The sequence below is a fragment of the Gracilinanus agilis genome, chromosome 3 (genome assembly GCF_016433145.1).
Source record: "Gracilinanus agilis isolate LMUSP501 chromosome 3, AgileGrace, whole genome shotgun sequence".
NCBI lineage: Eukaryota > Metazoa > Chordata > Mammalia > Didelphimorphia > Didelphidae > Gracilinanus > Gracilinanus agilis.
This window is the reverse complement of record NC_058132.1, coordinates 344,936,252-345,008,340: the sequence shown is the minus strand read 5'-3', so window position 1 is coordinate 345,008,340 and position 72,089 is coordinate 344,936,252. Positions and strand designations below refer to the sequence as shown.

The 72,089-nt window shown below is 37.4% G+C and overlaps 1 protein-coding gene across 2 annotated transcripts; it reads right to left on the bottom strand.

Annotated features, from left to right (window-relative positions):
* Positions 1–19,375: 19,375 nt before the first annotated feature.
* LRRC58 (leucine rich repeat containing 58) lies at positions 19,376–39,506 on the bottom strand. 2 transcript variants are annotated; one of them, XM_044670075.1, is made up of 4 exons: positions 38,971–39,506; positions 23,106–23,234; positions 21,479–21,756; positions 19,376–20,407 (listed from the first exon to the last, which is right to left on the bottom strand). In XM_044670075.1, exons 1-4 carry the CDS (start codon positions 39,486–39,488, stop codon positions 20,199–20,201), a joined length of 1,134 nt encoding a protein of 377 aa, XP_044526010.1. In that variant the 5' UTR covers positions 39,489–39,506; the 3' UTR covers positions 19,376–20,198. The 2 variants fall into 2 exon arrangements, with proteins under 2 accessions (XP_044526010.1, XP_044526012.1); XM_044670077.1 differs by lacking the exon at positions 23,106–23,234.
* Between the last annotated feature and the right edge of the window lie 32,583 nt (positions 39,507–72,089).

Here is a 72,089-nt window from a genome sequence, read left to right as displayed (position 1 = left end):
AGTTTCTAAGCATATCAATTTTTTAAGCAATGCTTAGGGTTAGGGTCAGACGGCAATGGATTCTCCCCAGACCCAGATCAGAGGAGAAGCAGGTAAACTTGACTGGATGGGAGGGGCAGGAACCCGTGGAGTACTCTTTCACCTCCCCCCACACTGGAATCAGTTGGAAATCAGTTAACAGAATACTTTCAGAGCTGGTTATAGAGGTTATTCAAGCTTGGTAAATTCTGGGCCAAGATGGTAAATGGATAGGGACTAAACCCCTTGTGATGATGACTTTCTTTGTTTGAATTACTCTCTCACAGGATAGAAATATTCTTCTTCAGATCAGACCACAGACCCTAGGGCAGAGTCAGCTTCAGCCCCAGCTTGGATGAAATACTTGGCTTGGTGAAAGGAAGGTAGTAAGTATAATACCAAGTTAACTGGGTACAAGTTCTATCCTTCACAAATGAAATTAATTTAATGATTACAGGGAACAGAGAGAAGGGAATCAGTTTAAGGAAAGAGGAGGGAAGGTAATCTGGATAAAAGTGCTTAATTCAGGCTAGCAACACATTCCACCACAACCCCCCCCAGGGCGGGGGAGAGGGGGAATATATCTTGAATGGCTGAACTCCTATCTAAGCCCCTAAATAATTTTCCTTCTAAAACCTAAACTGCTAAACTGAAGGTAGACAGTGATCTTGCTTGAAGGTCTATCTTTGAGGTAAGCTATCAAAGTAAAGCAGCCCCAGGCTGTCAGTGACTGAATGTTTCAGCCCCAGAAGCTACACAGAGTGTGTGTGCCCAGAGCCAAGAGCCAAGAGCCAGGACCCTTGCAAGAGGGGTAACCTGGCTTATATACCAGGACCCCAACTGCCCTTAACTACCCCTTCCCTTAGAGTTCTGGGGGGCACCATGGAATTCTGTGATACAGCTTGAACCCCTCTCAGAAACATGGATATTACAATGCATATAAAATGAATAATAAAATTGGAACCAGATTACCTCAGCTTGGTATTGGACCCTAAATATGAGGCAAGACAGATTTTAATGCATTAAAAGAAAACAAGAGGATATAAACCAATATACAAAATTAGGTAATCTGATTTCCAATTGGAGTAAAAATTTCTAAGTTTGGAAAGGAAGACCAAACAGATACAATTCCCTGAAATCAGAAAAGGAGGTGTCCAACTCCCCAACAAGTGTCCGTATTCAGTCAAAGGAATAAGGAAAGAGAAACTGCTTGACCAGTATTGGGCCAGTTTGCAGATAAGACACATGGGTCACTGGAAATATGTAATTGTGAGAAAACTTGAATCAGTCTTCAAATTAGACTGGATTTCTGATCAACATAGCCTAGATCTTTAGTTAAGGGTCTCTAAGAAATTGGTAGAAGTGGTCCAGCTTCCTAGCCATGCAGGGCTAGGTTCAAACAATGCCATAAAGTTTTCTTATAATTCCTATAATAGAAAAATTTTCAAAAGAAAGAAATTGAACTAGATGCATGATTGAATAGAAAGGGAATGGAGATAGATCCAAAATTCAGTCCCAAGATGGATGGTTCACTCAATCCCACAATTTCCACATCCCCCAGTGTCATTTAGCCAGTTGTCTCCTCAATATCAATTAACCAGCAATTATCTTTTACAAAAGGATATTTACTAAGAAGTTATTGCAAGGACCCAAATACAATAATATCCCTCCAAACCAATCCCTTCTTTTGCACAGTTAGCACTTGATAAGTGTTTTTCATTTGATTGATTGATTGATTACTAGCTATGTGACCCTGGACAAGTCACTTGACCTTCTCAGCCTAGTTTCCTCTTCTAAGTATAAAGATAAAAGGTGCAGGATTGAAATGAAGATCAAGTGAGATAATATATATAAACATTTTGTTAACTTTAATATGAATAGTAACTGTTATTGTTATTGTTGTTGTTGTGGTTGTTATTCAGCATCCTACTAAAGATGATGATGGCCCGGATGAAGGGGGTACAACTCAGACTGATGATTTTGCATGCTTAAATTAGCAACCCATATTCCAGAGTTTTAACCTATTCAAGGCTCTCTAATCACCTTCACCTCACAGCTGTGCCCTTTTCTCCTTACCCTTCTGCTCAGTAGTAAATGCCCATTGCTTATGCACAGAAACAGATGCCTTACATCTGCTGCTCCCAAGAACTTTGCTCTTCTCAAGTTCTCTTTTCAGAAGCATTCAAGTTCCAGCCCTAGCTGGGGCATGTGCTAGACATTGGGCAAGTAATTTAGCTCTTGGAGCCTTACGTTCCTTTTTTAAAAACACTTACCTTCTCTTTTAGAATCAATACTAACTATTGATTCTAAGACAGAAGAGTGGTAAGAGCTAAGCAATGGGGGTCAAACAACTTGCCCAGAGTCACATGGCGAGGAGGTGTCTGAGCCCAGATTTGAACCCAGCACCTCCAACTCCAGGCCTGGTGCCCTATCCACTGGGTAGATAAACAGATGGATGGATGGATGGATGGATGGATGGATGGATGGATGGATGGATAGACAGATAGACATAGATAGATAGATAGATAGATAGATAGATAGATAGATAGATAGATAGATAGATAGATAACATCTAACAAAAAAGACTGAGAAGTAGTGGTCAGACAGATAGGAAAACCAAACAATAGGAGAACTTAAAAAAAATCAGAGAAAAGTATATTTAAGAGGGAAAGATGGGTCAAGAGTGTCAAATGCTGCAGAGAAGTCAAGAAGGATAAGGATTGAGAAGAGGCTTAGGTTTGTAATTTAGATAATACTGGTGACCGAACAGCTTAGTTTCACTATTTGGCATTTGCTGTCATATGCCATAGCTAAATCTACTAGTTTCAATAAATGTTTTTTTGTACTCCGAGTAAGGATTCAGTTGTGGTGGTGGTAGTTGGGGTGATAGTGGTGTTGTGTAGGAGGAGAGGAGATGAAATTAAGAGGAAATGACTGCCACATCTATATATATATAGTAATAATACAACTTAAAAATTTTTAAATAATTAGGTTGTCAGGACCATAGAGTGGGATTTGGAAGGGATTTTAAAGGTTATTCTTTCCAACTACCTTCATTTTTCTCCTTTTATTTTTGTCATTTAAAAACATTTATTAAAGTTTTGTTTTGTTTCTGTATTATGATCATTTTCCAATTAATTCTCCACCTCAGGGAGCTATCCCTTTCAAAAAAGGAAAAGTTAAGCAAAACAAACCTCATTTTAGAGATGAGGAAACAGAGGGCCAGGGGCTCAGTTCCTCAAGTTCATACAAGTGCTTAAGCAGCAGAGCCAGTATTTCAAGCTCCCACTTCTGACCCCACATTCAATCTACTTTCCACTGCATCACACTTCTGATGAGTCCTACCCATCTGATACTCAGCCAACAATAGTGTTGTGAAACAATTCTTCCTACATATCTTTATATAATGGTTACTGGGCTTGTACTGTGTCTATGGCATCATAGTTAGGTAAATGGAGTTTTGACATAAGACAGAAGAAGTCTTGTACAGTAATGAGCGTTCTGGAATGGGAGTCAGAGTAAACCTGAGTTCAAATCCCATCTCTATCACTTAGTAGCCCATGTGGCCATGGGCAAATTGTTTAATCTCTCTGAGCCTCAGTTCCTTCATTTGTAGGATAATCAAGTTATTAAGAATTTTGGGGCACCTACTATGTGCTAGGCTTTGTGCTAAGTAAGTCCTGGGGATTTAAAAAAAAGGAGGCACATAATCCATGTTCTGACATTCAGAGTCTGATGGGGAGAATAATATGCAAACAATTCTGTAAAAATAAAATATATAATGTGTTGCATGAAAGTTCTGCTATAACCTATATCCAACTGTTTACCACCTTGGGAGGGAAAGAGAAGGAGAGAATCTGAATCACAAAATGTCAGAAAATAATTGTCAAAAATCTTATCTACAGGGGGTAGCTGAGTGGCTCAGTGGATTGAGAGCCAGGCCTAGAGACAGGAATTCCTGGGTTCAAATCTAACCTTAGACACTTCCTAAATGTGTGACTCTGGGCCAGTCATTTAACCCCCATTGCCTAGCCCTTACCACTCTTCTGCTAAGAAGAAAGGTAAGGATTTGAAAAGAAAAGAAAAAAAGAGCTATAGTCAACTCTCAATTAAAGGTATAGAGACTGTCCATGGTAAAATGTTAATTCCAGGTTACCTTCTCTAAACCATCTTTCTTCATCACCAACTGTATTTAATATCCATTAGTGATATGGTAACCAAATTTACTATTGCAGCTCAGAGTATTTTTGATTGTGTATGACTTTTCAAGATCCCATTTGGAGTTTTCCTAGCAAAAGATACTGGAGTTGTTGGCCTTTTTCTTTTCCTGCTCATTTTACAGATGAAGATAATGAAGCAAATAGGATTAAGTGACTTGCCCAGGGCCATACAGCTAGTAAGTGTCCAAGGCCAGATTTAAACTCAGGAAGATGAATCTTCTTGACTCTAGGTCCAGTGCTCTACCCACTGTGTACCTAGCTGTCCAAATTTGCTGTAAAAATAACAAAAAATCTGTAAGTGCTAAAATTAAATATAAATCCTTTTTTTTTATTAGTGGAAAAGGCATGGACAAGTTTATTGTTTCAGTTCTAAAGTTGTAGTCAGAGGATCATGGTGTAATAATTAAAATTGGGTGGCCAAATGTAATAATTAAAAATTTGGCTTGACAAAAATAACTATAGTTAAAAAAAGAATCGTTGTGGTTGCCATTTATAATAATTAACTCTTAAGTCAAAAGGCTATTAGTAGCTTTATTTACAGCAAGGGAGAGATATTAAAGTGGGAAATATAGGAAAGAGGTAGAAAAATATCACCTAGCTAAAAATACCCTAAGTCCTGATCCTAGTACCTCCAGACCACGAATATGAATTTGAATGTCACTAGGATCCAAAGACTGGATCAGGAAGCTAAAATCCAAAGAGACAAAGGCACTGAAAAACCTCCAAGAAGCTTCAGCACACGTGAGGCCAAGGTTGCCAAGAATCCCACCAAAGCTCATGCTTCCTAGGTCAAAGGCTTCCAAGAAGGAAGAGTTCAAGAATGTGCCAAGCATGAAGAGCTCAAGAATCAAGAGAGTGAAAGTCTCTCAGGCTCCCCTTATATAAAGTTTTCTCCACCCATCAGCTCTCCTGTCATATGTCAGGAATCAATGACAGCCTTTTAGGCCTGAACTTGCTTCGTTAGTGTCTTACTAAGTGTTATGTAGGAATACTTTAAGTTTTTGATTGATTAACTTAAAATAGACAAAGGGAATAAAAATTCCCTTTCATAAAGGTTTGAATTCCAACTCTTCTACTTAACTGCTGTGTGACCTTAGGCAAGTTACTTTCCCTAAATATACTCCTACTTCCTCATCAGTAAAACGAAGCAATTAGATTTAATGATTTTGAAGGTCCTTTCCAGTTCTGACTCTATATATAGTTCTTTCATCTAGTTTTGGATTATCTATTATAGTTCTTCTTAGAGTCAAAAGTAGCCAGTATGTATCATCTGGTTTGTGCCAATCGTAAGATAAGATAGAGATGGTTCTACATACCAAGTCTTATTAAACTTTGGATTATTTATTATCTATTTTTATATGGTTATTTTAAATTTTATTTTTATTTTTTATATTTTTATATTTGTTTATTTTCAAAATCTTTAAATTTATTCATTTATTATTTATTTTAGTTTTATATATAAATTATGCATAAACATAATATAAATAACATAATAAGTAATATAAAGAAATATAGATATATTTATTTTAATCTATTTTTATATTTATTTTTATCTAGTTAAGAAATGAAATTGCCCTTACCCAAGGTACTTAGGAAAAGAACATATTCTTATCTAGGTCTCAAGAAATCTTAAAGATCATTATTTTAAAAATCAGAAAAACAAGGCCCAGAGAGACTTAAGTGACTTCCAAGCTAGTAGGTGACAGAGTGAGACCCAAATCCTTTGACTATACATCCAGAGATATTTCCACTGCAGATGGAATGTGCTTCCCTAACGGTGACTGATTGTCTGAAATTATGAGTAAACTGTTTTAGGTACAAGAGCAAAGAATGAGTTGAATTACAACTACCTTGAAGTCTAAGCTCTGAGTATTTAGTAATCATCTGATACACCATTTAATTGCATGCAACCCCTTTTTTTACTTGTTAAAAATATATTTTCCATTCCATCCCATTCCTTCCTTCCTCCCTCCCTCCCCTTCCTTCTTTCCTTCTTCCTCCCTCCTTCCCTTCTTTCCATCCTCCTCCCTCACTCCCTCCTTCCTGCTTTCTCTCTCTCTCTCTCTACCTCTTCATTTTTTAGTTGCATGTAAAAATAATTTTTGACAGTTGTTTTCTGATATTTGGGAATTCTGATTTTCTCCCTCCCTCCCCAATTCCCCTAGGTGGTAAATAGTTTGATGTAGGTTTTATCAGTGCTTTCATGCAATACAGATTCCATATTGTTCATGCCATGACAGAAGACATGTATCACACATACAATAAAAAGCTCATGAAGGAAATAATATGGAAGATGGCATGATTTGATCTGCACTCAGACTCTGACAGTTCCTTCTTTGGATTTGAATAGAATTTTTCATCGTAGATCCCTTGTGGTTATCTTAGAAATTTGCTTTGCTAATCATTGTTTAGTCCTTCACAGTTGATCAGTGTATATTTGTTACTGTATATGTTCTCCTAGTTCTGTTCATTTCACTTAGCATTATTAGTTCATATAAGTCTTTCCAGATTTTTCTGAATTCATTCTGTTCATCATTTCCTGTGGTACGATAGTATTCCACTATGACCATATGCCACAACTTGTTCATCCATTCCCCATGTGATTGGCAGCCATTTGACTCCTTTTAAGAACTGTTGCTTTCCACAGAAATAATGAATCATGAATATTTATTCTGTAGACATCTATTGGTATTACTCACTGCAAAACATTGCTTAAGGGTAATTAATATAAAAGATGGAATTTCAAGTGCAGCAGTCTTAAAAATCTAAAGTGAACTCTCATTGTGCTCATTAATTCTTCCTTAGGCATATAGGCATTGTCTCTGAAGGAAAGATAAGAAGGATTAAAGGGAGATAGTGAGGAGGGTGTGAAAGGATCATAAGTATTGGGAAAAGAAGAAAAGGTCCCAGGTTTGTTGTAGGACACATTTTCAGGGCATATGACTAGAAGGGAGAAAAATGAAAAAGCTGTAGTCTAGAATGTGGGTATCAGATATCTGCAGGTGGTAATAGAAGCACAACACTCCTGAGTGTAGCTGGAACCAGAATAAAGTGTAATTGATAAATATTAAGCAAAATGAATAAAAATGCAATAAAACATAAGTTTTTGTTGTTGTTCAGTCACTTTTTTCAGCTGTGTCCAACTATTCATGACCCCATTCGGGGTTTTCTTGGCAATGAAAATGGAGTGGTTTGCCTTTTCCTTCTCCAGCTCTTTTTACAGCAAAGGAAACTGAGGCCAGAAAGGTTAAGTGACTTGCCCAGGATCACACATTTAGTAGGTGTCTTAGGTTAGATTTGAACTCATGAAGATGAGTCTTCCTGATTCCAAGCCCAGTGTTCTAGCCACTGTGCCACCTAGCTGCCCCAAACTTAGATACAATTATATTAAAAAAAAAAAAAAAGCTAATATGGGGGGCAGCTGGGTAGCTCAGTGGACTGAGAGTCAGGCCTAGAGACAGAGGTCCTAGGTTCAAATCTGACCTCAGGCATTTCCTAGCTGTGTGACCCTGGGCAAGTCATTTAATCCTCATTGCCTAGCCCTTACCAGTCTTCTACCTTGGAGCCAATACACAGTATTGGCTCCAAGACAGAAGGTAAGGGTTTAAAAAAATTAAAAAAAACCAAAACTAATATGTAGTCAGCAGAAGTCCTTATGTATAGTTTAGTGGCCCCTGTTTTTGAGGCTGACACTAATAGGAACAGCTAGGTAGTTCAGTGGATAGCCAGGCCTGGAAACAGGAGGTCTTGGATTCAAATTTTGCTTTAGACATATCCTAGCTGGGCTTCCCTTACTGTCCTTCTGCCTTGGAACTGATACTTAGTACTGATTCTAAGGCAAAAGGTAAGGATGTTAGGACAGAGACAGAGAGAGATCAACACCACTGGTTTAGAAAACTAGAGACAACTCAAGATGCTCAGGTACCAGCTGTGGCACTAATTATCCATATGACCTTGGGCAAGTCACTTTTCCCTCATGGTCTCATTTCCTCATCTGTCAAAATAATGGGTCCAATTAGATTATCACAGAGGTTCCTTCTTATTCTAACATTCTATGATCTAGGAAATCAAGAAATTTCACTATAAAATTGAACAATATCCAATGGCATACTGGTTTTATCCTATTTTTTAAAATGTTACTACACACTTTGGGCTTTCAAATGGAAACTTGCCCTTTGAGAACTACATTATTCTCTAATATGGTCATTTTTACTAATAGCAAGTAAATACTAAACATAATCTGTTCTTCAGTGTTTCCCTGACTCCATAATGGAGACTTCTTTTACCTTTGCAACTGTCAAATATTTGCAGATGACTAAGTCTCATAATTGCATCACTCTTTGTATCCAACTCTGAAAACAACCCAATACCCAAATCCATGTCCTGAGACTAAAAGACTCTAGGTTGAGCCTAGTAGAAATTGTTCAGTGGGCTTGTGACCCTCATGAGAGTTAGTCTCTTGCTTCTATTTAAAAAAATTTTTTTTTGTTCATTACCCAGATAACTCCCTTCCCCTTCCCACTAGAAAAGGCATCATTTGACAAAAAGATACATACATACATACATATATATATATAACTGTGTCTTATTTCTATATATATATATCAATTCTTTCTCTGGAGGGGGGCATATACAAGTCATTCTTCAAATATTTCTGTTGCTGTATATAATTTTTTTTTGGTTCTGCTCATTTCACTCTTCGCAATTTCATGTTGATCTTTTCATGTTTTTCCAAAATTAATCTGTTTATCCTTTTTTACATCACAGTAATATGCTGTATTTCCATCACAATCATATGCCACTTGTTCAGCCATTCCCCAATTGATGGGCATTCCCTCAATTTCCAGTTCTTTGCCACCACAAAACAAGCTGCTAGAAATATTTTAGAACATATAGACTCTTTTCCTTTTTTCCTGATCACCTTAGAAATGTTATTGAATAAATAAATCTCCCTTCTATTGTTCTCCCCACCCCCCCACCCCCCACCCCTCTGTGTTTATAGGAATGTGTTTGTTGGGGATACTTTTGGTGTATTTGCTGTTAGGCAAGGCTGTTTCCAGAGCCTAGTGGTATCATTTAACTCAAAAAGTATTAAGTGTGAGGTGGCTAGGTGGCTCAGTGGATTAAGAGCCAGGCTTAGAGATGGGAAGAACTGGGTTCAAATCTGACCTCAGACACTTCCTAGCTGAGTGACTGGATAAGTCACTTAATCCTCATTGCCTAGCCCTTACTACTTTTCTGCCTTGGAACTAATACACAATATTGATTCTAAGATGGAAGGTAAGAGTTTAAAAAAAGTATTAATGCCCACTATGCCCAATACATGCAAGACACTGTGTTAAGTGCTGGGAAAACAAAGACAAAATGGACAAACTTTCCTTCCCTGAAAGTTTATATTCAAGGTGGGGACTTATCCTAAATAATGTTTTTCATAGCTTATTGGTACAGCTGCTTGTGGAAGGGAGACGAGAAGAGAACTGAAAAGGCTGATGCATGACTGGAAGTTATGTTCATACAATCTCAAGTCAGCTGGTGTCGCAGTAGATCCAGCCTTGAAGCTGGACTCAGGAAAACCTGAGTTTAAATCTAGCTTCATACATTTACCAGCAATCCTAGGCAAGTCACCCAATTTGTTTTCTTCAGTTTCTTCAATAGCCCTGTCTCATAGAGTTGTGAGGATCAAATAAGATATTTGTAAAATAGAACTTAGCCCAGTGTCTGGCAACACAGTAGGTCTCATATAAATGCTTATTCCCTTTCCTTCCCCCTTTCATTTTGTAATTACTTGTAGATTCCCTCTGGATATGACTCGCCTTAGTAGGAAGTCTCTCTTTTTTAAAGTTTTATTCATGTATTAGTCCTTTATGCTAGTTTTCATACATATTCTTCCCTACTTGAACCTTCCTCCTTTGTAATAAAGGGCAATAAAGAAAAAACACCAGATAAAATGATCACATTTGCAAGGTTCCATTACTATAGTCTCCCTACCTCTTTGCAAAAAATAAAACAAAACCCAATCATTATCACTGCAATTGTTCCAAATTCAGCTGTCTTTTAGGGTATTCATTAGTATTGTCATAGTTATTTGTATATATTTAATTCTAGTTCTAGTTATTTCATTGTTAGTTCCTTAAAGTCAGCAGGGACTTTATCTTGACAACTCCATGATGCATCTACTCCAAGTCAAGTTCCATAAGGGCAGATAATGTTTTTGGATTTTTTTCTTTGTATTTTCACTGTGATTTGCACAGTGCATGGCACAAAGTGGTCCTTAATGTTATAACAAAGTTCTTATAGGATCACAGATTTGGACCTAGTAGGTCCCTTAGATACCATCTATTCTAACCCTCTAATTTTGTAGATGAGGAACCTGGAGGAGGTTAGGTAATTTGCCTACAGTCTCACAGGCAATCAGCAAACAGGATTGTTTCCTGCTCTTAGTTTTGTTTTTAGACTATTTTGTGTCATCCAAAATGTTGTTTCAGTGTATTTTTCCATCCTGCATCTTATTGACATTTCACTACAGCCAGCCAGTCTGCTATTCATCCTTCTATTTTATTAAATAATCATTTCCTCCCCTGAAAGAATATACATTTTGCTGGGTAGGTGATTGTGGATTGTAAAACTATTTCTTTTGCCCTCTGGAATATCATGTTCCAAGTCTTCTGAACCTTTAATGTGGAGGCTAAGTCCTGTGTAATCCTGACTGTAGTTCCAGGGTATTTGAATTATTTCTGGCTACTTACAGTATTTTTCTCTTTGGCTTGGGGGCTCTTGAATTTAGCTATAATATTCCTCAGAGTTATTATTTGGGGAATTATTTCAGGAGATGATCTGGCAATTCTTTCAATTTCTATTTTACCATCTTGTTCAAGAATATCAGGGCAATTTTCTTTGAGAAGTTCTTGTAATATGATGTCTAGGTTTTTTTGTTTGTTTTTGCTCATGGCTTTCAAGAAGTACAATAAATTCTTAAATTGTCTCTCCTGAATCTATTTTCCAGGTCAGTTTTTTTAAATGAGATATTTCACATTTTCTTGTTTTTTTTTTTCATTCTTTTGATTTTGTTTTAGTTTCTTGTTATCTCAAAAAGGCATTTCTAATTTTTTTTAAACCTTTACCTTCCATTTTAGAATCAATACTGTGTATTGGTTCCAAGGTAGAAGAGTGGTAAGGGTAGGCAATGGAGGATAAGTGACTTGCCCAGTCACATGGCTAGGAAGTGTCTGAGGCCAGATTTGAACCTAGGAACTTCCATCTCCAGGCCTGGCTCTCAATCCCCACAGAGTCACCCAGTTGCCCCACCAATTCTAATTTTTTAGAAATGATTTCCTCGATGAGCTTTTGAACTTCTTTCCATTTGGCCAATTCTACGTTTTAAGCTATTATTTTCTTCTTGCATTGTTTTCCTTTCTCTTCCCTATTTTTCCTCTGCCTCCCTTAATTGATCTTTTAAATCCTTTTTGAGCTCTTCCAAAGCCTAAGTCAATTTATATTTTTCCTTAAAAGTTTCACATGTAGCTGCTTTGCTTTCACTATCTCCTTCCAAGTCTGTCTTCCTCTTCTTTTTCTCCATAAAAATTAGGTGTTTTTTTTTTTTATGTTTGCCTATTTTCTCAGCCTTTTCTTGAGTTTTACTTTTATCTTAAAGGCAGGCTCTTTTCTCTGAGGAAGGAAGCACTCTTAAATTCAGTTTTTCCTTACAGCTACCCTTAGGTTTATTTCTGGGTTTCTGCAAATTAGTATTTCCAAAGTGCTTGTGGACTGGGAGCTTTCGCCAACTCCCACTGATGATTCAATCATACCCTAGGCCTGCTGAAGGCTGGTAGAATTCAAGGGTACTGTGAGCTACTCTGTGCTGGGGCTCACGGTCTACCCTCAGGCTTGGATATGGGCTTTAGAATTGGCTCTGGGCTTACAAAGACCAGGCCCTGTGGACTGCCTTGCACTGGGAGGGCAAGGGCTCTGGGCCTCCCCTTGGGCTCACATCTACCAGGTGCTGACTATCTTGAGCTGGGACTTGGGGTCTGTTTGGGCTTGGACAGGGCCTCAGAACCTTCTTCTGGGCCTGTCCAGCCAGGCACACCACAGCTGCACTAGGGCTTGGGACCTCACTGCAGGTTTGGGCTGGGGCTTGGAATTTTCAGGGCCATGCCTTGGGTGGGTCTCAATGTTAGATTGGACCCATGATCAGAACCTGGAACCATAGATGTGGGGTGGGGCGATTTGCTGTTGGCTTGCACTGGTACTCCTTGGGGTCTTGCTCTCTTCATGTTATTCAGCCTTTAAAAATGACAGTGTGGCTTGATGGAAGGTACAAGGGGCTGAAGAATCAATAAACTTGAATTCTAAATTCAGTTCTGTTGCTAACTAGTATGAATCTCCTTGAAATAGGAACTTGACTTGGAATTCCAGATTCTAGTCTTGCCTCTTCTACCCAGCAGCTGTCACTGTGAGTCACTTAATCCCCTTTATTTCAGTTTTGTCATCTTAAAAATAAGGGGGATGGCTCCAGGAACTGATGCAGAGCAAAAGCAGCAGAACCAGAACATTGTACACAGAGACAGATATACTGTGGCACAATCGAATGTAATGGACTTTTCTACCAGTAGCAATGCAATGACCCAGGACAATTCCGAGAAATTTGTGAGAAAAAATGCTATCCACATAAAGACAAAGAAATGTGGAGAACAGAAATGCATTAGAAAAATATATGCTCAATCATGTAGTACAATAGGAATGTTAAAGGATCACTCTGCTACAAATATGAATAGCATAGAAATGGTTTTGAACAATGATACATGTATAACCCAGTGGAACTTCTTGTTGGCTTTGGGGCAGGGGAGGGGAGGTGAAGCATGAATCATGTAACCATGGAAAAATATTCTAAATAAACATTTAAAAATTAAAAAAAAATAAGGGGGATGGAATAGATCATCTAAAGTCCATTTAGTCCTTGCATTCTAGAATTCCACTAAATGGCTACCTCTGAACTGGTCTGTAAAATGAGGATGTGATGCTAGCCTTTCCTTTTTTTGGAAAGGTGAGGTAAGATAGATGATTTGAAGATATCTGAGGCTGGATGACCACTTGTCAAGAAAGTTGTAGAAGAAACTACTTTCCAAGTATAGGTTGGACTCAAAGATCACTGAGATAATTTATTACTTCAAGATGCCGCAATACTGATGTTTGTTGTGGTCTGGAGTTTAGAAATCCCTACGGAAGTCCTGGAGCCTGGCCGGCACTTTTTGAGGGTGGTTAGGAGAAAGAAATGTGTATTTTTGTAAGGCTGGGCCAAAGGAAGTTTATTACTGGCAGGTATTAGCAATAAGCTAGGAGTGATGGTTGGGGGGATGGGGAAGGATGACACAAAAAGATTATAAGACAAGAAAAAGCATTATTATAGGGTAAACAGTTCCTCATCCAAGTACAACTTCAACTATAGGTTAAAGGAACCCCATTCTCCAAATTCTTGACCTATCATCTCCAGTATCCTAAGATAGATGTAGTTTTCTCCAAATCATTTCAGCCATCCCCTTAACGAGTCTTGTTATGAATCTAGATTTGGACATGAGCTATCACCAGTGGTAAAGGCTCTATCTTTTTAAACTTTGCATATTGCCAATCACCTGATTTGACTGAAATTACATTCAAATTTTGTTTATTGAAGATTTGAAATGATGTGGGATAGAGGATTTTCAGGGTATTCTGGAATGAACGGAGAGGTAAATACCAAAATTTTTACAGACCAGCCTCACTGCTTACAAATTGAATAATGTTGCCATTGAGGTTTATACCCTGAACTGTATCTTTGTATGAAATCATTGTGGAAGTATTTTAAATTAAATACAAAAATGAAAAGACTTTTTTTTCTTTTAATATATGTCAAGTCACAGTATGATGAAATACTTTTTGGCAAGACATTTTTGAAAAAACAAGGCACATATTAAATAAAACTATTTAAACAGTAGATTGGTTAATAAAGGAAATCTGTGATTTTTGTATTATAAAAAGAAATGAAGAAAACAAACATACAGGTAACATAGAATTTAAAAAATTTCTGGCAATTCCAAAAAAGAACCATTTATCAATATTAAGAGCATATCCTTCCATGTATTGGATGCCTCAAATTGACTTGATCAGCTTTGTTCCTTCTTGCCACTGCTAATAGCAGAAGTAATTCTCTTCACTATCCCATTATTCAAAATGTTGAGAGCAGGTAAGTGATAAGAACTATAATGCATTTAAGGCAGAATTTTTTTGAAGGACGAGACACTAGTGGCCTGGATTTTTACATGAAGTATCAGTGTTGGCAAAATGTTTTTCTTCTGGATGGCTATTTCTCTAATAAGTGCATTCAGGAAAGCTACAAACTTTTCAACCATAAAAGCAAGCAAAGACCTCCAGGTATGCTGGGAAAATGCTTTCGATTTGCATTTTTCTCATTATTATGCCAATCATTTTTAGCTTGTGAAAAGATTTTGAGACAGATTAGGACAGAATTAGATTCAGTAATTATGGACCAACCCCTGGGTTGCAGACCATATTTAGTTGCCAGCAATTACAATAATCCCAGTCTTTCTCCAGTTTCTTCTGTCTGGAATTTATAAGACAATATGGTCACCTAGTTCAGTGTTTCTAAATCCTAATTATATTGGAGACTTGAAATACCCAAATTCTACTGTACTCCTCCCCTCCAAAGCCTTAGAGCTCAAGGAATAGGAACTAGAAGAGAGCCAATGTGATGGGAATAAGATGTTAAGCGCAACAATCAGTTTTAAATTTATAGGGATTTTGAGAGGGTTTTCCTACCAACAGTTTTGTGGGCTGATAAAAATTTGTCAAATTCTAGGATGCTGGTCTTTGAACCAATGATTGGTTCCACTCTGGAATGGAATCTTTAGCTCAATCCTTGCCCTATTTCTCTGTCCTTCCCCTTCCAAAAGAAATGCAAAATTGGCAGTTCTCTTTTCTCTTGATTTGGGTACCAGGAGTCAAAAATCTATGATGAAAGAATCTTCTTGTTTTATGTATTATATTCATGAAATTTCACTGTGCATTCCTAAAAGTTTTATAAAGCATTTTAGAGAAATACCTCAAGGAAATGTGTTTAAAAAAAAAATCTTGAGTTTAAGATGCCAGTTTATTTTTTTCCCCTCTCTTGAAACTTAATGGCTAGTATGATCAACATCATAAAAATTGTTTCTCCAGGAAGAATAAATGAGTGTATTGAGTTGAGAGAAGGAAAAAGTACACAGAAAAAACTTATAAATCTGGTTTGAAGGAAAAAAGCTGTTCTTAGGTTTGTAATCAAGTTAGGTTGGGTCCCATTCAATTTCACAATACAAATATTTTATCTTGGTTTCTAGGAAAGAAATAATATTATCAAGAACTCTTTCACCTCCCCATTTTAAAAGAATTTGAATCCAAGTTGTGGTTGCTTAGAAACAAGCCCCCCTGAATTATGAAAGACCTTACTTTTTGTCCCATTTATTTCTTGGTGAATCTGGCAAGTCTCTACCACAGGCTTTTTTTTCCAGAAGCAAAATACTCACTAAATGAAAACAGATGCTCAAAATAATATTTTATTAGCTTTTGGACTGAATAATATCCTTTCAATGAAAGGGACCACATCTACCTAAGATTATGTAAACTTTACAGTATCAAAAGCAGTGAGTGGCTCAATACATATTTGATAAAACTGATTACCAGTTACATAGTATCTTATGCTTCAACTCTTAGTAATATGGACTATGGAGAAACAGGAAAAGAGTAAGACACTTGTGTATTATAACTACTTCATACTCCTTTTTGATTACAGTATTTACAAAGGAAACTCATATCCACAAAGATACTGCAATTTTTCCAATAATAAAAGAAAAAGCATTACTCTTTGACAATAGAAATGTTTAGTAGTTGAGAACTGCTATTACTTTTTACTAATAACAGAAACTTGTTCTCCTATCAGATTCTAATCTGTTTATTAGTTTTAGGTACAAGGCACTTGTGATTGCATAAACTCATAGCTTGAAGTCTTTTATTGGGGAAGAAAAACCTTTACAGGAACCCATCCAGTCTTGTTGCTTCCTCAAACTCTAGCCCTGGGGTGATTAGGAGATGACAAACATGTTAGCTCTTCTTATCATAGATGTATTCCTAACAGGCCTAAGTCTAATATTTGTTTACATTAATAGTGTCTGAATATGTCACTATATTTAAATGACTCCGCTATTATGATTTTACAACTGTATTTTTTTTGCCTAAAATAGAATAGTACTGGGATAATCCAAAGGCACCCTGATTGGACAGCCTGAAAATTAACATGGTTTTCATGGGTATTTCTGACTAAATATATTATAATAAAAAGGCAATAATTTGGCCTAACTGGGGACAAGGGCTATCTAATGCAAAGTTGACATTTCAAAAAATGGTTTTATTATTTTAAGCATATATAACTCAGCCAAAAGAGGTACTATTAGGTATTTTTAAACAGGTGTCAAATTGTGATTAGTTGTCTTTGTAAAGTGGCTAATGCTAAAGTACTTTAAAAAAACATTTCCTTTAATTGGTCAAACCTTGCAGGGCCTTATAACTTGCTTAGGCATTCCCCTTTCCTACATTCTGCAAAGGTAAACTTCAGCCCTGCTCTGTCATAATGACCACAAATTCCAAAAATTAATGAGGTCTTACTCCTTCCTTAAAGCAGCATTCCAACTGTAAAGCAAACCCTGCTTCCCACTGATTTTCTGGGCTTTGGTATCTCACTATAGCCTTTCTCCCACTTCTGTTGCCCACCTCCAATTTTTTTCTTTTATCCATGAATTCATCATGTGTAACAGAGTTGGGGTACACAATGACATTCCTCTAGTGCTGTGTTGGTGAACCTATGGCACACGTGCTGGAGGGGGAAAGTCTCCACATACATCTGAGGACATTTCACACGACTCACTCCTCTGCCCAGCAGCCCAATGGGAGTGCTTCCTCTCTCCCCCTTATCAGGGGCAAGGCAGGGGGGACTCACATCCAGCGTGAGGGGTCTCTAAGGTGCTTCAAAGGTTTGCCATCACCACTCTAGTGGGTGGGAGCTGCTATTTAATTATGGATGTACTGCAACCAAAATTTGGCATTGTAAAAGAAACTGAATGTTAAGCTCCCTACATGAGTAATTCTATTAAGTCTGAAATTCTGTAGAAAAAAATATTAAGAATGATGTCTCTAAATTGGATGGCACACATTTAAAATTCAATAAGCTATTATTGGACCTACTTCTACTACAAAGCAGTCAGTGATATCAGTATGACACCAAAAAACAGGATGATTAAAATTAAATATTTGAATATTTTAATCTACTTTTGTGACAGATTAAATTGAGGGTAAGATGGGGAACACATTCTTAATTTTGTTCAGTAAAACTGTGAGAAAGAGTATGCCTAAGAATATACAAACATTTTCAAAAATGCATTCTAAAAATAAAAATATGAAATGGTCTGGTAAACTGCACACAAAAAGTTTAAACTTTATAACAATAACTAAACTTTATGGATTAGAGAAAACTTATTTCAACATAAAAATCTTTGGGAAAAAAACAAAACAGAACAAAAATAATGGATTTAAAAAATATAGCTTAAAACATAATAACACAACTACAGAAACTAAAGATATGGAAACTCATTTCACCTTCGAGTAAACTCTAGATATTATTGAGGAACTGATTCTTTTGACTCTGGCATCCACTTCCTTTGTGTCCTCCCTACCCCTGCTAGTTGCTTTGCCTTCTGGATATATCAGTGATCTCTAGCAAATCTGTTAGAGAAAGATTGTGACAAGAAGGTCAAACTATTATCTATTAATTCATGTAAAAAATTTGGTTATTAATCCAAAACACCAATTTTCAGCCATCTGTTGATTCCATTTATCAAAGATGATTATAAACTGGCCATGTAAATCATATATATATATGTATAGATACACACTAAGTACTCTAAATGAACACAGAGCCATATAATTTTTGTTCAAACCCACTTTATCATAGAGTACAAACAGGAAAATAAATCATTTTCCTGACTATACCCATTCATAACTTGAAAAAATTTACATGGGGATCTCGCCTCTCTGGATGGGAAGATGTGCTTCTGTGTAAAATACCACATCTCCATTAACCATCAAAGAGCATTTGTTGAAGTCTGTGGCTTTTTCAGCTATAAGGTAAGTATGAAATAGGGAGAGTCTAAACTAAAAGAAAAGAACCTGGTCCCCATTAATTTTATTATCTTATTACCAAATATTCTATTTCAATGGGACAAAGGCCATGGTGAGATTCCAAAGTCTAGGAAATGAATGCTTTAGGCATCTCAACCAACTAATAATCTATTTCTAAATGCCTTTTAGATTGTGTAGATACAGTCTCAATTTTAAGTATTCACCTAGCAGTTCGTTCTGGTTCCCCAAATAGATTCATTCTCCTTTCTGACCTACTATTTGTGCTATCCTGATCAGTACTTTATACCAAAGCATGTTACATCTGTAATGTCCTCCAGTAAACTTTTCAACATACAAAAAAGTGCAAATAATAATATTATTTGATATAAAGTTGCCTAGTAAAGTGAGAAGCAGTCTGGTTAGTGGGGAAAACACTGAACAAGGAGTTAGAAGAGTCAGGTTTTAGTCCCTGGCTCTGCCATGCATGTCATTTAATGCCCAAGGGGAATTAATATTCACTCCCACCTCTTTACAGGACAGACTAAATACAATCATGGGAGGGCATTTTCTTAAGTGCTTTGTAAACATGCAGATTTATTATTACTCCTGATATATGTGCACTACACATACAACCCCAAGGTTGTTAACATTTATCTTAGTTTTCCTAGAAAAAAAATTAGTGTAAGAATTTAGCACAGGAAATAAATAAAACAAGATTAATTTAATTTGGAGTTATAGAGGTCTCAAAACTTTCCTCATCAATTTTGCCTTATTCTACAGTAGAGGCAAGAATGTTCCTCCAATTTTTCATAAAGTCTGGTTTTTCCAAATTGGAAACAAGCATGCTCCCTCCCTCTTAAGGAGCAAATAGAAAACTTTCTTGTTTAAAAGGAAAAAAGCGGGGTGGGGAGGTGGGGAGACGACACATAAGGCAGTTATGAGCTTAGATTATGATTAGGAATTTATTTGCTTTACTAGCAGTGTTAAAGCACATTGTAAAGTTCCTTGCATAGTATACATAAATAAGGCTACAGGCTGTGGTAGCACCAAGTCTGGGATAAGCTGCCCCATATCCTTGTCAAGCTGAAGGCACACAGCCAGGACAAAGAGGTAGAATGAAATGAGGATAACAGCAGCAAACTAAAAGAGAAGCAGGAACACTTGGACAAAGATTATACTCTTCAAACTCTCATAGTTTGAAGGTCCCAAAGGACACAAGGGGTCATAGGCTCTATAAAGTCATTTCATAATCTAGATGAGTAGATTTTATAAGAAGGTAGAATAATCCTAGGGTTGTGGTACAGCAGAGAGGAACAAAATGACTGATCATTTTAACACTGGGTTTTTCCTTCTATTATTTCCAGCTCAACATCTCTCCCAAATTATACCATTCATAGTATGTCACAGTAGTGGCACCTCAGAATAAACCACTTTGTGACCTGCCATTTCACATACAAAAAGAAGCAATCTATTGATCCTAATGTCTTTTATCAAAGACCTGAAATGTCAGTTCTGTGCAAATTATATCTATTAAAAGAACCACATATGGAATTGGATTAATTCCTGTTGAACATATTGGCACAACACAAGGTGTGTCCAGATCCTCTTCAGTTGAGCCATGAGCATCCAAGAAGAAGATGAGGCTGTGAACCTCAAATCCTAGCGATCTCATTGCTTTTTCACAACTTCAAGTTATATTATTGGTTTTTCTAACCAATTCTGTCCAGTCTTAGTGTTTTAGGTACACTTCTCTACCCCTTCTCATCCAAGAAGAACTTTCTGCATCCTGTGGGCAGCAACACTCGCCTCATCTTCTGAGTCGGACTCGCTCTGGGACGTGGAGCTGTGAGAAGCTGAGCTGCAAGGGGAAGAACACTCTGGAGAACATAGGTAGTGCATCAGCGGAAGCCGGTACTTCCCACAAAAGTCCACAAACTTGATTTGTCTAACGCAACAATCAAAGTAGACACCTACAGAGAAGACAAAAGCATCATTAAGTGACTTATGGTTTGCTTTAAAAAATGTCCTGTGATGGTCCAGGTTGCTGCTTTTGCTGTAAAAGATGAGCACAAAAAAACAATTTTTCTCCCCTCAATAAATAAAAGCAAGTTATTTCTCTGTAAGTACCCAGTTATATTTCTGAAACCAAACTCTTAATTAAGTGGATACTAGGTACAAAGCTGTGAACTAGGGAGTAGGGAGATGCAAATATTTTGAAGAATGGTAGATTTGCAGTCTTCTATATGATCCTCACTACCACGTTGTGAGATTGATACAATCTAGATCAGTGATTCCCAAACTTTTTTGGCCTACCGCCCCCTTTGCAGAAAAAATATTATTCAGCACCCCCTGGAAATTATGAAACTATTTATTGAACTCAGAATAGAATGTAATGCAAAAAAAGTGTGGTCATCACCACCTCCCTGGATGGCTGTAGCACCCACCAGGGGGCGGTAGCGCCCACTTTGGGAATCACTGATCTAGTCTATCTGTGTAGCATTCTATGGTCACCAAATATAAAATAACAAATATTGCCATAAAGAACACGTTTGACTCTTTGACTTTGACTTCAGTGGTTTTTTTATGCCATAGCAGAAAATAGTCATGGAGCACAATACCAAATTCTAAGCTACTATAGTGAGAAAAAAGGATAGGAAATTTTCTAAACCAGAATGGATTCAAAGAGAAATTTAGGATTTTAAGGAAGCAAGGGCATCAAAAACTCAAACTGAGATGGTTCCAGCTCTGGAATTGGCTAGCACATATTCCAAGTAGTCAAAAAATAAATGAAAGTCTTGAGCTGCAGAGAATTTGCTGAAGATCTCAAAATAGTTAAGAGCAAAAACACTTAATTTTTTAATTAAGTTATATATAAATACAGTCTTTTCTTGCTAGAAAGACCAAAAGAATGATGAGCAGAGAAACAATGACTAATATCCAATAGTAAGAAATCATCTTTCTAGCAGAGCTGAAAGACACCATCGAAAAGTGATATATGGGCAAATGAATGAATCATAAGCAGGAAATACAAACAAACTTACCTCCACACTTTGGGTTTGGGCAGTTGCTGGCTAAATCCAAGTATCGAACAAGGTTTCCAGGAAGGTCACAAGGAGTATAGGCAATATTTCGGGTTTTAATGGTCCGACCAGCTAATTCCAGGAGAGTTGGTGGGTCATAGGTTAAATCTCTGACAAAACGAACCACCAAGGGATTACCTCGCAAACTCAATTCTTGCAAATGTACTAGGCTAAGAATCTCCCGAGGCAGGTATGTCAGAAGGTTATTATGGAGGCTAAGAGAACGAAGAGAATTCAACCTAGAATGAATAAAATATCAAATTATTGGTAGAAAAATATATTAGCAAGAATTACTCAATAGATAAAAATGAGTAATGGAATTACTTCATATTTTTGAAGAATCCTTAAATATATGCATGTCAATTCTGTTCCACTTTTAAAAATAAAGAAGGTAAGAATAATGGTGTTAGGGATAGGATACTGGAAGAACTAGGAAAGTGTAAATTAACCCCACTAAACCCTACAATAGCAGCAAGAAAGTTGTGGTGTGGATCTGGAAAAATGTGGGGTTATTAGCTTTTATCCCAGATGTATTGAGAATCTTTGGGCAAGAACAAAAAAGAACAAAAATGCCATTTTTTGGATTTTGGTAAGGGGCCTCCTGGCCCAGTGCTTCTGACCTTATTGCCAGCAATAGCTTTAATTTGTGTTTACCTCCCTGTGCTGCTGCTTAACTGCCTTGAGAATTGCTTCTACCTCAGTGTAGTAGAATACTATTTCAGTAAATGGACTCTCTAACCCATTGTACTAAATGTGTAATAGCAATGGGGCAGAGGGAACTGTGAAAAGTTAAAGCTGTTGTATGAAGAACCATGGAAAAATATGTCTGTAGTTCCTCTGTACAATTCAAAAAAACAGAAGCACATTAAGATAGTTTTATGACAGAAAAGATTTTTACCTTCTGCCTGCTTACAAAAGAAAAAAAGACACTTATAATATGTAATAAAAATGTTAAAATAAGAAAAACCACAAATAGGAGTCAAAATAGCTGGGTTCTACTCCTGATTCTGACACTTAATAGTTATGTAATTTTAGGCAAGTCCTTTAACCTAGCTGACTTAATTTCTTAATTTGAAAAATGGAAAGAGTCTTATAATAATCAAATGCAACAGTGTATATGAAAAATGCTTTGGAAATTGCAAAGGATTATACAAACATATGGAAATAACTCCTGTGTCCAATTTTATGTTCCCTTTCTATTTATCCTCAAACAGGCTTAGGGAAAAGCCACACTTAAAGGATTACAGGATTTAGAACTGGAAAGGACCTTCCAACTCTCATTTTATAAATCAGTGTACTAAGGATCGATCCAGAGGTTGACTTGTTCAAGGTCATACATACAGTAAGGGGCCAAGATGGGATTCCAAGACAGATCCTCTACAGCATGTTATATGCTGTTAAACAGCAATTGACAGGAACTAATTTAACTGTTTATCCCAGAGACATAATTCTTATGTACTACTAACTTGGGTAAGTAAGTAACCACTGGCCCATCCTTATATAAGTCGCCTACTGGTAAGAAAGCAGACAGTTATCTTTTGTAATGTTGGACATCTGGATCTATTTAAAGGATCCTGCAACTACTCACTGGGCTAGCTGAGGAGGCACGCTTTGAATCTTGTTGTCACACAACACCAAATGATTCAAGGAAGGCAGGTTTGCTAATTCTGGTGGGATCTCTCTGATGAAATTCCCTCCGAGGTACAAAAACTCTAAGCTGCAAAAAAGAAAAGAAAAAAATGATCTAGCATCTCATTCAAAGTCCTATCACACAGCCACACCAGACATAGTGAAAGATAAGTATGATCTGTCAGGAGAGACAGGACACAGACATAAGAAATATTAACTAATGAAACACTAGAACAAGATAACAATATAGATAACAATAACAACACAAATCACTGCACATCTGAAAGAAGTTCAAAGAAGGACAAAGAAAATTTTGTGCTGGTCTAAGAGGCACAGGAAAAACCACCACATTCCTGCAGCTCCAGATCCCACTGCTGCTACTTATTAAACAGCTGTTTGGATACTAGATCATCTCCCTTGGGAGCTTTGCTTTCCTCATCTGTAAAATGGGGGAAATAATATTTGCTCTACTCAAAGGACAAATGACTGTAAAGGAAGTGCACTATAAATTCCAAAATGTCCTATCAATTTGAATATCATTACTGGAGGATTATAAGATCACTAAAGGATTAACAGATGGGGTTCAACTTGAGCTAATCTCTGAAAGATGGGTAAGGCTTAGGCTGGGACAAAGAAGCTACTTCAGACTGGGGGAATGGTGTGTTTGAAGAACTCAGAGCTTAAAGATTTCTTAAAGATTATCTTCTCCAACCCACTCACTTTAGGAGGAAACTAAGGCTCAAAAGAGGTTAAGAAATTTATTCAAAGTCACAGTAGTCCTAGTGGCAAAGCTGAAATTTGAGCCCAGGCTTCTGATCTCAAATCTAGGATGGATTCTGTCAGTTACACCATGCTGTTTAATACAGATCACTTCAGTTGTGATGTGGATTCTGGGATGGGAGTTGAATACAGAAGATTAAAAAGTAGAAAGATAGGATCAATAGATGATTGAAAACCTTGACTGTTAAGCTAAAGATTTTAGACTTTAGGCTTCACGCAATTAGAAAGAATTAAAGATTTCCTGAGTAGTAGATGACATAATGAAAGCATTTAAATAATTCAACTTGGAGTCTTAGTGTCCCCCTCTGCAGGTTTTAGAAGCCATCTCAGTAAAATTATACTCAAATTGGTTATTAGAGTGGAATTAGACACAGTATGCATTTTATAACAAAATGTAACTGTATAACTCAAGAGTTTTTTTCAGTGGTAGGGGGAGATCTCTCCATGAGATTTCTCCAGAAGATCTCTTGGGGACTGGCAGTGTTACTTTACTCTCCTCAAATTTTTCCTATAAAGGATCAATATTTCTTTCTCTTAAAATCTGCACAATTCTAGTCAGTACAGAATTTCTACCAAGAAAACTTTAAAAGGGGCAACCCCTCCCCCCCACAAATGATCAGCTGAGGGAAATTTTAGGCAGAAATTGTAAAGAGCTATTCAGACATTTTGGCTCTTGTACAGTTATAGCTTGTCTCTTAAAAAAGCTTCATTTAACTGTAAAGTCATATAAAAACACAAATTTCCTCTTTGTGACTAAGTAAGCTTTGAGACTAGGGGTCTTAAAATACCATGATATCAACAACCTACCACCTCTGCTCCCACAAAACTAGATGATACAATCAATTGTCACAATTTCTTCTTTCCATTTCTTTTTTTCTCTTTAATTGAACAAAAATTTATTAAGAAGTCTACTATGTGCTAGGCATTGTGCTAAGTACTGGGGTGAGGAAAGGCCAACTGTCTTTACCTTTGATGAGCTCACAATCTAATGGAAGAGAGAATATGCAAACAACTATGTACAAATAAAACACACATAGGATAATTTGGGAAATGACTATTCCTCCTTCATTTCAAAGATGACCAATGACATCACAGGGTGATGTCTTGATTTTCTGAGACCTGGATTGAAGTGCAGAAGAGTTGCACAGTCAGTCTCATCCTCTCTTCTAAAATCACAAAGTCCAGTGGCAGGGCAAAAGTGACCTGCGATGCAGTGGATGATCATGGCATCTTCGATATCTGATTTCAATGTCTAGGGCAGGGGTTGGCAACGTATGGCTCTTTCTGCAGGAGCCATAAAGTCAATTTTTTTTCAGGCGCTGTTACAGGAGCGCACACTGTGAGCACTGTACGGCTCTCACGAAATTACATTTTAAAAAATGTGGCGTTTATGGCTCTCACGGCCAAAAAGGTTGCTGACCCCTGCTCTAGGGGCTTCATGGCCATTTTAGGGGGAAACATAGACCAAAAGGACTGAAAGGGGCCTTAGAGGCTATCTTACTCAATTTCCTAATTTTTAAGATGCGGAAACTAAGGTCTGGGGAAATACACAACTTGCCCCAATCTACTAGTTAGCAAACTCTCATTCCCAAACTCCTAATCCAGAGCTCATTCTTCCATATTGCCTCAGGAGGGAACCCAAGGTAGCTAAACATGTGTCTCTGTGAGGTTTAATCCCAATGATAGAACAGAAAAGAACTAGAGAAGATTATCTCTGCAAACACATTATTAAGATCTATCAAAAAAAAAATTCAGTGTTTTTCAGGGCTAACTTAGGGAAAAGGGTAAGCACCCTGGGACTAACATGTGTTTAAACATTAGAGAATCTGGGAATTTATGTGCTACTAATTACTAATCTTTTAAACCAATTATTTAATGTATAACTACAATCTAAGCCAGGATAAGTGCCCAAATAACCAAAACCTTGGTAATATCCTCCCTCCTCCTAAAAGAAGCTTTTTCTGATAAACCCCCTTTTGGCTCTATGAACTTTAATGTTAGACTCTGAAATAGGATGTAACTGTAAGAATGAGAATTCTTTTTCTCATTGATTTTCATTTTAATTTTAGAGAGGGTTTTGGCCTTGTGACGACCATATGAGAAAAGAAGACATTCAGTCTAATGATATCTGAGACAGATTTCTATAAAACAATCACTTGTTCTCTTTACTCTGTACTTGATAAGTAAAAGTGGTCCATCAAGCACCATATGAACAAAAGAAAAATAAAGACCTTCAATTTCAATTCACCGTTTTCTTTCATTCCTTATAGTGAAATAATAGTAGCTAACACTTATAAAGCACTTTATGTATGTTTTTTCATTTGGGTCTCAAAATGACCCTTGGAAATAGATGCTATTATTATCCCCACACAGATAGTATCAAAGACAGCAGGATTTGAACTCAGGTCTTCCTAATTCCAAGTCCAACTCTGGTAGGGTTAAAAGTAATTTAGGGAGGAGCATTACATTAGGGAGGACCATTTATGTAGCTGGTGTTTAAAATACTGTAAAAATGAGTCCATTTCCTCATTTTAAAATATTTAGTAAGTTCAACTACACAAATTCAGAGCACTGTTTCATGTTTACACATTTATTAGATAAGTGGTCTACATAACTGTCTCCTTTTGAGATTTTAAAATGTTTGCTATTAATTATGATACAATAAATATTAAGTTGTCTGAGCTAAGTAAGGTGCCACGTGTTTGTAATCCATTATTGATTGATATAAGAGAATCTCCTGAATTTAAGGGCTCTGAACTACAGTACCCAAGTTTGTCCACAGTAAATTCAGCATTGATATTCCTGGAAGTATGGGGCTACCAGGATCCTTAAGCAATGAATCAGCAGAGGTAAAAAAAAAAAAAAAAAAATGGAACAGGTCAAAGGTCCCCTTGTCAACCATTAAGACTATACAGAAATTCTAGCCTGAGCAAGATAAGAAGTTCAATCTTTTTTTAAAAAAATAGTTATCAGAATCAAAGAATTTTAGTTTTTATGTAATATTTGTTAGATTTAAATTATATTTCCAGGTTCTTATTGTCCATAGAGTATAATTTTTTTAAATTCTAAGATGTAGGATTGTACTATTTGTAATTGGGAATTGTATTTTGTAAAATGCAAGATTTGAAATCTTTTGAGAGTAATCTTAGAATTTGTTAACTCCCCGAATCAAGAAAAATGAACTGTTTTAACCTACATTGCCCATCAGATGATCTAAAGTGAACTGTGGGAAGTATTGATTGAACTGAAGGGGGTTGAAAGCATTTAATGAATGTAAATTTCTTATGCCAAAGGGGATTGCCCCCAATTGGCTTTTTGTTGATATACCTACCATAGGTTTTGCTTTCTTTTTCTTTTATTTCCCTTTTTCTTATTATTATTTTAGTTTTCTATTAGTGTAATATTATAGGCACCTTTTGAAGTATAAGTTAGATATGTTTAACTGACCCATTGGGGAGACACAGGGGAGATTGTAAAAAAAAGGAATTCTTTGTTCCTTTTTTTAATGGGGGGATGGGGGGAGGAGCAGGGGGAGAGAACCTGAAGGTCCTCTTACCAAAGAGATGTGTAGGGATTAACCAGCCCACAGTGACAGGAGGGAGAAACCATAGAGACAGGAAGTGAGGTAGAAAAGGGGGATAAAAGGGAGGTCAGTTGCTGACAGGGCTGGCAATTATAAGGAAGTTGGCTGCTTGGGAGAATGCTGGGTTGGTGGTTGGAGTTTAGTTGCTAGAGTATAATGGCGGGTCTGAGCTTACTGAGAGGGCTTTTTGGTTTTTGACTTTTGGTTTGGGCTGTTAGGTTTTTTTTCTTTCTTGAACTTTTTGAAAGGTGGTTGGTCTTTTTTGACAGAACTAAATGGGGTTGGATTAAACACTGATTGGATTGGTTTTGACTGGGCTGGATTGGGTTGGAACTTTGTGGAGTGGTTGTTAGTTATAGATAGCAGTTTTAGGTAGTAATTATAGGATAACTAGTATAGACAGGAAATTTTCTTTCTCTACCTCTTTCCTATATTTCTCTCCTTTGCTATATTCACGTTATTATATTCTTTTACTATCTCTTTTTTAATTAAACTAAATTGTTAAATTATTAAAAGCTGCTCTTATTTTGTCGAAATTCTAATTTAACCTTTACTTCATCCAGTCTAATCCCAAATCTGGCAAGTGGTAGTTCAGTCTCTGCTACAGACCTCCAAGGAAGTCTTTTATTACCACCATTACCATTACCATTACCACCACCACCACCACCACCCACCTGTCAAGTAAACCACTGCCTTTCTGGAGATTCTAATAGTAAGGAAGTTTTTCTTGCACCAAACTTAAATTTTCCTTTTTGCAACTTCTATCCATTGCTCCCAATTTCTACCATAGAATCCAAATAAAACAAATGTATTCTGACAAGTACATGAAGACAGTTATAACAGGTGCCTATCCCAAGCTAAACTGTTTAATTATCTTCAACAGATACTCATAAGACATGAACTCAAAGACCTACCAACCTGTCCTGCTCAAACTGTGGCACCTAGAACTGAACCCAATAAACCAGAGAATGAAAGCAGAATACATTGTCATAGATCACCTTACTCCTAGAAATTATGTCTCTCAACCCTGCTCATGAGCAAATTAGCTTGTCTTGCTGTCCTATTATATTGCTGACTAATCTTGAATTTACATATATATCTATAGATAATAGATATAAAACTGCCAGAGGTTGTTTTCAGACAAATTACAAACTATACCTTCCTGTCTTGTATCTGTCAAATTGATCTCTCTGTGGCCATGTACAATACTTCATATCTATCCCTTCTGAATGTCATCATATTTGATGAAACACTCTGGTTCAAAGGTTCTTCACTTTTTTGTGCCATGAACCCCCTTCTCATAGTCTGAAGCCTACAGACCCATTCTCAGAAGAATGTTTTTAAATAAATGAAGGAAATACAGAATTCCAGTTAGAGGTCAGTGAATAAAAAAATATATTTTTTCCCCCAGTCAAGGTCCTAGACCTCCTACAATTTACTTCTTTTCTTTAGCGTGTAAAAATCTTTTTGGATCCAGCATGTTAGTTCTCCCTCCCAGCTTTGTGCCGTGTGCAAATTTGATGAGAATGTTATCTATTCTGTTGTCAGTCATTGATTAAAAATGTAAAAAAAAAAATATGAAAAAAATACAAATTCATCCAACATTAGGAAATCTCATTATCCTGTAAGATTGAATCTGCCTCTGTTTCCAAATCCATTGATACTCTCCAAGTAGAACCTGTGATTGAAGGGCAAGGCCATGGGCTCCAGGCCTCCATTTCAGGGTGAGGGTCGGCATTACCATCTTCCTGTTCCCCACTAGCTATACCACTTCTGGACTTCTTTGGACCACTCTTTCAAGGAAACCCTCTCTTCTCCTTGGATTCCCTTCTCCTAAACCTTTCCTTTGTGTGCTATCTTACTCCACTGGATTATAAACTCCTCAGGGGCAATGACTGTTTTTATTTGTATTTCTATCTCTAGACTGATTAGGATCCTCTTCTGAAGAGAGGCAGTCATGTTGATATAGAAACATTAATGAAAACAGTACTCTGACCCATCTTTCAACTAGTTTTTAATTCATCTAACTTTATTATGATCTGATCCATATCTCTCCAAATTTTCCACAGGAGTAATAAGATAATTTAGCAAAAGTGTTACTAAAATCTCTAACATTCCTTCTTAACTAATGGTTTAATAACCTTGTCAAAAGGGAAAGTCTAACATGCCTTGTTTTTGACAGAGCCCTGCTGGATCTTCATAATCATTCTATTCTTTTCTAAAGTTTTATCAACCAGTTCTTTAATGATTATCCATTCTAAAATTTTCCTAGAGATTAATATCAAGTTCACCAGCTTATATTTGCAAATACCTGTTCCCTTTCTTTAAAAAAAAAAATTAAACAAAAAGGGGATTTATCTGCCCTTCTCCAATCTTGGGGTACCTACCTCTCCTATTTTTCACAACCTTTCAAATATTATTGATAATGGCTCAGTAATCATACTTTTCAGTATTTAAGAATATAGAACATGTAAACTCTCCCCAAAACATGTAAACTCTAAAAGAGATTTTCACTAGCAGAGTAATAATAGGATTTGAAGTAGTCTCTTGAGATCAACCCTGAGAACTGCTTCAAAAACAGGCTTCTTGGGGGCAGCTGGGTAGCTCAGTGGATTGAGAGTCAGGCCTAGAGACAGGAGGTCCTAGGTTCAAATCCGGCCTTCAGCCACTTCCCAGCTGTGTGACCCTGGGCAAGTCACTTGACCCCCATTGCCCACCCTTACCACTCTTCCACCTATGAGACAATACACTGAAAGTTAAGGGCCCCCCAAAAATAAATAAATAAATAAACAAATAAATAAATAAATAAATAAATGTTAAAAAAAAAACAGGCTTCTTGATCTGATTGAAACATCACTAGTGCATAATTTAATAAATTGCCAAAAAATTTTTTGAAAACAAATTTTTAGAATATTTATAATATTTTTAAATATTGCATTCAGATACAATAGCTTAAAATGGTAAAGTACACAAGTATTTCTATTCTTATGCAGATATATTCTTGTTTACAAATAGAATATACAATTAATATATACCTAATATAAATAATTTTTAAAATGCCAACAATCTACTATAACCATATTTAAATAAAACTAGCTAGTTGGATATCTATAGCTTGAATTCTTAAAAGAGAATGCTACTTATTATAGTGCTAACTTTGGAGCATTCCATTTGGGGGACAGGGGCAAGACCTATGACTAGCACAGGGAATCTTGGGGAACATCTACCAATGTGGGTCAACACCATCTTTAACTGAGATCATGGAAAGGTTATAAAGACTTGTCCAAAGTCACAGTATATTTTGGAGGCAGGGCTTGAATCTAGGTCATTCAGACTCTGAAGTCAATTTCCTATCCACTATGTAACTAATTTCGCATCTCATAGCAGAGCTGAAAAACATTTATTTGCTTTGGAAAAATATAACTTTTAAAATTCTCCATTATCCATAGCCAGCTTTTAAATCTCCTCTCCTTTTATTTGGTACTCAAGAAAAACTGTTAGTTGAGGCCAAACAATTAGCAAAATAAAATCTAATAAGCAACCTGAACACCTATGTAAAGTCCAGTATAAGATGTTTTTGAGTTATATACATTCCATATCTTTTTCAGTAGCACAACTAAATTATGTAAGCTCAGAGCTTCAATTTAATTAGAACATAAAAAGAGCCACTGTCAGACAGATGTAATGCAACATGGTATTTTCTGCCTCTAAAAGACATTTTTTCATGAAAGAGCTTGGTTTGTTTTCTAAGATCTCAAAATGTTAGGAATGATGCCAAAAAAAGAGAACATTCAGAAATAGGCAACTAAAATGGCAACTATGCTGGACAAATAATAGTTGAGGGAACTGTAGATCTTTAGCCAGGAGAGAAGATATAGGAGGAAATGACATCTCTTCAAATGTAAGCTTGTTTTGTTCTGTTTTTGTTGTTGTTTTCATAATTGTTCCTTTCTGACAATTGGAGCAGTCAGCAAAAGAATAGATTGCTTCACAAAATGGTGAATTAGCAGTCTTTGGAAAAGTTTTAACGGAGGTTATGATGTCCATTTGTCAGGTTTCTTGGGTACCTTCAATTCTAATACCAATTTTAGTTTCCCTAGTATTAATATGAATTACTAAACCCTACTTAAATTTATGTTTTCTTCAACTGCCTTTTAGAATAATAAACTGTTTCTTTCATTTTATTTCCCTCTTACCACTTAAATCCTACCCATTTTCAAGGTCAGTTAGTCTTTTTTCCTATATGAAACTGGAAACATCTCTGAAATGTAAATGGGATTTAAATACTACCCTTGTTGTGACTAACTTATGAATCATTAACTATTTTATATACATTTACCTAGTCTAGTCAAAGAAATTATGAAACTAATAGATAGAAAGCTGAATGTGCTTTCAAGAAAACCAGGGTGTGAATCTTTCACTGTCAGTAACATCTATATTGGGTTGACTCTTATTAGGCAAGTCATTCAATTTCTCTGAACCTCAATTATTTCATCTGAACATTGGGGATATACCTGTTCTGAAGACCAAACTAGATTATAGATAGACAGATGTAGATTATATATATATATATATACACACACACACACGTATATGTATGTATTTAACTTTGCAAATCCCAAAGCCCTATGAGTCAGGTTCTATTACAATTGCTCTGAGATCAAAATTCCCTATGCTAAAATAAAATGTTAAATACATAATACTCAAATTTGATTCAGTCCTGATTTTAATCTATTTTTGTTTTTTTCCAAGCGTCTTAATATTTTAGTTGTTCTTTTTAGGAACTAATATGTTTAATTTGAAGAACTTCATATTTAATATAATTTGGGGGCAGAAGTTGGAATTTAATTTTTCAAATATATGGTAAATGTTGCCTCTCCAAAAGTCTCACCATTATCTGTGACTACCCTGGAGACAGGCTGAATTTCTTAGCCTGGTTTTTTAATAAGTGGACTGACAGTACATTGCCAGAGCCTTCCTATTTTGGTAGGACCTGCCAAAGTTTGCACTCTCTGGCATAGTCTTCTAGAACTTCGTGGCACAAAAAGACAGTAAAACAGTTTTACTATAAGTTGGATCAAATATATATACTTGCTTATATGGGAGCTGACTTCTAAAACTCCTAGTATGTTTTCAAAGCCCTTTAGTGCCTCCTTATTTATTGTACATAGGATAAAAATTAACCACTCAGCCCAGCATTTGATGGACCTTCCACAATCTAACTTTCTGACTTTCATATACTCATGTTCCAACCAAACTGAATTCAAGGTTTTGTTCTATCTCATCCTGATCTCTCCTCCCACTTTTGGACAGGTCTGGAGTACACTGCCTCCATAATCCCCCCCCCCCCCTTTTTTCCTTTCCTATTATATTATATTAAATATTAAATTAAATAAATTTATGAGCCCACTTACAAATAAATAAACTAAACAAAATGAACAAATAAATTAATTGAGTAAATATTAAATTAAATAACCCCCAAAGTATCTATTAAAAGACCAACATGTGTGCAAGGATCTATACTAGTAGGTACTGGTAATACAAACACAAACCAAAAAAACGGGTCCCTGGCTCATCAAGAAGTGTCACTTCTATTGAGTTGCTTTACATGAGAAGGCTTTTCTGGGTCCAAATGAAACTGCTCTCTCTCTCCCTTCTCATAGCACTCTTTTTGGATCTCTTTTTCTCCTCTGCCTTTAAATTTTGTCATAATTTATTAATACACATGCCTCATTTCCTCTCCTAATGATTATAAGTTACCAAAGGGTAGGCAGTATATGTTTTCATCTTATCATCAACACCTAAAAGTGGCTTGAACCTACATGTTTACAGAAAGTGCCTTACTCAAAGATCATCATGTATAAACTGTTAAATCAAGTCAATATCTTGCCTGAGAATATGTACGTTATCCTGGAATAAGCCAGCATAGTTTATCTGATCAAGTTACTCCATAATAGCATTTAATTCTATTCCCCACACCTCTTCATTCACATGGTCATAATATATAACCCCCTGGACCATCCCAAAGGTCTCCCAGGTTCTAATCTTTATTTTCCTAGTTGTCCACACAGCTGTCAAAATTATCTTCCTAAAGTACAGGTCTGAACATGGCACTTCCTTGATCAGGGCCATTAGTAACTCCCTACTGCCTCTTGGTCAAAATACAAGCTCCTCGTGGTTGGCATTTCATTTTTCACAATCTGGCTGCAATTTATCTCTCTAAGCCTTATCTTACCTTGCTCCATCTTCATGCACTATACACTCCAGACAAATGGACCAACTTTCTGTTCCCTGAATTTACTACTCTATGATGAACTGCATGGCATATTGCTTACCTGTAATGTACTCATTCATCACCTCCAACTCTCAGAATGCTTAACTTCCAAGGCTCAGTTCATAATCCATCTCTTATAGCAAACTTTTTCTAATTCCCTGCTGGTATGCTCTCTCAACCAAAATTATTTTGCCTTTACTTAACTTTATAAATATTATATTATCTCTCCTCAATATATAAACTCCTTAAGGATTATTCATTTTGTCTCTGGATTTCCAGCACCTAGAACAGTTCCTTGAACATAGACTTTAATCCAATATAAAATCTTGGATTCTGGAACAATCTGCTCTATAGGACTGATTTCAAGTATTCCTATGACCTAATTTATTCACTATACTTCAAAAAGGCTTCTTCAGTTCTCTCATCTTCAAAGATTTTGTAAGTAGGGTAAGGGTCAATATTGCCCACATGATACAATCCCTGCCAATTCCAAACAAGTCAGCAAAGATTAAGCCAAAAGTATTTGCTGAAAAGCTAATATAGTTAATGGTGATACTAAAGACCCCTTCCTTTGAACTAAAGGAGATTTAGAAGTTTTATACTCCTGTGTTTTATTAAAACTATCCTAAAAGAAAGACAATTGTCTTAATTTTAGAATTTAATTCAGTTATGGGCTAAGCAAAGAGGTATTGAAGCAAAGTGGACAAAATGCCAAGAAGATCTGAATTTAAATCCTTCTGCATTTTATTTGTTATGAACTCTAGCCACCTAATCTTCTCAGTGCTCTAGATAACTGGTTAATACTCTAAGTTGAACTTTATTAGCAGAGGAAATTTTCTCACCTGGGAGTTCTCTATAGCAAAGTGAACCAGATTAAAATGTAATTGGGAAATGTGTAAGAAATAAATAAAAATACAATACAACATAATGTTAATTTTGTGATTTTCCAAGTCAATATGTGGGCAACTAGGATGTTTTTTGAGTATGATACCATTGCATTATAGCAATAAGTTCACAGTTTCAGTATGTATACCTATGATCCCACTCTCAGCCTGGCCAGATCCTGAGGCTACAAAGACAAAACATCCAAAATAGTCCCTGCCTTAGAGGTACTTATACTCTACTTAGGGGGAAGGGAACTAGCTAAAAATATGCACTGTATCAATATAGTTATAAATGGAATGTGTCAAATATACATCCTATAAGAAATCTAAGTTTTCATCATCAGAGTGCAACTACAAAGAAAAACATACCAGGTTTCATAGAATCACAAAATTTGAATCTAAAAGAACCTCAACAGCTAACCATCTAGTTCAACCTATACACAAAAGGAACCAAGTCTCCATCCCCTCTTTGCCTCCACTTTATAATATACTTGACAGGTGGTCGTTTAGCCTTTGCTTGACAACGTCCAAGGAAGGACCACCCATCACCTCTGGAGGAAAATCCCTTCCCCTTTGGTACAGTTCTATTAATGCCTAGGAAGCTTTTCCTGATATCATACTGAAATTGGCCGCCCTATAACTTGCACTCATTGCCCCTGGTTCTGCCCCTTGGGGCAAAGCAGAATGAATTCCTCTTTCACAGGATAGCCCTTCTAATGCTTGAAACACAGCTATAATGCATTCTCCTGAGTCTTCTCTTCTTCAGACTAAACATGCCCAGGTAACTTTCAGTCATCGTCATGTTCCTGACTAAAAGCTCTTCACCATCCTGGCTTTCGTCCTCTGGATCCTCTCCAACTTTATCAACATCTTTCTTAAACTGTGATTCTCGGAACTGAACATAATACTCCAAATGACGTCAGGTAAGGGCAGAGTGCAAGATTCTGGAAGCATGTTCTCCTCTAAGAGCAGCCAAAGATGACATTAGCATTCTTTGGATGTTATATCACACTGCAGATTCATGCTGAGCTTGCTATCTAGTAAAACCACTAGAACTTTTTCAGAACAAGGTCTGTCTAACTAGGTCTTCCCTATATCCAAGTTTTTAAATTCATCCATATAAAATTTCATTGTATCCAATTTATCCCAATATTGTAGTCTGTCAAGATCATGACTGACTATTTAATGACTTGAGGAAAAGCCATTTTCAATATAATACTCAAAATTTATTTTCCTGGCTTGTTTTTGTGACAACTTCTTTTTTTCCTTTAGGCTTAGTGGCTATAATAAAGTAGTTTTAAAGTAAATCTGGAGGTACAGTGGAAAATGTGATCAATAAGAGACCCAGATCCTGGTCCCAGCTCTATCAAGGTCACTTTACCTGTTTGGTCCTTAGTTTCCCCATGTACAAAATGAGGAGATTAAACTAGTTGATACCAAGATCTTTACAGAACTGAATGTTCTAAGATAGCTCATGATTAAGTAGCTATTTACTAGATCCTACACTTTGGGTGTCCTTAAACATCAACCAGTGCAAATTCCTATTTGTAAGACCACAGATGAAAAGAGAAAGGCCAATGACAGCCTAAAGACTATTACTGTTACAAAGGCCTCATGTGTCAACAGAAAAACAATGGAAAAAGTACTGGTCCTGAAGGCAACCGACCCAAGATCAATCCTGCCCCTCTTGGCCACTTACTATGTGATTTGGGGCAGATAACCTAGTCTTCTCTGGGTACCAGGAAACTCTCTCATATGCAAAAAAAAAAAGGACTCCATGGCTTCTGCAGTCTCCTCTGCCTCTGGACCTAAGACCTTGTGATACTTCAGGTAACTGAACAGAAACATTTTGGCAGAGACCCATGAAGTGGTGAGCTGAGGGAGTCTGAAGGTTAGCTTTTCTTAGGCCTAGAAAAGATTGCCAAGATCATCTAGTCCAATACCTGCATTTTACAAATGAAGTAACTGAAGTAGAAAGGCTAAGGGACTTGTATAAAGTCTTCTGATTCCAGATCTAGCATTCTTTTCATCTTAGCATCTATCCAGGGGTTCATAAGGATCCCCTTTTCTTAGAATGTCTTTTTTCTTAATCCTTACCTTCTGTCTTAGAATAGGTTCAAAGGTAGAAGAGCAGTAAGGGCTAGGAGGCAACTGGGGTTAAATGACTTGCCTATGGTCACATAGGCAGATGAGTCAGAGGTCATACTTGAATCCAGGGGCATCCTTGTCCCTAGGCCTGGATCATTTCAGTATGCTTTTAAATACATAAAATATATACAACTACAATGGAAAACCATTATATCAAAATAGTTATTAAAGTGTTAAAAAGGTCATTTCAAGAATCCCTTGTTAAGAATCCACGATCTAATCCAATATCCTTTATTTTGATGAGGAAACTGAGGCTTAGAGAAGTTAAGTGATTTTTCCAACAAGGTCTTCTGATTCCAAACCCTGCCCTCTTTCAACAACACCATCTAGTTCAGTGATTCCCAAAATGGGCACCACTGCCCCCTGGTGGGTGTTGCAGTGATCCAGAGGGACAGTGATGGCCACAGGTGCATTTATCTTTCCTATTAATTGCTATTAAAATTTAAAAGAAAAATTAATTTCCAGGGGCGCTAAGTAATATTTTTTCTGGAAAGGGGGTGGTAGGCCAAAAAAGTTTGGGAACCACTGATCTAGTTCAATATCCTCATTTTGCAGATTAGGTACCTGAAGCCTAGAGCAGTTAAATGAATTGACCAAGGCCTTCTGGCTTAGTATTTAATATAGGCTTATTTACTATTTGCCAGGCACCCTGTCTTCAATTACAAAGAAAGAAAAAATGATAGTCCCTGCCCTCAAGGAACTCACATTCTAATGAGGGAGACAACATACAAATAACTAAGTACATATAAAATATAAAAGATTACATTATAAACATAATATAAAATGTATATTATACATAAAATATAAAAATAGTGTAACTGGGAAGTCATTTCAGAAAGAAGACATCATTATGAGGGGAAAACAGGAAAAAACCTTTCCCAGAAAGTTAGATTCCAAACTCAATACTTTCTACCTTAACCATCTAGATCAGAAAGATTAAAAAATGCAGCCCAAAACAGATTAAAACGTCTTTAGGAAAATTTTAACAAAATAAATAAAAATACAATAAAACACAGATATTACATTTTAAAACTAAGTCAATCTATGCACAGGGGTCTTTGTATATACATTTGTTATTGTTGTTCAGTCATTTTCATTCCTGTCTGACTCTCCCTGTCCCCCAATTCGGGTTTTCTTGGATACTGGGGCGGTTGCCATTTTCCTCTCCAGCTTATTTTACAGATGAGGAAACAGAGGCAAACAGGGTCAGGTGATTTGCCCAGGAAACCTCGGAGTTCAGATTTGGACTCAAAACTCCATACTGGGAACTATCCACTGGATCACCAAACTGCCCTTATGTATGTTTAGGGTCCTTGTTTCTACTCAAGTTTGACACCACTGATCTAGACCACTCCCTTCACAGATACAGAAACCAAGGCCCATTAAAGTTAAGTGCCTTGCCCAAAGTTTGATTGCTTAATCCAGCCTCTTTCTACCACACTGTATATTAAAGTCATTTCATGCATGGTCTTGGTCAAGTTATTTCAGCTTTTCTGGACCTTGGTGTGTTCATCTGTCAAGTGGAGGTAGTGAGAAGTACCTGATTTATAAGGAACCACCAGTCCTAAAAAACCCTACTGTGTTCTGTGTTCCCTTAGGAAACACCTAGATGAGATTCCTTTGCTGGGGTGAAGCTTACCCAGGGGATGGGTGTAGGGGGAAGGGGCAGTCTCTCCCTGGACAGTGTGTCCTAAAGGAGGAGGGATATTCCTTTGTAGAAGGAGTAAGGGAGTGGGGGTGGATGGGAAGGGGGGGGTCTCCCCTGATGACTGGGCACCAGGACAGGGGCTCTCCTTTGAAGTCAAGAACTAAGAGGTTTCCCTGGAGGACTATAGGATTCTCTTCCTGAAGCATCAGAAGAGAGTATCTTCCCAGAGAAAAAGTAAAGAATGTCTCTCGCAGGAGGAGGAGCAGTAGAGGATCTTTGCTTGGAAATTAGCAGGGGAATCTCTCCTTGGAGGCAATGTCTAGGAGGTCGAGGTCTCCCCTGGAGTTAAAGTGCAGTAGAGAGGGTCTCCCCCAAAGGTTGTGCACTGCAAAGCCCTGGAGGGGCAGTAGAGAGATCTCATTCTGGGGCACGAGGGGCTTGGGGTCTCCTCTGGAGGAGCACTAGAAGAGGTAGAAACAAGAGGGGGGGGGGCATGTCCCCGCTCACCTGCGGAGGTTCTCGATCTCGGGCGGGATGGTGTGCAGCTGGTTGCCGCCGAGGCTGAGTGTCTGCAATGCCCTCATCTCCAGCAGCGCTGGGGGCAGCTCCTGAAAGCAGTTGCCGCTGAGGTTGAGCACCTGCAGGGTTCGGCAGAGCGGCGCCTGGGCCAGGCCCTTAGGCAGGGAACCGGGCCCGCCGAGTCGGTTGTTCTTGGCCAGCAGTGTGCGCAGGCAGCGCAGGGCCAGCAGCTCGGGACCCAACGCCACTAGCCCGTTGCCGCTCACATCTAGCAGCTGCAGTTGCGGGAAGCTGGCGCCCAGCGTCCGCGGTAGCGACACCAGCCGGTTGTGCGGCAGCAGCAGCCGCTGCGTCTCGCGGGAGCCCCGCCGCTCCTCGGCCCGCACTTCCAGCTCCAGCGCCAAGGCCTCCGGGGACACGCCCAAGCGAGACAGGTTCAGTTCCGACTCAGAGGCCACGGGCCCAGGTCCGGCGGCCACGGCCGCCGCCGCTCCGGCCTCCTCCATCCTTCCCAATCTCACGCAGACGAGCAAGCGGCCCTGTAACCAGGATACGCCCCGCCTATTTCCTGTTCAGGCTGTGCGAGGATTGTGCGCGATATACGGTCTCGGGATGCTTCCGCCAGGGCCCCGGAACTGGAGTATACAGCCTTCTGGAGCTGCGTCCGGGCAGGAGGATTATTCCTAAATGCTAATTATGGGGGTGGGAAAGAGGGAGGTCCCTGGAAGGAGGGTTCGGGACCACTCCAGACCGCCCTCTGTAGAGACCAGGATCACGTGTCGAGTCTCAGAGACACCCAATCCCGGGAGTTTGAAGTTCTGGCACCCCTCGGGGCTAGCAGCTCTCGCTGGTACGGGAGGACAGAGAGAGGACTTAGCAAGCCTCTAGTCTCAGCTTCTGCCTCGCTGTCTCGGGGCAAGATCTCTGTATGTCATTTGGTTTAACCTGGATGTCATGAGACATTTGCATCTACCGTGTCCAAGTGGAACATTTGTGAGCTTAAGTAATGCAGAGGAAGGTGAATGTGTCCTGTGCTTGTGTAAATTGCTCGTAGGTGCTGGTGCAATCTTCTTTGGCTGTGGCAGAGTTTTCATTTCTTACCTCCAGCCCCACCCCCACTCCCAGGTCACTCGAGGTCTTTGACCCATTTGAGTTTTGCCAATACGGTTTCACGTAAGCTCTTTCTCGCAGCAGGTTGTACCCTGATCTAATGCAAAGTTTGCAATGTTGGTCAGTGAGAACTCTATTACAACTGATACCACAAGCTTCCAACTATCGATTTACAAGCATCTTTTATTTTTAAGGATCCTACATCATCCACCCTCTCCCTTTTATGTTTAAAAAAAAAAAAAAAAAGTACCTACACTGTCCAGGCTTTAGGGAGTATACCAGAACTTCTGTTTCCTAATGGGCTGCGGTAGGCTTCTTTCTCCCACTAGAGAAATCATCCTGGGATTGTTGTACCCAGACATCTTAAACAAACTGACCACTTGGGAACTCATCCAAACTGGATGCGGTCAGATGAAGTCTAAAATTCCTAAATTCCTTTGATTTTGCTTGGGTGCCAGTTATACCCCTAAGTTTGCCCCTGTGCCTTGGGAACTTGCCTTAAGGGAAGTCCCGGACTGACCTTGTCTCAGCCGGAACAATAAACCTTTTGAGTACCAATTGATCTCAGTTTAGATAGAATTAGTAGATGTAATCAAATCTTAAATACCCTATTTTGTCTTAGGAGTTTCTTCCATTGCATCATACTTTCCCCCTACTTCCCTTGTGATCAGGGTAAAGCTAATCAATTGAACCATCTTGTTCTATTATATTTCCCACAAGGTATAGGAGACCCCAAATTCTTCTGTTCTAGGGAAAATCTTCTGGGGAGTTCCTGGGAGACACTTCCCAGAGACACAGAGCTTTGGCTCTGTGCATTTTCTAGCTTGACTCCCTGTAGTGACCAATCGGAGTGTTGTCTACCTTGTCCTAATTAAAGACTTGTTCTTTCTAACTACTTTGGTGGTTCTTTGTTTTTCAAGGTTGATACTCCATATCTTGGAAGGGGGAATACATTTTTCTGATGATACTCTTTAAATAAATTTTGCAAAATTTCTTTGTGCTACTTTTGCAAAATTCCTTTTTTATTTGTAATGAGGTAACAATGGTAACAATGACTATGCGTCTCTCCATTGCCCTTTGGGTATCCTCACTTTGAATTCTTTTGCAGCCGGTGACATGCCATGACATGCAAAAAGGAGCAGTGAGCTAGGCCTAAAATTGAACAAAAGGAGGAAAAAAAGGTGAATTGACTTTGGCAAATAGTAGAACTATTAAAATGAATTATTAATAATATTATTTAAAAGTTATTACTGTGTGGGACATGAGCCCACTGACTCAAAATGAAAAGATAAGACTCTGAAATTACAAAGAGCAAATTGGTTTATTTCTCTTGTCAATGTGGAATCTAGAGACCCCAAACTTGGGGCCTAGTGAGATCTAATGAACCTCAAGTTTTAGGAATAGCTTGTAGGTTGGAGACCCCCAAAGCTTGTGCTTGTTCCCTGCTCCCCTGAGAATCCACCCTGAAGGGAATCTCAGACTAGCAGTTGCAGACTGAATAAATGGACTCTAAGGTAAATGCTAAATACCCTTTTGTCTTAGGTAGTCTTAGGTCTCTGGTTCCATTCATCTATCTCAGTAGGACTCCCAGGAGGTCAGGGACCAGAGAAAGTAGAGTTCAATCCTCTACTCTGCATAAGGCTCGGAGTGGAGGCCTAATCAGTCCTGTTCCCCCTTTTCCTTAATTAAAGAGTGGCTTTTCTGACTATTTAATAGTTCTGTTTTTTTTTCAAAGTTAACACTCTTCCAGAAGAGAGTATCTGCAACAGAGATGCAACTCGGTTGGGAAGCACCCACTGAATTTGAGACAGGTATTTAACTATAGTTTCAAGTGGGGATTTTCCTCATGCCCTGGAGGGTTTCACAATTGAACAACCAATACTGTCCTCCTCCTAGGATGTGATCACCTTTCTAAACCCAATCTTCACCCTCTTCCACCCTTGTGGACACCTGGTTCTGTTGCAGAGCAGATTTAGCCTATGTGGCAGGGTAGGAGGGGGAGCAATAAGGGGGACTCTATGTGGAGTTAGGGACTTTCTGCCCTAATACTTACAGATATAAAAGAAAAGAAGAAAAAAAGGAGAAGGAGTGTGATTAGGGACTTTCTGATGTGTTCTAGCTGGCACACCTAGCATGAGTCTCCTTCATTACTAATGGGCAACTAGGTCCCCACATGGTTAGAACTCCAGGTTTGAAATCAGGAGGATCTTGTGATAATTAGATTAAGTCTACAAGGCCTGTCTTTAGATTTAATCATCAAAGGTGAGAGCACTTCCAATTCTGGGAGATCCATAACCCATGTAACCCACATGTGCTAGAGTGGGTGATGAATCAGAATCAACTGACTGTCCCCTAGGCAGTACTATGAGAAGCTTCTATTGTGATTAGACACTGAAATTAGGGAGGAGGCACAGGAAGTGACACATAAGTGACCAATTTAAAAGGAGAAAGTCTTCTGCTGGAGAGGGCGGCTGTTAAAGGAGCTCTTCAGAGTCTTCTAGTTTTCCTGGTTCATGGAGAAGTGCTGGCTAGAATGCTGAGACCTTGGTGAGACTGCTTTCAAGAGAGCCTCTGGCCCTCTGACTCTCTGCTGAGGGTTAATTAGATCTACCTGGATTAATTAGAGGATCATAGTAATTTACCTACTGTGTTAGATTCTTATTCCTTATTTCTTCTACCTTTTCTCAATTGTAAATAAACTCCCATAAAAGCCAATTTTGACTTGAGATTATTCTTAATTGAGGATTGATAATTGTTCAATCCTCTGGCGACCAATCTTTTAATATATTCTACCAAAAAACCTTTTTTCCTCTTTACAATCTGGATTCAAATTTTGCCTCAGACACTTCCTAGCTGTTTGTCCTTGGCCAAGTCACTCAATTCCTATTGCCTATTCTGTCTTAGAATTAATACTGAAATAGTAGGCTAAAGATTTTTTTAAAAAATTAATACTAGACTATAATAAAATATATTCTATTTGAAAAGCAGAATATGTAAAGAGCTGGTCTCTCCAGTCAGAAAACACATTCAAATTTAATACTTGCTAGTGACATGTTTTATGAAACCCCAATTTACCTTTGTCCTATAGGAACATGCCTTCAAGGAACTCCCAGACTGTTCTAGAATTAACAATAAGTCATTAAGCATCCTTTAAGTGCCCTGAATAGAAATGATAGATATTCAAATCTTTAATACCCTTTTGTCTTAGAAATTTCTGTCATTGTATGGAGAGGCCTCTCCCAGGTAGTCCAGACCCTAGCTAGAATCCCCCTTCCCAGAATCCCACCTCCCTTGTCTCCATGTAAGTCAATCAGTTCTCCTTCCTTGGAAATTCCCATGATGGACATTTCTATTTATGTTGCATTTTCCCAAAAACATTGTTCCCAGAATCTCAGAGCCTAGCTTAGTGTAGTGGTATTGGTTTGTTAAACTTGGAAAAAAACAACAGGACTATTAAATAGTCAGAAAAACCATATCTTTAAGGAGAAGGGTTCAGTACTTTCCTCAAGGTCTCCACACAGAGTTGTGCTCTACAAACCCACAAAGAGCCAGTAAGACTCTGGCTACTCTGGCTACTTAAGCCTGGGAACGCCACCACACTAGATGACAAAGTAAAATAGAATTTGGAGGACTTATATACCTCTTGGGGAAATGAGGATAGGATAGTGTGGTTGATTGGTTTTATAATGGCTACAAAGACATGAGGAGTTCTAGACAGGATTATCAGGGAGAGGCTGATGATGCTTTACAATGGACACAAAAAGGAAAGATCCAGCCAAGGGCTGGGCTATCTTGGAAAAGGACTTTGACACAAAAGGAGAAACTACCAGGACAAAATGGTCACTTAACACCTGATTGAATTAGCTAGCTCCACCTAAACTACTTTTAGGTCTACTGTTAATCCAAAATTTGTGAAGTTGGGTTTTTCCTCCAGAGAAATTCTCATATGACAAGGTCAATCTTGAGATCTTCACTTTCAAGCTAACTGAACTTGGGGGGCTTTCAGATTCCATGTGGCTACAAATTTGGGGGTTTCTAGACTCCACATTAACAGGTTTGTGTGAGCATGACTCTGTGTGTTGGTCATAAGAACTCTGTCTCCCTTGTCCTGATTAAAGACTTGTTTTCTAATGTTGACTAGAAAAAACAACACAGAACTATTAAATAGTCAGAAAAGCTACTCTTTAATTAAGGAAAGGGGTATAGGGCTGAGTTAGGCCTCTACATAGAGCTGTGTACCACATGCCTACTCAGAGCCAGAGGATTGAACTCTGGTTGCTCTGGTCCCTGATTCCTGGGAAAGCCAACTGCTATATATTGGACAATTCTGAGGAGCCATTAAAGTTGAGAAGCTTAAATACTTTCTAGGGAACATGGGGACTAAGGATGACAGGGATAGTTGATTGGCTTTACAATAGTAACAAAGGAAAATGAGGAGTCCTAGACAGGAATAACAGTGAGGGGCTGATGCTTTACAATGGACACAAAAGGGAAAGATGCAGCCAAGGGCTGGGCCACCTTGGTAAAGGACTTTGACCTAAGGGGAGAAACCATTGGGACAAAAGAGATACTTAACATCTAATGGGATTAGCCATCCCACCTAAACTCCTTTAAGGTCCATTGTTAGTCTGAGATAAGTGAATTTGGACTCCCCATCTGGAAAGAAAATCCATGAGACAAGGTCAAACCTGGGGCCTTCATCTTCAAGTTAAGTAAACTGGGGTTCATTAAATCTTTCTAGGCTACAAGTTTGGGGGCTTCTAGATTCCACATCCACACTAATTACTTTAATAGGTCTGTATTTGTCCAGATTGGTACCAGCTATGCAACCCTATATACCTTAATTTCTCTCTGTACCCCAAGCATCTCTCTAAGACTTTAAGTGACTAAATTAGGTAGAGTTGCATTAGTTGTCCTTTACTCCCTACACTAAAGAAATCATAGATCTGATTTTTTTAAAGTATACTTTGTTTGGATCAGGAAAAATCCTGTCTCGTTTTCTGGAAATGGCATTTGTTTCAAATTTGATTCAGGATTTCTGACAATATAATTTCTTCATTGGCTAAAAGCTGATTAAATCATTCTTGGAAGAATTGTTTTGACAGTACTGAAGGCATATAAAACAAATGGATTACGGGGCAGCTGGGTGGCTCAGAGGTTTGGGAGCCAGACCTAGAGATGGGAGGTCCTAGGTTCAAATCTGGCTTCAGATACTTCCTAACTGTGTGACCATGGGCAAGTCACTTATTCCCCCCCCCCCACCTCCCCATTGCCTAGCCCCCACCACTCTTCTGCCTCGGAACTAATACATAATATTGAATCCAAGATGGAAGGGTAGGGCTTAAAAATAAATAAATAAATAAAGCAGATCAGCATTTTAAAAAAAACCAAACGTCTTCTTTATAACTAACTTAAAAAGACATCATTTTTTGTGTAGCTTTTGTGTTGTGATAATGAAATTTAATCTGCCCTGACCATCTTTAATCTAATCACCAAAGGTAAGAAAATCCCCACTCAATTCACAAATTGGGAGGTCTGTGACTCATGTGTGCTAGAGTGAGTGACAATCAGAATTTACTGACTACCTCCTGGGCAGTCCTAAGAAAAGCATCTGTTGTGATTGGACATGTAAACGAGGAGGAAGGCACAGGAAGTGATGCAAAAGAAGCCCCTTTAAAAGAGAGTTCAGTGAGTTCATTGAGAGAACTCTTCTTGTTCATGTCTTGGACCTGAAGGACTTCTTCTTGTTCATGACTTGGACTTGGAGGAGCACTTGACCTGGGACCCTGAGACCTTGGTGAGACTGTTCTTAAATCTTTCCTTTGGAATTTCATGTGGTGAGTGTAAAGACTAAATCTTCCTGAACTTCTCTTAAGGAACTTCCCTTTCTAAAGAGACTCTGTGACTGAAGCCTTTGCTTCTTTTACCTCCAGCTCTTTGGCCCTCAGGCTCTGATGCTTTGGGCTCAAGGCTGGGTCTTGCTAGACTGAGGACTAATTAGATCTGCCTGGGTTAATCTAGGATACTGAAACAAATTACCTAATATGTTAGGTTACTTATCCTATCTTATCCTCTTTCTGATTTTCTGATTTTCTCTTCCTCTCCTCATTTGTAAATAAACGTCTATAAAGGTCCTTTTGACTTGAAGTTATTCTTTATTTGGGGATTGATAATTCTTCAATTCCCTGGGGACCAAACCTTTTAATATCCACCTAACCAAAACCCCTTTTTACCCCTTACATTGTTCCTCCTTGGTGTTCCCAAACTCACTTTAGAAGGTGTAAAGGATTATTCTTTTTATTTGTCAGCACTCAATTTGCACCTTTTTTATGTTAAGAAATAGTAGGAAAGGACTTTGTAAGTCTTTGCCAATGTTTACACATAAGAATTTAGAATTTAAAAATGTTCATCAATTAACTGATCATAACAATTTTGAAATTCACTTTTAAAAGAAGACTTCATTCAGTAAGAGGAATTATCTCCTGCTGTGGAATTTGTCTCTCTTGTTCATCTTTTCTCATTTGACTGCTTTACTTTGGGATTTCTTTAACTTCTGATTGTGTATGGGGTATTTAGGGAGCACCAGCACTTTTGGTATGAGGACTTGCCAAATCTTTTTCAGGGCTACTGATCCATCTTTAGGTGTCCACCTGTCAATCAGCTATCATCTTGACTCTAAGAAGCTGTAGCATGCTCAACAGTCACATCCCAATAAAACTATTTTGGCAGACAGACCAGGTTGAGGGTAACAAGGTGATGACAACCTTGTTTTTATGAACTCCCAAAATTTCATTCTATTCTATGGGAACTTGTCTACAAGGAACTCTCAAACTGAATAATAAGATATCAAGCACCCATTAAGTACCCTGAATATGAATGATAGAAATACTCGTCCTAAATACCCTTATTGTTTTCTTGATTTCTCTTATTGTATTTGGGCCTTGCTTAGATAACCTAGCCTCAGGCTACAACCTCTTTCTCAATCCTGTATGTAATTGGTCAGTTGTCCTTCCTTTTCTATACTCCCTAAAGTATATATAAGACCCCAAGTTCTTCAGGTTGTTGGAAATTCCCATTCTTGGTACATTTCCCTGGAGACATTGTTCCCAGTCTCAGAACTTAGTTCTGTGTGGTGTTGTGTTTGTGCTTGACTCTGTATGGTAGCCATAAGAGCATTGTTTTCATTGTCCTGATTAAAGCTGTATTCTTTGTAACTTCTTTGGTGTTTGTGTTTTTCTAGTTACCAGTGAGTTAGGAGGGATTCCCACCCCAAGCATGTGAAAACTTTCTCTAGTGGAATGGGTAGATGAGAACAGTTTGTTCCAAGGACCTTGGCCATGAAGGCGACTGAAACGCATTGTGACGTATTTAAAACTTGGAGCTTGGTCAGAAGTCAAAGATGCCAAGGTCACCCACTGCATTCCTGGACATTGCCAATTGTTTTGACTTCTGTCCCCACTTTGGACTTGGATGACTCTGGAAGAAAGAGTGGGATTGATGACTTTGTATAACTCTATCTTACTTAAATCCTACTCACTCTCAAATCACTGGTCCTTTTCAGAAATGAAGGATGCATCACAACAACTCATCATGCCATATGTGACATTGATATGACAGAGTGGAATTCCACTCTGCCATATCAATGTTACACATAAGATCCCTATTCTCTACTTTCTTCACTGCCTTCTGCCTATCTGGTTGAAGGTTTGGGCCATGAAAATATCTCCTCACTCCTCAAACTAATCCCTGACTATACTGCATTGGGACTTCTCTGACTCTATTATGCCCTGGAGTCCTGTACCTTCTCCATCACTTTTCCCCAACACCCCACTTTTCAGCTTCTTTTTCCATGTCAACTTCCTCCATTAGATTGTAAGCTTCTTGAGAGTAACAATTGTCTTTTTATTTTTGCATATTTGTATCCCCAGTGCTCAGCACCACAATGCCTAGCATGTTGCCTAATATGCGTTTTCATTATTGATTTATTAATTGATGATGTGTCTTTTGATAGAATTATAATTGTAGGAGGGAGACAGAATATAGTAAAATCTGGTTAGTTTAGGTCTTATTGTCCCCAGCACCAAACTGACCCCTCCTGGTATGCCTGATAAGATCACTTTTTGGAGGCACCATGAAAAAAAAAGCTCTCTATGTTCTGGATCACAGCTTTTTCACACACTCTGCCCTAAAGGAGAATTCATAATGCTTTTTGACTGCAGGAACTGTTTACTAACCCAATCCTAGTATATAACAATCATAATAGATGCTTAATAAATGTTTATCAATTGATATTTGTATACGTAAATATTGTCTCTTCCTTCAAATATAAGCTCTTTGAAGACAAAGACTATTTCCATTTTTTTTAAACCCTTGTACTTCGGTGTATTGTCTCATAGGTGGAAGATTGGTAAGGGTGGGCAATGGGGGTCAAGTGACTTGCCCAGGTCACACAGCTGGGAAGTGGCTGAGGCCGGGTTTGAACCTAGGACCTCCTGTCTCTAGGCCTGTAGACTATTTCCATTTTGTCTTTATATTCCTAGTCCTTAGCGGTGCCTGCAGTACAACATTAAGTTTTTTTTAACTTTTAGGTATAATTCAGATATAATTTTTAGATATCAGAGCAAAAGGAAAATAATGAAAAAATGATTAGAAGTTTGATAATCAAAAGATATTCTAAACTATACTAATATGCACAGAAACCATGAATATAGATTCATTTCCAGTTGATGTATTTATTTAAAACAAAATTCATTTTGCAGCATTAAGAAACTGGGTATAGGAAGTCCCATGAAAGTAACTGAACACTAACTTCTAATTAATGCATCAATGTTGTGGCAGAGGAAAATGAAGTCCATCTGATTAGGATGTGTAACTGTCTTAATTATAAGAAAAAGGAATTCCAGTCAATGCTTGTTCTCAAACATTGCTCTATAAATTACTTGAACAGATTTACAGTGCAAATCAAATACTATTTAATATTTCGGACAATTCTACAGCAGTTTGTTTTCATTTCTCCTAACACTTGTTCCAGCTGCTGAATCAAGTGAAGCAGAGTAGCTAGATCATTTTGCAAAACCTAGTTGCTATGCTCTCTATTCCGATTTAGGTACATCTTTATGGGTTATTGCTGGTTTAATTTGTTGTCTTAGACATCTGCTAGCGAGCTGCACATCCAGTCTCCACTCAAGCTGTGGTAACTGGGGAGCAGTGGTGCCAACTCAGTCAGAATTGATCTGATTTCCTTTCTGTTTTCAAGATAAAGCTGAAGCAACAATTTATTAAAGTCTTCATTAAATCCCCAAACAAGCACAGAATCTTATCCTGTTCAGAAATCATGAATTTTGAGCTCTCAATAAGTAGGTATGTTAATCCCTCAACTCTATGATGAACTGTGCTACTTATAGATGGGTTGATTCTGTCAAACTGATCTTGCTGATCTTCTTCACACATAACATTCATTCTCCCAACTCTCCTTTGTACAGGTTCTCCCTCAACATGAAATGTGCTCCTACCTTCCCTTCTACTTTTTAGAACCTCTAGCTTTATTCAAAGTTTACCTCATAACTACCCCTTACCTGATTAAAGGCTCAAAGGACCATAGATTTAGACAAAGAAAGGATTTCAGAGGCTACCTAATCAGCCTCCTTATTTTATTGATGAGGAACCTGAGATTCAAGGAAGTAAAATGACTTCCTAAGGTCACACAGGTAGTATCAGAAGATTTGAAACTGTCTTCTTATTCTAAAGTCAGTGAATACTCTTTCTCACATATACCATAATGAGTCTTTTCCTGATCTTCCTAATTCAGGGATGGGCAAACTATGGCCTCCAGGCAAGATGCAGCCCCCTGAAATGTTCTATCCTGCCAGGCGACATTATTCCTAATCTGACAAATACAATGAGTAGGATACTCATTGTAATGAAACTTCCAAAAGAGTTGCCTTAGAAACAGACTGACAGATGAGCATTTCTTTTCCTTTGGCCCCCTCTTTAAAAAGTTTGCCCATCACTATCCTAATTGTTAGTGTCTCTCCTATACTAAAATTACCCCATATTTACTTTGTTCACATTTTGAATATACAAAGGCCATCTCAAAGACTCTGTGTGTGTGTATGTGTGTGTGTGTGTCTGTGTGTGTGTGTATAAGCACTAATTTCTTTTCTTTTTTTTTCTTCTTGATATCCCTTTGGATCATAGTGCTTGGCATGTAGTAGGTACTTAATTAATGCTTGCTGATTGATTGATTTTGACTTACTTACCGATTACAGTTGATCTCTCCTAAACTATAAGGTCTATGAAAGAGGGAACTACCTTATTTAAACCTTTTATTGCCCTAAGAGCTAGCAAATACAGTCATGAAGATTCAGACAAGAGTGAAAAACAACTGAACAATATATGTTTACATATGTCCTCATGTTTGTCCTCATTAGAATATATAACCTCATTGTAAGGATTTGCTTTATTCTTTGTACTTGTATTCTTAGTGCCAAGAATAGTGTCTGGTACACAGTAAACAGTTAATAATTGCTCATTGATTAATTGAATGTACCTCAAGACCCTTTATTTTTTTATTTATTATTTTTAGTTTTAATATTTTATTTTTTTAGGAAAATTTTCATGGTTACATAATTCTTGTTTTTACTTTCCCCTTAACCCCCCTCCACCCCCCACCATATCCAACACACATTTCCAATGCATATATATATTCTAATGAGGACAAACATAAGGACATATGTAAACATATATTGTTCAGTTGTTTTCCACTCTTGTCTGAATCTTCATGACTGTATTTGCTAGCTCTTAGGGCAATAAAAGGTTTAAATAATGTAGTTCCTTCCTTCATAGGTTTTAACATGTGTGAACAATCAAGACTTATTTACATATTATTGATAGTTACATTGGTGTGGTAGTTCTTCCTCAGAATGTGGGTGGCGTTCCTTACTATAAATCCCTCAGAATTGTCCTGGGTCATTGCATTGCTGCCAGTAGAGAAGTCCATTACATTTGATTTTACCACAGTGTATCAGTCTCTGTGTACAATGTTCTTCTGGCTCTGCTCCTTTTGCTCTGCATCAATTCCTGGAGGTCTTTCCAGTTCACATGGAATTCCTCCAGTTTATTATTCCTTTGAGCACAATAGTATTCCATCACCAACATATACCACAATTTGTTTAGCCATTCCCCAATTAAAGGGCATACCCTCATTTTCCAGTTTTCTGCCACCACAAAAAAGCACAGCTATAAATATTTTTGTACAAGTCTGTTTATCTATGATCTCTTTGGGGTACAAACCCAGCAATGCTATGGCTGGATCAAAGGGCAGGCATTCTTTTATAGCCCTTTGAGCATGATTCCAAATTGCCAGCCAGAATGGTTGGATCAGTTCATAATTCCACCAGCAATGCATTAATGCTCCAATTTTGCCACATCCCCTGCAACATTCATTATTCTCCCCTTCTATCATTTTAGCCAATCTGCTAGGTGTGAGGTGGTACCTCAGAGTTGTTTTGATTTGTATTTCTCTAATTATTAGAGATTTAGAACACTTTCTCATGTGCTTATTGATAGTTTTGATTTCTTTATCTGAAAATTGCCTATTCATGTCCCTTGCCCATTTATCAATTGGGTAATGGCTTGATTTTTTATACAACTGATTTAGCTCCTTGTATATTTGAGTAATTAGACCTCTGTCAGAGTTTTTTGTTATAGAGATTTTTTTCCCAGTTTGTTGTTTCCCTTCTGATTTTGGTTGCATTGTTTTTGTATGTACAAAAGTGTTTTAATTTAATATAATCAAAATTATTCATTTTACATTTTGTAATTTTTTCTAACTCTTGCTTGGTTTAAAAATTTTCCCTTTCCCATAGATCTGACAGGTATACTATTCTATCTTCATCTAATTTTCTTATAGTTCTTTCTTTGTATTCAAGTCATTCACCCATTCTGAATTTATCTTGGTGTAGGGTGTGAGATATTGATCTAAACCTAATCTCTCCCATTTGTTTTCCAATTTTCCCAACAGTTTTTGTCAAATAGTAGATTTTTGTCCCCAAAATTGGGCTCTTTGGGTTTGTCATAGAATGTCTTGCTGACATCACTTACTCCAAATCTATTCCACTGATCCTCCCTTCTGTCTCTTAGCCAGTACCATATTGTTTTGATGACTGCTGCTTTATAGTATAGCTTAATATCTGGTATTGCTAGGCGACCTTCCTTCACATTTTTCCCCTTTATTTCCCTTGATATTCTTGATCTTTTGTTCTTCCAAATGGACTTTGTTATACTTTTTTCTAATTCAGTAAAAAAGTTTTTTGGTAGTTTGATAGGTATGGCACTAAATAGGTAAATTAATTTGGGTAGAATGGTCATTTTTATTATGTTAGCTCATCCTACCCATGAGCAATCAATGTTTTTCCAATTGTTTAGATCTAGTTTTAATTGTTTGGAAAGTGTTTTTGTAGTTGTGTTTGTATAATTCCTGAGTTTGTTTTGGTACATAGATTCCTAAGTATTTTATATGGTCTAGGGTCATTTTAAATGGTGTTTCTCTTTCTACCTCTTGCTGCTGTGGTGTGTTGGAAATATATAGAAATGCTGATGATTTATGTGTATTTATTTTGTATTCTGCAACTTTGCTAAAGTTGTTGATTATTTCTATTAGCTTTTTAGTTGATTCTCTAGGATTTTTTTTAAGTAGACCATCATATCATCTGCAAAGAGTGATAGTTTAGTCTCCTCAATGCCCATTTTAATACCTTCAATTTCTTTTTCTTCTCTAATTGCTACTGCTAATGTTTCTAGTACAATGTTAAATAATACAGGTGATAGTGGGCATCCTTGTTTCACTCCTGATCTTATTGGGAAGACTTCTAATTTATCCCCATTGCATATGATGTTTGTTGATGGTTTTAGGTATATACTGTTTATTATATTTAGGAAAGGTCCTTCTATTCCTATACTTTCTCGTGTTTTCAATAGGAATGCATGTTGTCTTTTGTCAAAGGCTTTTTCAGCATCTATTGAGATAATCATGTGATTTTTGTTTGTTAGACTGTTGATATGGTCAATTATGTAGATGGTTTTCCTAATGTTGAACCAACCTTGCATTCCTGGTATAAATCCCACCTGATCGTGGTGAATGATTTTCTTAATTACTTGCTGGAGTCTCTTTGCTAGTATTCTATTTAAGATTTTTGCATCTATGTTCATTAGGGAGATTGGTCTGTAGTTTTCTTTCTCTGTTTTTGGTCTACCTGGCTTTGGGATCAGTACCATATTTGTATCATAAAAGGAATTTGGTAGTTTGCTTATTATGCCAAATAGTTTGTATAGTATTGGAATTAGTTGTTCTTTGAAGGTTTGATAGAATTCACTTGCAAATCCATCTGGTCCTGGGGATTTTTTCTTAGGGAGTTCTTTGATGGCTTATTCAATTTCTTTTTCTGATATGGGTTTATTTAAGTATTCTATTTCTTTTACTGTTAATCTAGGCAATTTCCATTTAGTCCTGGTCTTTTCTGTGCAAATTCTTGGAAATCTTCTATCTTGTTGAATGGCCAAACTTTCCTCTGGAAGTATATAGTCAGTTTTGATGGGTAGGTGATCCTTGGTTGTATACCCAGTTCTCTTGCCTTTCTGAATATCATATTTCAAGCCTTGCGGTCTTTTAGTGTGGAGGCTACCAAATCCTGTGTGATCCTGATTGGTGCTCCTTGATATCTGAATTGTCACTTTCTGGCTTCTTGTAATATTTTTTCTTTTACTTGGAAGCTCTTGAATTTGGCTATTATATTCCTGGGGGTTGTCTTTTCAGGGTTTAGTGTAGAGGGTAATATGTGGATCCTTTCAATGTCTATATTGCCCTCTTGTTGTAGAACTTCAGGGCAGTTTTGCTGAATAATTTCTTTTAGTATGGAGTCCAAATTTCTATTAATTTCTGCTTTTTCAGGAAGACCAATGATTCTCAAATTGTCTCTTCTAGACCTATTTTCTTGGTCTATTAACTTCTTATTGAGACATTTCATGTTTCTTTCTATTTTGTCAGTCTTTTGACTTTGCTTTATTAATTCTTGTTGCCTTGTGAGATCATTGGCTTTTAGTTGCCCAATTCTAGCCTTTAGAGACTTGGTTTCAAGTCTAGAGGTGGTTTTCAACTAAAATCTTTTGGTTTTCCTTTTTAATCTTGTCTATCTGGTTCTTCAAGACTTCCAGCTGGTCTTCAATTTGTTATCAATTCATTTGATTTCTGAGCCCCACTTCCCAATTGTGAAATTCTGCCTTTTAAACTGTTATTTTTCTTGCCAGATTTCTTTCATCTTTCTCGTGATCTCAGATTTGAACTCTTTAAGACCTTGTGACCCATTTTCATTTTTTTTGGGAAGGTTTGGATGTCTTTAATTGTTTGTCCTCCTCTTTTTTCTGGATTATTTCTGTGCAGAAGTTATCATGTGTTGGAGTTTTTTTCTTTGTATTCTTGTTTATTTCTTGTGCCTTGCTTGGCAGCATTATGCTTTATCCACCAGAAGTCTGAGTAAGGCAATCTGATTCTCTTTGTATGGAGTTAGGGAGCAGTTTTTGCTTGAGGCTACTTTATGAGTCTCCTGGTTTTTCTGGGGACCCTCCTGTGGTCTCTGGTCTAGCCATTTTCAGGGTTGAGCCCCCTCCCCCCCCCGCCATGTTCCTAGCCAGCTGCCCAGAGCCCAGAACTTGGCCCATGTTTGCTCTCTACCTGAGATTTTCCCCCTGAGTCTGAGCACGCTGGGCACTGCTGCTGCCTCTCTTAGCCCCACTCCCGTGTCCAAGGTCTGAGTTTTCCAGCCACCTGGAATCTCAGGTCTTGCTGCTCTCAGGGGCAAGCTCCTAGTAGTGCCAGCTAGCTGCCAAGGGGCTAGATTTTGTGTACCCACTCTAACTCTGGAGCGCAGCCTCTGCCTCTGGTACTGTGGGTGGGGTGGGAGAGGGGTGATCCACTCGCGTTTTGATGGGAGCTTATTCCCCCCCCCCCTTATAGCATTGAAGTACCCAAATCCCACGTACCTGTGATACTGCTCCCTATTGTGGGGTCCCTTCTTTCATCTGGATTTTGTTTTCTTATCCTCTGGAGGTATGCTATATCTGTTTGTAAGGAGAGAAAGTTGCCTAGCTTCTATTCTGCAGCCATCTTAACCCACCTCAAGACCCTTTAGTAGGCCCCAGAGGCTTCTGGTAGTACCCTAGAAGGGTTGATATGCCTAAAGCAGAGGCCTCAAAATCAAAGTGTAAATTTGTTCTAAATTTATATCACACATGGGCTGATGGGGATATTATTGGGGATATAGACACTAAACTATAACTCTAGTCCAACTATCAATAATATGGAATTAGGTCTTAATCAATGAAACATGTAAAATCTGGTGGAATTGTGCATTGGCTGTGGGGGAATGGGAGGGTTTGGGGGAGAGGGAAAGAACATGAAACATGTAACTATGGGAAAATATTCAAAATAAAAAAAATCTAAATTAAAAAATAAATAAATTTATAGCAATAATCCAGAAGCAAAGTTACTATCTCAATCTGTTTCTTTTCATAGAGTGTTGTTAAAGATCTTATGTTGCCTGACTGAGAAGTTTGGCCCAGAGAGCTCCATGGAGGTATCTATAGGAGAACACAGACTGATTGTAGGGTCTTTGCTATCCAATAGAAACCAATAATGTTTCATATAAACAGATAATAAAATATACCTCCTCCTTTTTAGCAGAGAGGTAGGGAACTCCTGAGGGCTAAATATTACTTTGTCAAGTGAGCCAAGTTAATGAACTGAACCTTAGCCCCTTGGACCATCCAAGTTTCAAGGATCATATTTCTGATTTTTAGTGGGGAAAACTAGCCTTACCAAGAGTCAACTTGAAATCTAGAAACCCCAATCTTGAGATCTTGAGAACTCCAAATATCACTTGACCTTGTCACATGAGAATTTTTCCCAGAGGGAAATCCCAACTTCACAAGTTTCAGACTAACAATAATAAACCTTGAAGTACTTTAGGTGAAGCTAGCAGACTCATACAGGCATTAAGTACCCTTTTTTGTCCTGGTAGTTTCTCCTTTTGTGTCAAAGTCCTTTCTAAGGTAGCCCAGCCCTTGGCTGGATCTTTCCCTTTTGTGTCCATTGTAAAGCATCAGCTTCTCCCTCATAATCCTGTCTAGGACTCTTCAGGTTTGGTAGCCATTGTAAAGCCAATCAACAATACTTTCCCATCCTCAGTTCCCCAAGAGGAATATAAGTCACATGTCATCTAGCCTGGTGGCACTCCCAGGGGTCAGTAGCCAAAGTAGCCAGAACCTTTGGTACTCTGTGTGGATTTTGAGCATGAGACTCTGTGTGGAGGCCTAAGGCAACTGTACCGTACTCCTCTCCTGATTAAAGATGTGGTTTTTCAGACTATTTAATAAGTTCTGTTTTTTCCAGCTTAATACAAGATTGGCAGAAATCCTACCTGTGTAATACCCCAGCCTCAGATGGGTTGAGAAAACTCCAGAGGCTTCCTTTTCCCAGTAGGACAAAATGCAAAACCTTCTGACATTTAAAATCATGTACTTTTTGGCTCCAGCCCACCTTTCCTCCCTTTATCTTTCAATGTTTCATTTTTTCTTTTCTTTTTCCCCTTTTGTTGTACTATTTCTGGAAGGGGAATATTGAAGGACATTCTAGTCTATATAAAGTAAAAAGATCAATAATGTATTTTTTAAACGTTACATTTTTAATTATAACATACTCAAAAGCAAAAACAAGCAATATTTAATAGAGATTTGCAATTTCATGTATAGTCTACTTCTCTTCCACTTTATAAATAGAAATGTATACTTTGGTATTTCAATTTAGAACTAAAAATAAAAATTTAAAAGATGCCACTTAAGTAACCTTTGCTAATATTTGCCTACTTTATTGAACATTTTATATATCAGTAAGTGATAAGTTCAAAAGAATATGATGGGACAGCTAAGTAACACAGTGGATAGAGTTCCGGGTCTGAAGTCAAGAGGATCTAGGTTCAAATATGACCCCAGACACTTCTAGCTGTGTGATCCTGAGCAAGTCACTCAACCCCATTTGCCTGGTGTTTGCCATTCTTCCGAGTTGTTACTAAGACAGAAAGTAAGGATTAAAATAAATGAATAAAAGGTGAGAAAAAAGTTCCATAAGAGTTCAGAGAAAGGAGTTATCTAGTTCAGGGCATTAGGGATAGATTCATGAAAGAGGCAACATTTGAAGTGGGACTTGAGAATTGGGTAAAATTTTGATAGGGGAGGACATTCCAGGTAAAGTTTTCAAAGGTTCAGCAGAAAGCCTTGAATGCTGGGCAAAGGAGATGACAAATCAATCTTGGGTTTTTCTGACTGTCCGAAGACCCATTTCCCTGCTAGTTCATTTAGGTTAGTCATTCTTAACCTTTTTACATGTTTTCCACTGGCAGTCTGGTGAGGTCTATGGACCTTTTCCCAGACTACTGTTTTAAGAACATAAAATAAAATACTTAAAACAAAAAAAAAGCCAGTTATATCAAAACAAATACACAGACACACACATATTTTTTTAAAACCCTTGCCTTTCACCTTAGAATCAATACTGGGTTTTGGTTCCAAGGCAGAAGATCAATAATAGCTGGGCAATGGAGGTTAAATGACTTGCCCAGGGTCACACAACTGAGGCCAAATTTGAACCTAGCCAACTTCTGTCTCTAGAATTTCTGTCTCTAGAATGCTCCCAAATTTATATTTTTTAAAAGTTTGCAAAGCCCAAAGTTAGGAAGCCCTGAGTAGAAGTTTCATAAAAGAAAACTTTTCCAAATCTGAAGTCATACAAGTCTAAAAGGTTTTATTGTTTCCCCCTTATTCCAGAAGGATTTATTCCTGGAATCTGGCATCTTTACAAATAATGTCATATTTGGGAACAAAGTGTAAAGTAAAGCATTCTTCATATTTCTCTCAAATTGTATTCTTGTCAGTATGTTCCTCTCTTGATGGAAAGGTGAGGAAGTTAAATATGTGTTCTCCCTAAGGACCTGTAGCATGAAATGGAGAACTGACCTATTTTTGCTCTGGTTCTTCATTCAGGCTGAATGATTGCTCTGCTTTGGGGTGATACACAATTGCTCCTGGCACCAGTGGAGAAGGAAGCCTCTGTTCCTTTTATTTCTCTGAGTTTGTTTGTTGCAATAATTCTTCTTGCCAAGGGCAGAATTCTTTGGAGCAAGCAAGGACAGGACTTTGGACATTCAATTTAGGACCAGGGTTAGGACCAGGTACTAGATGTGAGCTTAAAGGTTAAATTGAAAAGCACAAAAATTAAAAGTTCTATTTTGTTCTCTCCTTCTTATGACATATAGGGCACTTTTTATATATTTCTAGGAGGCATAATGGTATTATAGGAAGGCACTGACTTTTGGTTTTATAGTTTAGTACCTGTGTGATCTTGGAGAAGTCATTTGATTTGTGTGGACCTTAATTTCATCAACTATAAAACTAAGGAACTGAATTACTTCCCATCTCTAAATGAAAGTTGTCACTAAAATCTTAGTGCAGTTGCAAGTTTTAAATAGCTTGAAAGGATAATTTAATTTAAGCCTGAATAGCTTAAAACTATCCAAAGATTTTTGGGACACTCTGTTCAATGGTTCAATGTGTACATGTCTTACCTCCCTAGTAAGATTATAAACTTCTTGAGGATAGAGGTGATGTGCTATGGCACAATACTAGGTTATTATTTCCTTTGAATTCCTTAGTGTTTTGTGTCACTGACTTCACACAATCTTATACTACATTAATTTTTTGGAGAGGGTTTTTGTTAGATGTTTTATAGAGGTAAAATTCAGAATTATCTAAGGGAACGAGGTTTAGAATTGGACCCAGAAGGGGCAAGTTCAATTCCTGGTTCTCTCACACCTCAGTTTATAGGCATGTGCCCTCATGAAAGCCATTTGGCTTGAATGAGTCCCAGTTTCCACATTTGTAAAATGGAGGCAATTATATTTAAGAGTCAGAAGTAGTAATGATTTTTAAGATCATCTATGCTATCCTTCTTATTTACAGATAGGAGAAACAGGCAGAGAGAGAGAGAGAGAGAGAGAGAGAGAGACAGAGACAGAGACAGAGACAGAGACACAGAGACACAGAGACACAGACACAGACACAGACACAGACACAGAGAGACAGAGACAAAGGGAGAGAGAGAGAGAGACATACAGGTCACACAGACAGAAAAGAGCAGTAGTGAAATTCTATCACAGGTCCTTCAGACTGTAAAACTAGTACTTAAAATAAACAAACAAAAACAAAAAACCAATAACTATATCCTTCTTTACTACTTGTCTCACAAAAATTGTTGTAAGGATCAAATGTTTCATAAAACAATCCACAATATAAGTATAAGCTATCCAGGCCAACTTATTTCGTTCCCATTTAAGATTATCTGACACAGCACTCATTTTAGTGATAAAAATCAGATTCTATCTAAGTAAGGCTAGATAACCTTAGTATAACTGACTGTTCAGCCACTCTGAGTGCTTAAATATGATCTCCACCCTGACATCTGAGCAGATGCTGAGCTTAGAATAGCTATTTTGTAACTTAAGGAAAATCAAGCACCTCTCTCCACCCCATTTTCTATGGATGCCCCCCCAGACAAACTTTGCCAAGTTCAAAGTACTCAGTGGATCCACTTCCATTTACAAACCACAGCTCAGGAGCCCCCACCAATGTATTTAATTGTACTACTTAGCCACAGCACATAATTACTTCAAAGCAAAGGCCTTTAATGTCATTGCATAGTAAGGAAAAGTAGCATTTTCCACATAAACCTGGGGTGAAATCTCTCACAAATATGCACACCATCAATGGGAAGAGTTGATATCAATGAGGAGGGAATAAGGCAAAGGCATGCATGTGAAAGGAAGAACAGAATTTAGGGATGACATTAGGTCAGAATATACTTATAGAAGGAAAAGTAAAGTGATTATTTTTAAATTTAGCTTTTTTCCTAATAAATAAGGATTTATTTTCTTTCTCTCCTATCCTTTTCTCTCTCTACTGGAAAAAAAAAGCAAAATAAAACCCTTGTTATAAATATGCATGGCTAAACAAATGAAATTCTCACATTGACATACCTTCTCACCTCCCCTCAATGTATGTCTCATTCTATAACTTCAGTTCATTACCTTTTTACCAGGAATTGGATTCTTCATTATAAAAATTGTGGTTGGTCATGGCATTGGTTAGAGTTTTTAAATCTTTCAAGGTGTTTGTTTTTATAACATTGCTCTTATTGTATAAATTGTTCTGGTTTTTTCCACACTTCATTTGACATGAGTTCATATAAGCTTTCCCAGGTTTCTCTGAAGTCAACAAACATTTAAGTACCTACTTACTATGTGCCAGGCACTGTGCTAAGCAATGAACCTTCCTAGTCATCATTTCTTATGCTACAGTAGTGTTCAAATACATTCATTTATCATAATTTGTTCAACCACACCTCAATTTGATAGACACCCCTTTTGTTTTCAGGGTTTTTGCTACTACAAAAAGAACTGCTATAAATATTTTTGTGTATATAGATTCTTCTCTCTCTTAGATCTTTTTGATAGTATAGGCCTAGGAATGGTATCCCTGAGTCAAATGGTATGAATAGTTTATTGACTTTTAGGGCATTGCTTTCTAGAATAGATAGACATATTCACATACAACCCTTCTAACATTTGTCATTATCAACTTTGCCAATCTGGTAGGCCTGAACTGGAAACTCAGAGTTACTTTAATTTTCATTTCTATATTTATTAGTGATTTTAAATATATAAAAATAGTTATTAATAGCTTGGATTTCTTGCCTTAAGAATTTCCTGTTCATAATCTTTGAACTTTTATGTATTGGGGTATGGCTTTTATTCTTATAAATTTGAATCAGTTTCTTATATGTCTTGGAAATGTGATGTTTATCAGGGAAACTTGCTTCAAAGATTTTCCTGCAGTTAACTTTTCCCCTTCTAATTTTAACTGCATTGATTTTGTTTGTATAAAAAATTTTAACTTTTATGTAACCAAAAATATCCATTTCATTTTCTCAAATCATCTCTATCTTTTATTTTGGCAATGAACTCTTCCTCTACCCATAGATATGAAAGATAATTTCTTTCTTGTCTCTCTAGATTTTTGTTATGTGACCTTCTGTATCTGAGTCATATATCCAAGGATGTGATAGTAAATATTTAATAACCAACCCTCTGGGGAGGAAATGTATACAGGATATACTTTTAGGTTTAATTTTCATCATTAATGTTTTCTCTATCACATTTTGAAGTCTAGACAATCTACAAAACAATAAATCAAGCCCTGATTTGTTTACTGATTTCTTAGGTATAAATACTTATTCTAAAAATTAGTCCTGGGAAACAGTTCTATCTGGCTCCAGCCCATCCCTGCACATATTCATTTGGAGATTATCTTAGTGCGATTTTTGTCATCTCTTTAAAGCCTTTTTTCCCCATAATGCTTTTAATGAAGGAAGAAATATTAATTATTGGAAAATGTAAAATATAACTGCTGCTGTAGATAAACAGTTGGATATCTAATGAGTGTGAAAATAACTTTGTTTTAATACAAACTGCTAAGGCATGTGCTTTCAGACAAAATTTTGAACAGTGTTGCAGGAAGATGACCTGCTGTATAAATTTGAAGCCTTGGATCTCTTTGTTAACAATGTGGAGTGATGATTCATTTGTGAAGGAATGGCTTAATGTTACAAAGAGGCAGAGAAAGATCTTTTATTTATTGAAAAAAACTAGCAAAAATTGAAAGGAAAGAAATAAATTTTAAAGACATCAAAGAGATCAGAGATCTTGTGGAGAAGGTCAAGCAGGGCACGATGGGTACCTCTGTTAATTTGCACATACCTGTTTTATCTTTAAAGGGGGTAAAATTAAGAAAATGAAAAATCATATGGACATTTAGAGAAGAGGGTAAGTTTAAAAAGAATTACTTGAAAGGATATATTTAGAGAGCTGTAACTTGTTAAGCCAAATGTGAGTCAGGAAACTCTCATTTAAACTCCTGAGTGGCAGGAGAAGGGCAAGAGGCATCACAGGAAACATCAGCAAGGTAAGAGGAGCCTGAGAAGGGTTAGAGACTCAGGAGGGGGCCAAAAGCTGTGCTATTTATTAGTACCTAGTTCTCAGCAATTTCAAGCAGTTAGTGGAAAAAAGGCTTCAGTTTAGTGATTCTTGATTGATCACAGAAAATTGATGTCATTGACCAAAAACACCAATGGCAGCTGTTACATTTCAGTGCCACCTAGAGTTCAAAAAAGGTGTTTTCCATAAATTTTTGTTGTTCTCTGCTGCCACCTCTGGCTTGAGAAGGAAGAACATAAGGACTTTGCTGATATGTAGTACTTATATTCTTCTGTTTTCAGGATACCACTTTATCCTGGTTCTTCTGCATATCTGCCTATTCTTTCTCTGCCTTTTTCCTAGGTGCTCATCCAGATTATACCATCTAATCTTGAATGTCCCTTAGGGTTTAGCACAATGTCTCGCATATGGCAAGTGATTAATAAATGCTTATTGACTATTAACTATAGATATTTCAAACTCAACATATCCAAAACAGAATTAATTATCATTTCCCAAAGCCCATTTCTCTTCTTACTTTCCCATATTTCTGTTGAGGACACTGCCATCTTTCCATTCACCATATTTCACAACCTTGGACTCATCTTTAGCTCTTCACTCTTCCTTACACACTCTACATAACCAATCAGGAGCAGTCATTTGTACCTACGAAAAAGTGGTGTCAAACAAATAGAAATGAGAACCACCAAACTAGCTTTATATGAAGATCTCTGCAGGTAGCTCATTGTTTAGAAAACCATATGTTAACATTATCTATGTTCTATTGTATTTTTATTTATTTCATTTAATGTTTTCAAATTACATTTTAATCTGGTGGGTTGGCACATACCTGCTGCCTTGATGTTTTTGGTTTTGAATATTTCACATGGTTTTATAATTTAGTCTTCACTTTTTGCCTGGACTATTGCAATTAGCTGCTGCTTAAAAAAACCCAAAACAACAACAACTTATGAGGGGTAAAAGCAAGGCAATTGGTATTGCCTATTGCCTTGGGAGTGACTTGCCCAGGGTCACACAAGTGGAAAGTGTCTTTTTTTGATTTGAGCCCAGGTCAACTCCAGGCACAGTGCTCTATCCACTGTGCTTCTGAGCTGCCCCTGCAATTAGCTTCTAAATATTGTTCTTACTGCAGGGCTTTTTCTCCTCTCCAATTTCCATACAACTACAAAAGTGGTATTCCTAAAGCATAATTCTGGGTATATCTCTCCTCTGCCCAATAAACTCTATTGTCTTCCCATTATGTCTAAGATTAAAAAAAATCTTTATGGTATTAAAAACCCTTCACAAAAATCTTCCTTTGATCTACCTTTTTAGCCTTTTACATGACTTCCCTTCTCATATACTAGAGCCTGGCCAAACTGATTCACTTTGTTAATATATATACATAAACACCTACAGATATAGTTCTAATTGTGTATGTACGGATACATACATAGGTTATGTACATTGTTAAAGGGATTTTCTTAATCTCTCCCTCTATCTAGTTTAAGAGGAGAGAAAGCAGTTTCTCAGTGGATCAGAGAACTGACAGGTTCAGTGAGCAGTGAGCAAGAGCTGAAGATCCCATTACCAAGGAGACCAGGACAATGAGGAGAGGAAGTAGGGACTGCTTTCTGGTAGGAAGGAGTTGGTCAGTGAGGAGATAAAGGAAGCAGCCACTGAGGGAAAAGGGTCTTTTGCCTCTAGGATCTCAAGAGAGCAGGAGGTCTGGCTCTCAGCTTAAGGGGCTGCTGGCAGTTGGCTGTTTCTATTGTTTTAGGGAGTTAGTTAATATTTTAAAGAGAGAGTAGAGTAGATTAGGCCTGGTGTGCCAGGCAGAAGAACCTATCCTAAGAAGACAGTTAGAGATAGTATTGGGAAAATTTAGGTAGTTATTAGGAATTATTTATTATTGAGAGTTATTTTAGGTAGATGTATAGGGTTTAAGATTAATAATCTCTCTTTTTCTCTTTTCCATCTTTTCATCTAGACTTCTTTCTAAATTAAACAAAGTTTTTATTAAACTGCTCTCCTCACTTTGTCAAACTCCTATATTTAACCCTTACAATACTTGGCAAGCCAGCTAGGAGTTTGATGAACCTGTTAATCTTCTGTTCTTCATTTTTTACTATAGTATCCTACTTTTCAAGACTACATAGGCAAAAAGTAGAAAGTGCAGGAAATTTTTATAGGCAATTCAATATGGTGTTAGAAATTATGGCTCATGTAATGAAAGAGGAGATTCCAGCCTATTTCAAAGAACTCCCATTCCCTGAGAACATTGATGAGCTGGCACAGCTCACAGTTTCCAATTTTTTCAGGCTGTTCTAATTTTTGGGAGTATTTTTTTCTGATAGGATTACTTCAAATATACCAAATTTACCAAACAATTTACCACCATCTCTCTAAGAAGAAGAAACAATAGAAAGATAGCTTAATTAAGACTCCATTTGCATACCTTGAAGATTGTATCTCTCAAATGGCCCAAATTATTTCTCAAGTTACTGAAACTACCTCTCACTCTAATCAAACTATCTCTCTTACCATTCCTACTATTCCTCCTTTCACCAACTCCATGGGAGCTCAAGCAGAAACCTAAGAGAAAGAAACAACAAGAAATAATCAAGTTACAGGCCTATTCCTCTTAAGTACCAACCTTTAATCCCAAAGAGAGTTAGTTACCATAAAACATCAAAAACCATTTACCCCTCAGAATATTGAGAGATTTAAGGGGAGCATCTCTTCTTTTAAGGATGATCCCATAGCTGTTATCAAAAAGCTAGAAAACATATGTCAAAATTTTGATCCAATCTGGATTGATTTTGAACATTTGTTAGAGGAGTTGTAAAAGAAGAAAGATTAAAGTTATCTCGCTTGCTAAATGAGGCTTGGGGAAGGGGAGCAGTTCACTGGTCACTAAAAAAGCCCAAATGGGATTTTAACAATGAAGCTGGTTATATTAGATTGTGTCAGGCTAGGGAGTCATTACTCAAAGCCACGAGGGCATGTTGATAGACTGGGTAACTGGACAAAGTTTGACAAACTCAGACAAGAGCAGTGAAAATCCTTCCCAGTTTATGGACAGACTTATTGAATGGGGAGGAAGATATATAGACCTAGATTTGGCCAGAGAAAGTGATGTTAGACAATTGAGAAGGCAGTATGTGGAAAATTGTTGCAGGGTAGTAAAGGACTATTTCAAAACCAGCTGTCCTAACTGGCCAAATATGGACCTTGATGAATTAAGGAGAGTGGCAGTATATGTGTATAATGGGCATGAAAAGAAAGATGAAGATGATAGTGGCTTAGTGGAGGCAATAATAAAGGAAATAAAAGTATTAAAGGGAAAACTTGAAAAAAAGAGATACAAATTATGGGTTAGCTATGGACCCTTTGTAAGAATCTACAAGCCAAATACCAGCAAGTTACTTATGCAGAAAAAGGGGACACAATATTAAATTGCAGAATCTGGACTCAAGTATTCAATCATTTTAGAAATAATGGAAACTTTAGGAACAACTATTCTAGGAACAATAACAACAGCAGAAACAATTACAGAAATAACAATTATAGAAATTATGAGAATGATAGAACCAATGATCAAAATGAGACAAATGACATGTTACAATATATCCAAAATAGGGCTTGTCTACACAATAGCCAAAATATAAATCTTCCTCAATGAGAGGAATCCCAGAGAGGTGCATGTGAACCCTTTATGAAGGTCTGAGAGGGGAGAAAGGACTCTGGAATCAAAGATTGAAACATTTGATTTTCCAGACACCAATATAATTATACCAGTCATTCTTGTCCATTCTCATAGCAATGAACTATATATGATATTAAAAGTAGGAAATACATTATGTGCTGATGAGTATACCTGGTTCTAATTGTAATTCTATTTTAGCTCTATCAATATTGTGGGGGTGTCAGGAGCACTTCTGAAAGTCCCAAAGCTTTCACCACGAATGGTATCCATGGAACTTTTTTCCTTTTAATGCCTAGCTCCCCTATGAATTTATTGGGGAGAGATCTTTTGTGTAAACTAAGGGCCATGATAATATGCACTCAAGAGGGCAATATTACATTAGAACTACCTTAGGAATCTCTAAATTTTCCCCCTGTACTATATAGTCAGGAGGTGGATAAAACTCCTACCTTTGAAATACCAACAGATATACCCGAATCTCTCTGGGCTACATCTTCCAATGTGGCCCTACTTAAATCAGCTGTTTCAGTTCAAATTAGAACAAAAGGTGGCCCACCTCCTTCCATTCCTCAGTATACATTATCAAAAGGGGCAATCAAGTGATAAATTCTTTAATTGAACAGAAAATAATAATCCCGTGCAAATTAGAATACAATACACCTATCTTGGCTATTAAAAAACTGAAATTAGATGAAAATGGAAAACCTGTATCGATTTGTTCAAGATTTAAGGGCTGTTAATAATCATGTCATCAAAAGACACCCTGTTGTTCCAAATCCATCCACCATTATTTCCTCTATTCCTAGCACCGCTAAATATTTCACAGTAGTAGATTTGTGTTCTACTTTTTTTTTCAATACTGAAAGAATGAGGCAAGCCCTGGCATTTTTGGAAAAACTGCCATAGAATGTTGGAGGAAGAAGAGCCCAAGTGACCATTGGAAGAGCAGAGACTTTTGGGGAGAGTAAAACCTAGCCAGGGGCTTTTTGGGGGGTTGGAGCTGGAGAGTAAGGGTGTGAAATCTAGCTCTGTGATCCTCTGAAGTGGCCATTAGTGAGACTTAGTTTAGGTAGATTTATAGGGTATAAGATTATTGATCTCTCTTTTTCTCTTTTCTATCTTTCCATCTGTACTTCTTTCTAAATTAAACAAAGTTTTTATTAAACTGCTCTCCTCACTTTGTCAAACTCCTACATTTAACTCTTACAACATACATATATGTATACACACAAATGTATATATATATATATATATGCATATATATATACACACCTACCTGCATGGAAATGCCCATGTATATATGTATATACATATATAGCATGTCCATATTTGCACATGTGTATGTATACATATGTGTGTATGCATGTATGGGAGAACTGAATTTAAGTTTTTCCTTGTGGGAAATGGACTATTTCTATTTGTAGAATGTCACCCCAAAATAGTTTTCTAAATCCTCCTTTAATGGTTTCCTGAAGTATAGTGATCAGATTCTTTTTTGATTCCTAATATTTTCTAGTATCTATGATCCTGAAGTTGCTTCATCTTGGCTTAGCCTCCAAATTAATCATTTACAGCTATGTGATTTCCAAATCTCTTTCAAACTGAGTTATTTTCTATTTGTTTTTCCACTTCAGTTGTCCTATCTGCAAATTTGTTTTCAACTGGTCCAATTTCAGTAATTCTATATATTGTTATTTTCTGATTTTCTGTTATATTCTTCATTTTGGTAATATTTGCAGTATTTCTACTTGATATCTTCTTAGCATCATTAAGTTATAGCCTGAGGTCTTTTTGAAAAATTTTAGCTATTCCAAGGTGTTGTTTTTTTAAATCTCTTATCCTTTGCAGGGTTCCTTCTTGTCTTCAAATCCTCCTTGCTCCTCTCACCACTGACCCCTCCTATCTAACAAAGAAAAAGAATATTTAAGCAAAACCAACAGACATAACAACCAGCACCTAACAGAATATAATATACACCACACTCAAAGTTCTCCACTTCATTATTGAAAGGAGAGAGATGTGCTTCACCTTCACTTCTCTGGAGTTAGAATGTTCATTGTAATTAAACAGTCCCACTACTTTTTAGTGTTGTTTTCATCTATATCGATATAGTTACTTTGTTTATCCTGCCCTCTCATTTCTGATGTCTTCAATCTGGATTCATTTCAGAAAGTCTGTATTTCTCTAAATTTTTCATTTGTGTTATTTTTTTGTGGTGTAATTATATTCCACTATATTTATGTCATAGTTTAATTAGCTATTCACCAATTAATGGACACCTACTTTATTTCTAGTTTTTTTTTGTTGTTGTCTTTGTTTTTGCTATCAAAAAGAGTAACTGCTATGAATATCTTGGTAGAGATGTGACTTTTTATTTTTCACTTCCTTGGGTCCCTGGCCAATTTCCAACAACTCCACAATCCTTAAATATGCCCTAGAAAATATTTAGCAACTGTATGTCCACAGACACCAGTTTTCCTCCTTTCCCAGAATCCTGTACTTCTAACAGTGCCATCTTCTTGGAAGTCAACCTGACCATTTCCATCTAAATTTAGATGAAGATTTATAAGACAAAAAAAAATGTTCTGGTTACTTCTTCACAGCTATTCTTCTCTCGTTGTTACCCTAAGAGTAATATTTGTGCCAAATCAGGGAGCTAGGATAAGACAGGTCTTGCCAAGTTCCAAAGTGTAGATAAGCCTGTGCCATCTCCATGTCAGTCAACTACAACAGAGTTCTTTTTCAGAGAACAACAATATCAAATAGTAGATGTAAAATAATCGTATTGTAAAAGGTGTATAATTGCTCATCAATTGACAGAATAATCTCTTCTAGAACCATTTGGTGTTGACTTTTTTTTTAGACTATCTCTTTAGGAGTAACTAAAGACCCAAAATAAAGAAAGCAGTTCTCTGGAAACCACAACCATTGAAGAAGAATCAGTTGACCAGGTGGAACATGGTAGGTAGGCATGCAATAAATATTTGTTGATCAATTGGATGTATCTTATACTACTATAGATTAAAATGTAAAATCACAAAAATGACTTAGCTGGCGTTATACCCTTGTCTCACTTAAACTCCTCCATTGGAGACTATCATCTCTCCTTCCTTGGCCCTTCCCACTTTGATCTGGGGACACACCCTTCCTTCCTAAGCCAGACATCCTCCATCTCTGTGGATTCACCTGGCTATGCAGAGGGACCAGTTGTGATACAGGTAAGCATCAGCATTTTCAGTGGGGATCTTTTATTAATTTAGAGGATGAGAAATATTGTCCATTTTGTAAATATGTTTTCACTTAGATCTTTATACAGAGCTAATTTCTTAGAGGCCTAATAATTTTATATATGATAGGAGGCAATATCCATGTGTATTCCTAACATTTTCTTTCTTACTCTATTTTTTATTCTTTCCCCAGCTTTAGGTGATTTCCTCCCCCTTTCCCATACATCATAGAATCACAAAGCATCTATAATCCTTTTTGTATTAATTTTTTACCTATGATAAAGGCCTGTTTTCTAGGAAACTCATTATTTATTTGATTAATTTTCACAACGTACTTTAGTCTTTGTGTGTCATATAGCTTTCTCACCACCTTTAGCCCCATTCTCTTGGTGTGCCAGATGGCTTTTATTTCTTTTTTAAAAATTCTTGTCATTATTTTAAAAAATGTTCTTTGTATCTGAAATTCAGGGAATGCAAATTTCTTAATGAAATAATATCTAAAAATTGTTACTCTGATCAGCTCATCCTCACATCCAGCCCTGTGTAATATTTGTCACACTAAGCAAAAGGACACATTTCTGCTTCAGTCTATGCCTCTTCCCCCCTCCCCTCACCCCCCCCCCCCGACTTTTCACAAATCCACCAAATACAACTGGGATTACTCAGGTGGCAGTTGGACCTATCTTGCTTGTTTGGCTTCATTCTCTAGAGTCTATTAAGTTACAGAGATAGCAGCCAAAGGAAATTACTACTTCTCTGCCCCCAACCATCTGTGCATTGTATCTGTACATTAGCTCTCTGCCAACATCTTATTATATCTGAAGGGAAAAGACCCCTAAAAGTGACTTTGGAAATAAATTTGCACTTGGTGAGAGGCTGGAGGACCTTATATTAGGTGTTATTTTTCAGTGGAAATGGGGAAATAAAGAAAGCAAATATGCCTAAGAAGATAGGATAAATTTACTCTCCACCTTTGTTTGAGCTTTTTTAAGCCTGGAATAGGAACTCTTTTTTCATCAAGGGCCAGTGACCCACAGGGGAAAATATATGTGCCAACTGCAAGTAAAAATTTACTGCATTTTCTAAAATAGTGAATGGAAAATACAAAATATCCTTTAAAATCGAGAACAGGGAACATACAAACTTAATTGTTTTTTTTAATAAATGTGCTGGTAAAAATACACTTAAATTTTACACTGCAGACAGTTAAGCAATACAAAAAGATGAAGAAGGGAGAAGGAGTACTAGAGATATGAAAAGGATATGGAAGGCCAAGTGAAGTCATCAAGAAAGCATTTGTTATAAGTGCTTACTATATCCTAGGCATTATACAAATTGCTAAAGGATGCAAAGAAAGGGCAAAAAACCCAAACTAAGTAAAAACCAGTCCCTCATCTCAAGGAGCTCCCAGTCCAATGGGAGAGACAACATGCAAATAACTTTGTACAAATAGGATATTGGCAGGATGAATTGGGCATAATCTCAGAGCAAAGGCACTAACATTAAGGGGGTTTGGAAAAGGCTTCTTATGGAAAGTGAGATTTTAACTGATTCTTGAAGGAAGCCAGGAGGCAGAGATAAGGAGGTAGAGGGTTCCAGGTATGGGGGACAGCCAGTGAAAATAACAATCAGGAGATGAAAAGGCAAGGAGCTTTGGGTCACTAGCTACACAGAGTACATGGGTAGAAAGGAGGAAGGCATAAGAAGCCTGGAAAGGAAAGAAGGGGCCAGGTTATAAAAAGCTTTAAATGCCAATAGAATTTTATATTGAATCCCCAGGAAGTAATAGGTTTCTATGGAGTTTCTCGAAGAGGAGAAGAATAGATGTGGGACACAACCACACCTGTAATTTAGGAAGATCAATTTGACATCTGAAGGGATGAGAGACTAGAATGAGGAGAGGCTTGAGTCAGGGTGACCGGGTGACCAAGTAGGAGGACCTGGTAGGAAAAGGAAGAGATTCACACCAGGAATGGGAGTATCCATTTATATAAGGCTTATTTGCAAGGAGACGAAACAAAGAGGACATAAGGAAAAGAGAGATACAAAGAAATGGGAGGAAAGATGCAAAAAATAAAGGAGAGGGGGAGTTCAATGGGCAGACAGACACATGTTAGACCTAGGCAAGGGTTCTTAACCATTGTTGTATTATGAACTCCTTTGGCATTCTGATAAAGCCTATGGATCCTTTCTTAAGCTAATATTAAAATACTTTTTAAAAATACAAGGCATTACAAAGAAATACAATTATGTTGAAATACAGGAGCAAAACTTTTTTCGAAGTTCATGGATTCTGGAGAAAGAATCCCTGAAGAGTGGTAAGGGGGAAAAAAAAGAGAGAAACATGGAATAAAAATGCAGAGAGATAGGTGGAAAGAAAGAAGATGAGGACAGTCACAGAAATTGCTAAAATTACCTTCCTGTTTCGTAGCCTGATTCACTATTCCCCCCCTAATCTGACTTTGGGAACTTTTCCCTTTCTGTCTCTGGTAAGAAGATTTGACGGGATACTATTACTTTGTATGTTGTGACCAGATAAATAGGACCTCAATTTAGTTTTCTGGTGTTTCTAGAATTTGATGACTGTGTTGTTGGTTCTCTACCCCTATCCCTTCTCAGGCTCTAAGTTTTACACTCTTAGAAGTTTAGAATAGTCCTTTTCAAAATGAGTAATAGTTTGTCTACTTTTCCTTCATGCTTCACATGCTACAAGGGTAATTGTGAGGCCCTGACTGATTTGGTCAAACACAAAATCCACTTGATGAAATAAAAGGTGTAGATTTTTGTTAGGCTGTAACCTCCCATTGCATTGGACATGGGCCCCTAGTCCCCTCATTAAGGGACATTCATCTTCTGAGAAGACATGACAAGGGCCTTTTATTGGTCCCCAGTAGCTATAATTCCTGAAGATTGTTTGACTGACATCCA

Coding starts and splice junctions, on each gene's coding strand:
- LRRC58 (XM_044670075.1), bottom strand. CDS start 39,488: ATGGAGGAGGCCGGAGCGGCGGCGGCCGTGGCCGCCGGACCTGGGCCC. Junction 23,235..38,970: donor GAGATCGAGAACCTCCGCAG/GTGAGCGGGGAC, acceptor TCTTTTTTGCAG/CTTAGAGTTTTTGTACCTCG. Junction 20,408..21,478: donor CCCAAACCCAAAGTGTGGAG/GTAAGTTTGTTT, acceptor TCTTCTCTGTAG/GTGTCTACTTTGATTGTTGC.